At 32.1% G+C, this 72,089-nt stretch overlaps 1 long non-coding RNA gene across 1 annotated transcript; it reads right to left on the bottom strand.

The window, feature by feature from the left end:
- Nucleotides 1-16,057: 16,057 nt before the first annotated feature.
- Nucleotides 16,058-53,383, bottom strand: LOC135322097 (uncharacterized). Its single transcript, XR_010382408.1, has 3 exons — nt 53,297-53,383; nt 37,607-37,686; nt 16,058-16,278 (listed from the first exon to the last, which is right to left on the bottom strand). It is a non-coding gene; the product is annotated as an uncharacterized LOC135322097 (long non-coding RNA).
- Nucleotides 53,384-72,089: the final 18,706 nt, after the last annotated feature.

The following is a 72,089-nucleotide window of genomic DNA, read 5'->3' on the forward strand; positions in this document are numbered from 1 at the left end:
CATTTTCCTATGGCAAGGTCAAGTTAAATAAAATGGTTCTAAGCATTTTTTCTCTAAATTTATAAATTTCATTTGATGTTCTTGTCAGTAACTTTCATTTTTGTAAATTTTGTTTTTCTTTAATGGAAACTGCTTTTTGTATTTCCCAGTGACACATTTATCTCTGCGATGAGCTCAGTACTTGCTAGCTGAAAAGATATAGTATGTGACATTGTTGCTCAGTTTAACTAAATGCAATACAACATGTATTTGAACTGTAGCATTAAGATGGAACAGAAAAGCTAAACTAATTTTAACTTCTGGAGAAAACACAAAGCAAAGAAGTGATCCCTTCTACACTAACTGCCAGATGTTCATAAATAGACAATATAAAAACCATGTCAAAATTTATTCAGTGACACATTATGAAAATATTAGGAAAGAGCACAGAGATGATACCATCTTAAAAGCTATCAGAGGATAGGTCAGAAACCACATAAAAATAAGATCAAATAGAAACTCTTTACCAACAATGTGATACAATGCAACCTTTCTGATACCTAGCAAAGACTGCATTCAATCATAGGGTGTTTGTATGATCCTGTAGACATATTTTATATTTCATAATGAAACACTATCAGAATCTTCAGAGTGGGGAAAGTTCTGGTAATAAATTTGTCACAACATGATGAATCCAAACAGAGTGAATCAAGATATAAATATAAAACTTTGAAGTTTTCATCCACTCTGGCTCTTAGAGAGACTTGACTGGACTGGCAATGTCAACGTGATAAACTATATAGTGAGGGCTTCTTGGGTTTTTCTTAGAAAAAAATATTATAGGAATACCAAGATCAGTCTCTTGTCATAAGAATTCTGAACATCAAACTTGGAAATAAAGCATTTATGTAGTATATAATAAAATGGAGCATTTAACTTTTACTTGATTTTTTTAAAGTTTTCTTTTTTTTATGTAAGCAGCTGCATCATAAACATATTCAGTGGTATCTGAAAGTTGTTCTTGAAGTGGATTGGGTTCAAATTGAAGATTAAGAACCAAGTTGCAGGATTCCCAGTTTTAACAGTTTTCTCTCAACTAAAGCCTTGCATGCTTATATTCTGTGCATAAGATGACTTTCCCTAAATGCTAAGGCATGTCACATAATTTCAAGAAGAGGTATGGAAATGGAGTAATTCATCACTTATTAAAAAACTTTACTGTAATTTGAGAAAGCCTGAAACTGTAACATTAAAGTAGAAATAAAAAAGAAAATTGTTAACCCAAGCTATAAATATATTAGAATTATTCAGTGTACATATAACACAGTAGTAATGCTTTAACAAGTATTTGTTAAATTAATTAATTAAATGAATAAATGAATTTGTACTATACAAAGAGGAAAAAAATTAAGTATCCCTATTTACCCATTCCTTCATATGCTCAGCTAGCAACTGGGCAAGCACCTCTCATGATTATTTTAAAAACAATTCCTTTTATGTGTAAGAGGTAGAACCAAATGCCTCAAGACCATCCTGGGCATGGATTTGGTGCCATTAGAGTTTCCAGGTCTGATATAGTTATTAAATATTAAATCCTACAAACATATTATTGACTTTGCCTGAAATATCATCAACCAGTATATAATGAGTATTTTGTTTATTTACAGGGGTAGATTCCCCTAACTACATATAGTGAAAATTGCAAAACTAAAAGTGTATTATTTGATAAACTGCCATAGTAGCTCTGGCTTCTGTGTTGAGAATAAAATGCAGAAGCATAAGAAAGAAAAAAACCCATTAGGAGATAAGATGGTATCTGCTTTATTTCAAATACATTTTGTAGATAAAGTAAAAAAGACTCCTGATAAATTCAGTGGGGTATGAAAGATAGGTGGACAGAGGAACATGTGAAAATGAGGGAGTTACTATTAATGAAATTGTGAAAAGATAATCCTGAGTCAGATTTCTGGGGAGAGCACATTGGGAGTTCAATTTTGACACCTGATTGTAAATCTCTATTAGGGCATTGTATGTGTAAGTCTAAACTTTGGGACACATAACTGGAGTATATATACAAATCTGAGTGTCATTGATATATAAAGAGATTATAAAATCATGATACTTGATGAATTCAGTAGAATGGTACAAGTAGAGAAAGTGAAAAGCCAACAACCCGAGTGTGTACCATGGGAAACTCGAACATTAAAAAGTCAGAGAAAAGAATAACAAACAATTAAGAATGATAGGGATCTACCAGGGACATAGGAGTGCTCTTGAAGCCAGGTGAAGAAAATGTCTAAGAAGGAGACTTAATCAACTGTACCAAATGCTGTTGCTAGGTCAATTAAGGGAAGACCTGAGAATTAATGTCTAGATTTAGGACTATGAACATCAAATCCTGACTGACTGAATTCAGAAAGAATGAATGGACAAAAACTAAAGATGGCAGATGAGGCAACTTCTTTGAGAAAAATTTTGACAGAAGTGTCAAAGATATATGGTAGTAGCTAACATAAGTAATGAGATTAAGAGATTTATTTTTTAATTATATGGGAATAAAGAGAGTATGCTTATATCCTGATGGGAATAATCCAAAAAGGAGAGAGGAAAAGTAGGCTAGAAGGGAGACATTCTGCTGTAGGTGGGCATAAAAAATTGACCCAACCTCTCCTTCTGCATTCTGAACTCTAACCAGCCACTAGCTGGACCTACCTTCCCCAACAGAGGAATATACATGAGTTAGTAGAATTTAGCCTCTTGGGCACATAACAGGAAAGTACACAGCAAATAATAAATCTGTCTGGGGAGGGAAACAATGCAGGTGGAGAATAATCAGAACATTATCTTTCTTTTCCCAAATAAAATATTAGAAATCATTTACTCATATTGTAGATAATAAAATAAATAAAACAGTGTTGTGTCAATTACCATTTCAGAAATGTTTCTTAACTAGCTAAGAATTTAAGATATATTGATTTTAGATGATTAAATATTGATATTTAATATAAATGTTAAGTAAATATTATAGAAAATGAGCAATTAATATTTCTGTTCTTTAATAGAAACATTGTTATTTTTATGTGTCTCATGAGGAATTATATATATTTGCTTTGAAATATTCCAATATATTTCATGTGGTCCAAATAAATATTGATAATTATGACTCTATTAATGTTTTCAGTCTTACTGGTTCTTAGCACTCATATTAAGATTTATTTTATTTTTTAAATTTTTAAAATTTTATACAATTTTTATTACTTCCTATTTTACAGTTATTACACAATATTGGCTATATTCCCTATCTCATACAATACATCCTTGAGCCTATCTTACAACCAGTAGTTTGTACCTCCCACCAGTAACCATTAGTTTTTCTCTATATCTGTGAGTCTGCTTCTTTTTTTTGCTATATTCACTAGTTTGTTGTGTTTTTCAGATTCCACAAAGAAGTGATATCGTACATTATTTGTCTTTCTCTGTCTGATTAGTTCCACTTAGCATAATGCCCTCCAAATCCATACATGGGCTGTAAAAAGTCAAAATTTGATTCTTTTGATTCTTTTTATTGACTGAGTAGTGTATCTTCGTATATATATAATTTTGCTAAATAAACAATTTATAGGTACAGATTTTTTAATCTAGAGAAAATGTTACCAATTTAAATACAAGTGACAAATTATTGTTATTAGTAGTAGTAGTATGTATTACGGTTTTTTACAGTTTGATATTACATTTAAACCTCATTAAATTAAGATACTTTAATTCTGAATTTTAAAAAATTTAATGTGAACTTATAAGAGTTTATCTTTTTTCTTTTTGTAACATTTTTTATTGATTTATAATCATTTTACAATGTTGTGTCAAATTCCAGTGTTCAGCACAATTTTTCAGTTATACATGAACATATATATATTCATTGTCACATTTTTTTCTCTGTGAGCTACCATAAGATTTTGTGTATATTTCCCTGTGCTATACAGTATAATCTTGTTTATCTATTCTACAATTTTGAAATCCTGTCTATCCCTTCCCACCCTCTGCCCCCTTGGCAACCACAACTTTGTATTCTATGTCTATGAGTCTGTTTCTGTTTTGTAGTTATGCTTTGTTTGTTTGATTCTTTTTTGTTTTTTTGTTTTAGATTCCACATATGAGCGATCTCATATGGTATTTTTCTTTCTCTTCCTGGCTTACTTCACTCAGAATGACATTCTCCAGGAGCATCCATGTTGCTGCAAAAGGCATTATGTTGTCGGTTTTTATGGCTGAGTAGTATTCCATTGTATAAATATACCACATCTTCTTTATCCAGCCACCTGTTGATGGACATATAGGCTGTTTCCATGTTTTGGCTATTGTAAATAGTGCTGCTATGAACATTGGGGTGCAGGTGTCATCCTGAAGTAGGGTTCCTTCTGGATATAAGCCCAGGAGTGGGATTCCTGGGTCATATGTTAAGTCTATTCCTAGTCTTTTGAGGAATCTCCACACTGTTATCCATAGTGGCTGCACCAAACTGCATTCCCACCAGCAGTGTAGGAGGGTTCCCCTTTCTCCACAGCCTCTCCAGCATTTGTCATTTGTGGATTTTTGAATGACGGCCATTCTGACTGGTGTGAGGTGATACCTCATTGTAGTTTTGATTTGCATTTCTCTGATAATTAGTGATAATGAGCATTTTTTCATGTGCCTTTTGATCATTTGTATGTCTTCCTTGGATAATTGCTTGTTTAGGTCTTCTGCCCATTTTTGGATTGGGTTGTTTATTTTTTTCTTATTGAGTCGTATGAGCTGCTCATATATTCTGGAGATCAAGCCTTTGTCTGTTTCATTTGCAAAAATTTTCTCCCATTCTGTAGGTTGTCTTTTTGTTTTACTTATGGTTTCCTTTGCTGTGCAGAAGCTTGTAAGTTTCATTAGGTCCCATTTGTTTATTCCTGCTTTCATTTCTTGTAGGAGAAAATTTTGGGGATGTATGTCAGGTAATGTTTTGCCTATGTTTTCCTCTAGGAGGTTTATTGTATCTTGTCTTATGTTTAAGTCTTTGATTCATTTTGAGTTGATTTTTGTATATGGTGTAGAGTTTATCTTTTTCTCTCCTAATAATAGCAACGTGTTTTAGAACTTACTGTGTGAACGTGACTGTTTAGTGCCCTATATGCATCACTTTGTTTATTCTTCTAACAGCTTTTAATAAATTTATTTTCCCAATTATATAAATCTATATGAATATATAGATATATGATATGCCCATTTTACATTTGAAGAAATGAAGAATCAGAAAGCTTAAACTGATACTGATAACAGAACAATTAAATGGCTCAGAGCAAGTCTAAGGACTCCACAGAGTTTTTACAGTATTTTATTCACTTGTATGAAGATTCATGAATTTGGAATGTATAGGTAAAAGTTAAATGATCTTAAAGAATAGGATATATATCATATTATATGCATAAATATGTAGTCATATGTATAAATGTCACACTTACATGCATATAATCCACAAGTTATTCTTTCTGTTAAGAACCAGCATATAGGAAGTCCACCAAAAAAGAAAATAAAACAACTTCTCTAAAGAACTTAAATCTAATTGAAAAAAATAGTGTATGTATGAGACAGTCTATATGATACACAGAATAGTTCCTTCATTAATGTTAGGAATATAGCTGTTGTGAATTGGGTAGTTTTATAAAGTACACAAACCTAAAATAGGAATTGAGTAAATTTACAAGTTTTATTAGGAATAGAACACTATTATCTAAATTAGAATATAGGTATCCCACTTCTGTAGGGTTTGCACAGAATAATAATTATGGACCTTCCCAGAAGAAAGAAAACACTTTCATAAGAAATCACTCGAGTTGATTGCATTTATGACTTCTCCAGATCAATATTGTATTAGTTCTAGGGCACAGATGCCCATAGGACTGTAACGTGGGCTATTATTCTCCTGTTAACAGCCTTCAGACATCTTCTAACTCAATCAAATACTTGATGGCTTTTGCAGTGCTAAGGCTAAAATATTTATGAAAGGATTCTAATCACCCTACAGCATGTCTGTAGTCACAATCTATCACAATACAGACTTATATCCTACCCAGTTTGAAGTATTGCAGTATGTTTGTTGTAGTAATCCTTTTTAAGGATTACCCTGCCAAATCACCTAGTGTAAATTTCAGAATCTAACAATTTAGAAATGTATGTTAAATGGAGTTTCTTACACTTGTTCCCTGTAATCTCTGGAATCTAGTATACAGGAGAATAGTAATCTTTATTTAGGTTCCTTGGATTCAAGGTCAAATTTGTCCATTCAGTTTTACTTTTTGTAGCTAGCACTCAGGGCATTCCTTATAAGATAACAAATATAAACCTTAAGAAAACAAAATTGGATTCAGTTCTCAAGAGGGTACTCAACTCTGAATTATTACAGTACTCACCCACATTCTATCTTCCTTAAATATGTATAAATGACATGGCTACTGGTTATTAGTTTACTGTGTCTCTTGATGGATTTTTATTATAACATTCTTAAGAATATTATACATATATTAGTATATATACATAGAAGTGATATTTTTACAGTTTGTTGGTAAAGTTTTCTATAATCTTGAGCTACTCAAGAAATAGAAATGATATGGCTTCTTTATTATAATCGTGAAAATGGCATTTGCCTGAAAGGTCAAGAATAAAGACATAAGTTGAATGGACTGTAGTCTGTGTAACTGGGAGAATTTCACTTGATAAATGAACACTGTTGAAATTATTTTAGTATGCTATGTTTTAGAACTATGTTATAAAATTAATATGTAAGTCATAATTTATTTCTGTTGTATTCTAGTTCAACTAATAAATGCTATTAATTATCTTCTATCTGACACTTCAAATGTAGTATTTCTATTCCTAAAAAGAGTTTGAAGTCAGTTGTTTATTCTCTGAATTTGCAGGTATTTATTAATAAATTATATTAATTTTATTGAAGTATTTTTTGGTTTGTGTTAAGAACAATGACTGATATGGAATATTAAAGGCTTTTTGTTATTAAATAATGGAAAAGAGATAAACCTAGTTTCTACATGAGATTGAGTTTTAATATGAGCATATAGTTCTCATTTTTTATGACTGTTATCAATTCACGTAATTTATGGCTATATAGTATCTTATTTGTATGTTACAGAAAATCAAAAGAAAGAAAGCAGATCGTATGTGTGTTTATGTATATATATGCAAGTACACATGTCTCAATAAATACTTGATTTGATTACTATTTATAGTGGGTTCTAACTGGATTAGCAAAATGTATTTTTAATGTATTTTAGGTACAAAATTATGAAGTCTGAATGCTTTTAATTAGCTTAAGCTGTATCATTTTATGAATCATCTGTCTTCTGAGTTTTAATTACATTATTTTAATATTACCTTATAATAGGAGATAGTACTGTCTCAGTGTGGAAGATGATACTTAATTGCCTATTGTACTTACAGTGTGAGTAAAAACCATTGAAAATAATGTGAGGAAGGCAGGCAGAAAAGCAGGAAGGAAAAAAAAAGTTTTGGGGGGAGCTAGAGAGAAACAGAACAAATAATATTCAGTGCAAATTAAGTCTGGGTTTTTTTTAAGTCTGTATTTTGCTTTCCAAGCAAACCTCATTGGAACAGACCATAATTGTTGTAACTTGAACAATTTATTAATGTATTTGCAGCTAAATTTTAGTTAGAGGATCTCTTTAATTTCTAGCACTGTTATTTAAAAAGGCCTTGGAAATTTATCTGACAAGCAATTATATTTAGCTGAAATACAGATTAGTAAAAATAGTTATCCATTTCATCACCACAATTTATATTGTTCAGTTGCCCTCTGCATTCTAAACATGAACTACAGAATTTGGCAACATGAATTCAAATGTTCATGTTTAGCTAAGAATTTACATTTTTAATGTCATAGTACATTGTTATCAACTTGTTTTGAATAAAATTAGATCTATGAAAAATGGACATTTCCTTAGCTATGTAGTGTTCCAGCAGTATTGCTTATATCAACATATTAGAAAACTATTCACCTAGTTTTTCAGTGAAAAATATTGTAATATTTCTTAAACTTCTCTTTCACACTGATCACCTAATCCATCTTTAAATACTGTTATATTCATCATATTGCAAATCTAAACACATCTCATCATCTCTATCTTTTCTTACATTCCTAGTCCAGGACACCATTTTTTTTTTTAGCAGAGAAATACAGTCACCTCCTAATTGGCCTTCCAAGTCATATTCTTGACTCTGCACTATATAGTTAATTTGGGGGGGGGATTTGGTCATCGCAAATAATTTTTTTTCTTTTTTTTATCTATATAATTGATATTCACTAGACTTATTGTGGTAAATATTTCAGTATGTATGTATGTCAAATCACTGTGCTATACATCTTAAATATCAAAAATCAATAAAATGGAAGAAAATATATATTCTTTAATTTAGTGTGTAGTATTTTATACATAAAGAATGTGAAACACATATGTAAATTATAAAACAAAACGATAAGAGGAACATCCTTCATACTAACACTCAAGAACACATTTGTACTAATACTGTTGCATTTATTTCTGTGCTCCCATTTTAAATCAGATCAGCTTGTCTCTTTGAAATAACCTCTAAAATTTGACCTTTTATTTGTAATTTTATATACTTTTATTAAATATATGTATATCCTATTGGTATTAAATATTAATGTTTATTAACTTTATCCTCAGTGTGCACATGAGGTATCGTGAATCGGAGACATGTTACTTATACCTTATAGTAAATAATAAGTGCCCCTTGCCTTAGTTCTTAACACTGGAGCAATGCAACGAAAACCTGATGGAAAAATAATCCATGTAACATGGTAATCCATGAGTGAGGGATAGAGAAAATAGATTATCTCTACATATATACAGGAAGAAAAGGAAGGAGAAAACTTTTGCTTCATAAAGAAGGCATAGAAAGGTTTCTGAATTCTCACAGTAACCTTTTGAAACTAAATATAACTTTTCAAGAGTAAGATAAATCCTAGTGTCACGGCTTTTACAAACTAGAAATGTCTCCCAAAGTCCCTAGCATCATTTTCCCCTGAAATGTAACAACATACCTCTGTAGTTAGGTAAAATTCTCTAGAGTTCTAGAACCAACTGTACAGTTACAAATTAACTTTACAAGGCTTTTTTTAATCCAAGGATCCCAGGTGTTCAGCAAGATATATTTAGAAAGCCCCACCTCTACATTAATGCTAAAATATTTTCTCTTTAACCCATACATCCTAAAATAATAGCTCTAGTTTTTCATTTTTATTTATATTTCTGTTCATTTTTGAAGAAAAATTCACCCACATGATTCAAACATCCAAACATATAAAAAGCTACACAGTGAAAGAGTCTCCCCATTCCTCTCCTCCCCCTCATTTTTTGGGTTCCACCTCACTACTCCATAAGTAAATATTGTTTACAATGTTTCTTATATTTCCTTTCAGAGTTTCTTAAGTAAATTGTTTTGTCTACTACTTCTGTGTAACAAATTACCCCAAGTTGGTGGCTTGAAACAGCAGTTTATTTTTTAAGTTGAATAGTATAGATAGGTCAACAGTTCCGGCAGAGCACGGCAGGGATGGTCTGTCTGTACTCTGTGATGTCTGTGGCTTGAGCCTGGGTAATGCAAAGGCCAGTAATCCTGAAGCTGGCTTCTGGCATCACTGAAGACTCTCATGAATTTTGCCCCTTGGCTGAAATGACTAGAAGGTAGATCAGAACACATGTACATGGCCCATCCATGTAGCTTGTATTTCACACAGTGTATTCAAGGTTGTTGGAGTTTTCACAGGGCATCTCAGTGCTCCAAGCACGAATGTTCCAGTGAACAAAGTACAAGTAGCATTAATGTTATTACCCAGCCTCACTAGTGATACATTGAACCCAGTACTAAATGAAAATGTTGGCCCAGATTGTTCAATAATGATTAAGAATTTCAAGACTATGAGAGTAGAGTGTTAAACTGAACATGAGACCCTTATAAACAGAGGGTTCTGTGTGACTGACAGGTTGCATGTCCATGAAACAGTCCCTTGGTCACACAACATCACTTCCTACATATTCCATTGTTAACAAGTGAATCATAATCTTACCAAATTCAGAGGGAGAATATGTACATTTCATGTCTTGATGAAGGATTGTTGAAGAATTTGAGACCATTTGCAAAAACCATTATACAATTAAAGCAAATATGTCTTGATTTCTCCTATTTTTCCACAAAATATGATATATATAAACCTGTACACCTTGTTCATTTCACTAGTAACATGTCTTAGAACCTTGCATATCATCTAGTTTTAAGTTTCCTCATTTTTTTATATACCTGGATAATATTACATTAAATAAATAATACCATGATTGAAATAATCTCTTGTTTGAGGGACATTTGCATTCATCCAAACCTTTGGTTAAAATAAACACATTTTGTAGCATTTGGACAAGATAATATGACTCTTCATAGTGTTGTTTAACTCTATACGCCTTCCATTAACATGTGCAAGAACTTAGTTTCTTATCCTGTTTACTTACATCTTTACCTTCCATGTATCAAATACGACTTTTCACCAATGTAACAGGCAAATAGTCATATCTTAGTGTGGTTTCCATTTGAATTTCTCTTAGTATGAGTGAGGTTGAGCATCCTTCATATATTTCACAGTCATTTATATTTCCTTTTATGTTAACCATTGATTGATATCCATTATTTATTTATTAATTTTTATTTGTTCATTCTTAATTGATTTAAATGATCTCCTGTAGTATAACTATCTACAAGATTAATCATTCCAGCATTGCTTGTATTTATTTTTCTTAAAGATCAAAATGATTATTTATAGAATGAATAAATATGTTACGATAAATTTATCCATGCAATGAAACATATGAAGCAGCAAATAGAAAAGCAAATTCTTTTAATTTTCTTTTAAAATGCATTCCAACATATATTAGCTGAAAAAAAGTGCAGAATACATCGCATTGTATACCATTATATCTATTTTTTCAAAAAGAATATTTTATTTGCTTTTATACACATGAAGAACTTTGAAAAAATACAAAATAGAGTAGTAACAGTGGTTATCTACACAAGAAGGGGGAATTAGACAAAGAGAGGCAGAAGTAATAGAATGATTTTTGACTATAAAATATTAATACTTTTTAATTTTTAAAATGTGAATATAACTGCAAAAATAAATGAATATATTTATAAAAATATCAGAGTTAAATAAAAAGTTACAGAATGGTATGGACAGATCTTAATTTTGTATATTTGACAATCTGAAGTTATTTAATAATTTCTTATCTTCTGCAATGCTAAAATAAAATACTAAAATAACAGCTCCATCATTACAAGAAGTCATATTTTTTTCACGTTTGCCATCGTATCTGATGAGACTTCATATGAATAATTCTTAAAATGAAAAAGGAATTTATCTAAAACAAAAAATGGCACAACCAAGGCATTTGTTGCTAGAAATTTTTAACTTAATTTTGTTCTGATTCTGTTTTTTATAATTATGAATCATCGTGTGATAAAAGAATCATACTTTTCACTTTTCATAATCTTTCTTAAAATAATAGGATTTTTATGACATAATTCAGCTTGTATGTTCACAGCTTTATTTTAAAACTGAGATACGAAGCTAAAAATATGGAGGGATAGTATAAACTTAAAAGTTCATAGATCAAACTTTCAAATTTGGAGGGTTTTTTTTTTAATGACCATCTGAGTCATTTCATTCTTATATTTTTTTCTTCCAAATCTATTCAAACATTACAAAGTTTCACTTATCTGAAAGAAAAACTACCATGTATGTGCCATTTTTTTCATAAATTACCAATTCTGTTAATCTCAATAATTATTTAAGCCCATGACCTTTAACTATCAGTTCTGACAAAGGAGGATGATATACATCACTGAGATATTTGGCATGTAATGAAAATGGTCCAATTTAATTAAAATGTAAGTTATTGTTAAAAAGAAAGATCATATTAAGAAAATGTCATTTCAGAAGTATATTAGCAAGCACCCTCCAGTGTTTGTTCCATGTAAAGTACAGAGTTAGTACTTGACATTTACAGAGGAGATTAGAACTATTCATGATATATACTTGACCATTTTTGTGCTCTCATGTTGTATTTTTTCATCTTATCCACATATTTTAATCAGTTAAAAGTTAAATATAACACTGTTTACATTTTATCTTGATTACTCAAGTGCTTTATTAATAAGGGAATTTATTTAAAAATTTTTAAAAGAGCAAATGTAATTTATAGAATATTTGAAGATATTTTTAACACGAAGTCTATGCCTTATACATACAAATAAGTTGTTATAATTGTATGATACATATTTTTATTAAATAAATTTAAGATACACATCTCAATTTAATCTGTCAGGAGCATGGAAACATGATTCTTTGTATATTTCTGGTATTTTTATTAAAAAAAATTAACATATTATAAGGTATGTTTTATGGTGTCACTCGCTAGTGAAACTGAGCGTTAGGTTTTAGGTACTTTGCCACTAAGAAATTAATAGATATATGTTATTGAGTCTGTGAATCTATAGAAAAATATATCTCTAAAGTGGTACAACTTAATAATCTTGATATAGATTAGAAATGAAAATTCTGTTTCCTTAAAATCACTCATTTTCACCAAAAAATACAAGCTCTACTTTTAAACTTATTCATATCATGATGTAGTTCACTGAATACTAAACTATACGGACCTAGACTAAGTTGGCATCCACACTTACTGCATATAATGCAGTCTTAACAAGATTCTTCAATTTTTACTATATGTTAAGTTGGAATGGAAAAAATGTTCAACATTGATTTAAATTATCAATCTCTCATTCTTATAAATTACAGTCATTATTAGGAGGGATTTTGGATTTACTACTTTAGACTGTATATTTTGGTCCTTCAAAGGATGAATTTGACTCTTACATTTTGGCATTATGCCATTTTAATTGATAAAGTCAAAAGAAAAACAAAATTGAACCTAGAAGAATGGTTGAAAGGAAATAGTTGAATATATTTTCTAAAAAAAATTTAGGAATGACACTTGGTGATATTGTCCATTTTATTATTCAATATCTCTTTTAAAATACATTGAAAAAGTAATATCTTATTTCAAAGCAAGAAGAAAAAATGCTTGTGTAACTTCAAATCACATTTTTCCCCCTGTGGATCTTATAACTATGTTTCTATTTTGTAATGACTAGTAGAAAATTCTGAGACAAGATTTTGCAATAATCTAGCAACTGTTTTGGATTTATGACATAAGTCTTTGTGACATATTATCACATGTTTGTCATATGTAATATGACATATTATTGGCTTTGGTTTTAATTTATTCACTTGTAACTTCCTACTTTCTATTTCCTTGTTTTTTATGTACATAGTGTTTGTGAAATACTATACACAATCTCATATCACTGTATCATTTTTATAATATAACCTCATATTTTCACTGATTATTTAATTGCCTCTAAGTAATAGTTCATGACTAAGAAATAGAAACTCTTGGATGAGAGATATAGATTTCATCAGAGATGTTGGTAATGCTTTTCTGATACATGCAGGGCACAATATTGAGTTATCTGTTTGTGTACATATGCTTTTTGGGGGGGATTTCAAATAATGCAATTTTTAATTTATTTCCTGAAATATTGAACTATAATTGTTTTGCAGTATTGTCTTAGTTTCAGGTACACAGCAAAGTGATTCACTTATACATATAAATTTTTTTCAGATTCTTTTCAGTTATAGGTCATTACACAATATTGAATATAGTTCCCTGTGCTATACAGTAAATACTTCTTGTTTATCTGTTTTATTATAGTGGTGTATATCTGTTAATACCATACTCCTAATTTGTCCCTCCCTCCACCTTCCCCTTTGGTAACCATAAATGTGTATTCTGTATCTATGAGTCTGTTTCTATTTTGTAAATAAGTTAATTTGTGTTTTGGTTTTTTTTTTTAGATTCCACATATAAGTGATATATAATATTTGTCTTTCTCTGGCTGACTTCTTTCACTTAGTATGAGTCTTCAGGTCCATCCATGTTGCTGCATATGGTAATATTTCATTCTTTTTTTTTTTAATTGAAGTATAGTCAGTTTACAATGTTGTGTCAATTTCTGGTGTACAGCAAAATGTTTCCGTCATATATATGCATACACATACTGCTTTTCATATTCTTTTTCATTATAGGATACTATAAGATATTGAATATAATTCCTCGTGCTATATAGTAGAAACTTGTTATTTATCTATTTTATATATGGTAGTTAGTATATTCAGATCTCAGACTCCCAGTTTATCCCTTCCCTCCCTTTTTCCCCCTTGGTAACCTTAGTTAGTTTTCTATATTTGAGAGTCTATTTCTGTTTTGTAAATAATTTCATTTTTTTTTAGATTCCACATATCAGTGATATGATATGGTATTTTTCTTTCTCTTTCTGGCTTATTTCACTTAGAATGACAATCTTTAGGTTTATCCTCCATCCATGTTGCTGCAATGGCAGTATTTTATTCTAAAATATTGAGTTTCTTAACCTTTACAGAAAAAGTTCTCTGACCCTATTTTATGTCTCTGTAAATATTTCCTAAAAGTACATATATGGAATCTCCCCTGTGATAATATATTTGGGTAAAATATAATGTTACACCATACTTCTTTTCAGAAAATGCAAAAACAATAAAAAAAAAATGTATGTCAAGTAAAACAAAATCCCTAATTCATGACAGGAGACAGTGTGATATGTTGCCAAAAATGAGGAATAAAGTCCCACCTCAGAAACAGATTCCTCCATTGCTTGTTCCTTGACTAGGAACTTTTAGTAATTCACAGTTTTAGCATATAGTCACCATTGTGGTTTCCTGCTCCCTTTCTGGTCCCTAGATTTTTTTTTCTGTTACTTAAGGTGAATTTTACATATAAAAATGCAGAGATACTCCATGTAAAATTTGGTGAATTTAGGAAAAGATATATGCCTGTGTAACCAATACCCCAGTCAAGATAGGGATATTAACCCCCTGTTACTCAATCCTCAACCCTTTTTTGGCAACTACTATTCTGTTCAATACTACAGATTAATTTTACCTCTCTTTGATTTTATACAAATGAAATCACTCTCTTTGCTTTCTTTGGTGTTTAGATTATTTGTCAACACAGTGCTTTTGCAATGCATCCATGTTGTACATGTATTAATAGTTTATTTCTTTGTTTTGGTTGAGTTGTATACCATTATATGATTATACCACATATCCCTTTCTTACTAATATATATTTGAATTTTTTTAGCTTTTTATTATTACAAATTAAACATTGTACAAGTTGTTTTGTTCTAACAGAAGAGAGAATTTAGAACTAGACCCACACATATATGGTAAATTGATTTTTGACAAAAAAGAAAAAGACAATTATATGAGAAAATGAAAGCGTTTATTTAGCAAATGGTGTTGTCGCAACCGGATAGTATTCATAAAGGGGAAATGGTTCTTGATATTCCGTGTCACAACATGAACAACTGCTACTTAAATTTTGAGTTATAAACTTAAATAGAAAAGCTAAAATTGTAAAGCTTCTATAAGAAAGCACAGAAGAATATTTTGGGGAGGTAAAGATTTCATAGAGGAAACACTAAAACAGAGGGGAAAATGTATAAAATTTGCTTATGAAAATTAAAACCTCTACTGAGCAAAAGTCACTGAGGAGAAAAAATGAAAAAGCAAAGAAACAGTCATAATAGTACAAGTAATTCTATCTTGCACATACAACTTTTGTAACAACAAAAAATGAGTTCCCATGTGTTTAATTCACAGTCATAAACAGAAGTTATTCATTTTCCAAACCTCTCCTATCAGATTTTCGCTCATTATACCAATTGTAGTATTCTTCTTGCTTCTTTTTAACTGAGGGATCAATACAAAAGCTCTCCAAATTAAAAATTAGTCAGACAAAACTTTCACATACATATTTTATTAAGAAAATTATTTTTAATTGTTTTACATCTTGGGACATAGTATTACATGTAGAGAGGAGAAGGGATTTGGATTTGGGAAGCATCTATTTGGAGAAAGCAAGGATATAGATCTTGGTTTGCTCAAGCAGAGACCATGCCACACCCTTGGAGAGCTTGCTAGGTGATCCCTGTTGTTGTGGCAAAGTGTAGACTGTGATCCCAAAAGTAACTGCTTTAGCGACAGAGCCAGGAAAATGCTTATAACCTAGAAAGAATCAAGGACATCCCCAAATTATAGTAAAGTCAATATTATAATTCAAATATCCTAAATATATCAGGCCAGCATTACTCTATGCAAAGTAGTGTTTATTCTCCTATGCTAAAATAAATTACACAAGCATTAGAAAACTACATTGGAATATTGTTTACATCTCTGTGGATAAATGGTTTATTTTTAATAAGGGACATGGAGGATTAGTGAAGACATATTGGCAATTTTGATAGACACAGCACACACGTGCATACACACACTTTCAAATAATTAAATGGCTCTGTGAGACAGCCTTTAACAGTATTAATCAGAACGCCAGGATAAATTTCTTCATATCCATCATTATTCCCTTTACAAACCTGGCACAATGGACCATAACCTTGAGTGTATGAATAAGATTAAAAATAAAAAGATGCAAAGGATTATTGCCATTGCAGGAAAGCTGACTGCACATCCCTTATGTTAAAAAAAAAAGTGCTTGCACATTTTCAGAGTATTAGCAAGGTGACTGAGGTTTTAAATTTTTTGTTCTTTACTGTATGTCAAGTATATGCTAATGGGAACACAAGGACAGACCATAACAACTATTTCAACTCAGCGTAAAAGCATTATAGTACAAAAATTACAGTCTAACCATGTACTTGGTTTTTCCTTGATACACTCTTTGTTTATTAAGCATGCGTATTTCCTTAGGAAAAGCCAGGAATAGGAGGGAATTCAACTGATCAATTTATACAGTGGATACGCAGAGGCCAAATATATGCCTTTAAGATAGAGCAAATACAAAGGTGTGCCTCTGTGAATAAAAGGATCGTTTGAATTGTTGAAATTTCTATCTTTACCTTTTGTTAGAAAATATGTGCATTAGCTAATGAATTAAATATATAATTTAAATTATCAGTAGTCCCATGATTATAAAAGAATATAATTCAGAGACTTAAGAGTGCAGGTAACTCTTTTATAAATTTAATAAAATACCTAAAAGAACAGTTAGTATTTTTGTCAATCATCCATAATATGAAATCATCAGACTTTAGTGGCAGAGCCAAGAAAGTGCTTATAACCTAGAAAAAATCAAGGACATCTCCAAATAGAGGATATATTCAAATCAGCCCTTCTCAATGGGGTTCTGTAAGAGATTTAAGCCCTTAAAACCCAAAAGCATCCATTGAATGTAATTGATTAATTTATCTCCTGGACATATAGAACTGTACTAACTCTGAACCATCCTTGGGACAGTTTAGAAAATAATCTTTAAAAGCATTTTTTAGTTAGATAAATAAGTTCTGGAGCTCTAATCTACTGCATGGTGACTATAATTAACAATATTCTATATTTCAATACTTTAAAGTTGCTAAGAGAGTTAATCTTTAATGTTCACACCATACACACACATAAAGAAGTTAATTATGTGAGATGGTGGATGTGTTAACACATATATAACTAACTTTATTGTGATAATCATTTCACAATATATATCTACACCAAGTCATTACCTTGTACACCCTAGGTTTACACAGTGTTATTTGTAATTTATATTTCAACAAATCTGGTGACAGCTTTAGTGGCCATGATGTTAGTGGTAGATAATGCTGGTAATGCTTGGGAGGTATCCTGCAGGATCCCAGGCACTCAGGCATGGCCTTGTCTAAGGAGAAGGGAGTCACATGCCAGATTTCAGATTCTGTCAAAGCACAAGGTTGATGATCTCCAACCTCAGAGGTTAGTGACTTGGGATGTAGTTGTTTGCAGCATCTTCCTTTCCACAAAGGAACTTCGCTGAGTGGAAGAGTGAATGGTACTTCCCTGTACGAATCCCATCTAATGACAGTTGGTTCCAGGTTCATGAAACATGCTCTGGGCTCTTGCTTCCTAGATCTTATCTCACAAAATAAGCTATTGAAAGATGCTTTCATATACTCTATGTTTGCATTTTCCAACTGATCCTTTTTACTATCAAGAATGATGCCATCTGGCTGGATTCCATGCTCTAGGCAATAGAATTCCCAACGGATATCCCCAATCTGGATCCCAGCTTGGCCAGTGTGAATGGAAAGACAGTCCCTCATACTGAGGTGGTAATCACTATTGAAATCATTACAGGGTTTAATTCTCCTTTCCTACTGAAATTCTCTTATCTAAGAAATTAAATCACTTTATATATATATCAAAATATCATCAAGACATATTTTTAACTTTTTTTATTTCAGGATACATTTGATTTCTTTTATTTTCAGGTATTAGAAATTGGATTGCTCACATGTCTGAATTACAAGTATGTAATTTGTACAAATACAAAATTAAATTTCTATAATAAAGGCAGCTTATTGTCATAGTTATTAGATTGTTCATAATATATTAGTTTGCTAGGGTATCACAAACTAGGTGGTTGAAACAAAAGAAATTCATCTTAAGCTATGTCTCATGTGATTACGAGGGCTGGGTGTCCAAACTCAAGTTCTCAGGAGTACTGGTTCCCTCTGAAGGTTCTGAGGGAAGAATCTGTCCCAGGGTTCTCTCATTGACTTGTAGATAGCTATCTTTATGTTAACTTGCTGTTCTTCCTGTTTACATGTGTTTAAACCAAACTTACATTTCTTGGATAAACCCCACTTATGCATGTGGTTTCACACACACACACACACACACACACACACACACACAACTTGATTTGCTGAAATTTTGTTAGAATTTTTCCAGTTATGTTCATGAGAAGGTCATGATTTAGCACGGAAAGTTTATTTATCTTCATCTGATTTTGAAACAAGGATGATGTTGATCCCTAAAATGAGTTGGGAAATTTTTCTTCTTCAATTATCTGGAAAAGTTTCTGTAAGATTGGAATTATTTCTCATTTAAATGTTGGTAAAGTTCTCCAGTAAAACCACTTCATCCTGGATTTTAGTAATTTGTATCCTTCATAGAATTTATCCATTTTACCTAAATTGTTGTTTATTGTCATAGGTCATTCATAATAGATTTTTACTATTCATTCAAAATTTACAGAGATTATTGCGAGGTTATCTATATCATATCTAACATTAGTAATTTTTACCTCTTTTTTTCCTGCTCTTTTTGGCTAAATGTATATCATTTTTTGTAGTCTTCTCAAGGAACAAGATTTTAGTTCATTGTTTTTTCCTATTTTCTCTTTTGTATTTTATTGATTATTTCTGATAATTATTATTCCCTTAATTACACTTACTTGTGTTTATTTTGCTCTTCTTTTTCTACTTTTTTAAAAAGGAAGCTGAGGTAAAACTGCTTGAGACCTTTCTTCTATTTTTCAGGGGTTTTTTTTATGTCTAACATTTATATCACCTTTATTTTTGAAAGAGATTTTTTGTTTTTATTAATATGATTTGAGGTCAATAGCTATTTTGTTTTTAAGTAATTTTAAAATGCTGCTCCACTCTATTTTGGCCTGCATTTCTTATAACATAAAGTATGATGCCAATCTAATTTGTTCCCCTGCGTGTAATATGTTTATTTCTATTTGCTGCTTTATAAATATTCTCTTTATCATTGATTTTAAGGAACCTGATTAAGATTTGCCTTCTAATTTTATTCATGTGTCTAATGTTTGGGAATGGTCAAGTATCTTGAATCTGTGAATTTCTGTTTTTCATTAACTTCAGAAAATATGTGAGTGTTATTTTTAAAAATATTTTCCTGTACCACCCCTTTCCTGGGCTCTGTTTATATTAGGCTGCTTAAAGTTGTCCCACAACTCACAACAGTGTTCATTTTTTATTTCACTATGTTTTGTCTCTGTTTTTGATTTCAGAAAATGCCTATTACTATATCTTAAAGTTTCTATCTTTTTCTTCTACAATTTCTACTCTGCTGTTAATCCCACTCAGTGAATTTTTCATCTGTGATATTATATTTCTCATCTTTAGAAGATTTTCAGGCCATATATACATATTTTTACATATGTCTAGTATGCTCAATCCTTCCTTTGGCATTTTGAACATACGAAATACATTAATAATCTTTTTATGTCTTTATTTCCTCATTCTATTATCTTTGTCATTTCTCAGTTTGTTTTTAATGATTGGTATTTTATTAACTATGAATTTGTGTTTTTCTGATTCTTTGCATGTGTAATAACTTTTTATTGCATGCCATTCACAATTCACGTTGTGAATTTCACTTTGTTCTGGGGCAGGGTTTAAGTTGTAATTGAAAAAAAGTTGATCCATCTGAGTCTTGCTTTTAAGTTTTGTTGGATGGAACCAAAGCAGTTGTTCATGTAGGGCTAGTTTTGCACCACTTCTAAGGAAAATCTGTCCTGAATAGTCTTGAATTATTAGGTTTTTCCGTATGGCTGGTTGAAGCAGAAACTATTTCTGGGTTTTGTGAGACCCAGGAATCATTCCCTCTGCTTATTTCATGAGGTTCATTTCCCAGGCTCAGTTTTGTTGCATAAGTGCAGTGATTATTAGTGGCTGAATACTCCAGATTTCCATGCCTGGATCTCTCTCTTTCGCTCTCCCCACCACACCCACACACACCCTTTTTCCCTCTCTCTCTCTCTCATTTCCTTCCTTCTGTCCTTCCCTCCAAATGGCAGTCTGTTCTTCAATACTCCAACTTGCAAACTCTAAAATTCTTGTCCTTCCAAGATTCTCAACTCCATCTCTTCAACTCAGAGAGATCACCATGTTTCCCCTCCCTCCCTGGAACTACAAAACTTTTCCTGGCGTTTTCATAGGGTTTGTCTCATTCATTTCCCCTCTCAGGAATCATAGCACTGGCTACTTGATGTGAGATATCTGAATACTATTTTAAAATATATTTTGACCATTTTTAAAATTACTTCAGAAAGTTAAATCTAGTCTATGTTACTCTTATCTTGACCAGAATCAAACGTTGCTGAATTTCTTTAGATATTCCTTAAAAAAGATATATTTTCACTTCCTGAACAACTTTTATTTTGAGGGAGAGAGATGATTCGGCTTTTATTTACTTATTTATTTTTAATGGAGGTACTGGGGATTGAACCCAGGGCCTTGTGCATGCTAAGCATGCACTCTACCACTGAGCTATACCCTCCACCCAAGCAACTTTTAAGTGTACAGCCATACATTAATCTAAGAGAAAACTCTTTGTATTTATCTGTGCCTAGCAGCAATTCTGTCATATATTAACAATGTAATTTTTTGTAGATTTTAATAAACAGTGATTTTTAAAGGAAAGCAAGTATCATATAAATCAAGGGAAGCTGTAATTTTGTTATATACTAGAATGTGCTCACTATTAGGGATAATCACTTCTACAGTGGCAGAGATGCCTATATATTTTTATTGCCAACACAAAACACTTATATCAGTTTTTATTTGTAGTTGCAGCATTTATGAGATTCAAAAAATATATACAGGAAAAAATTAGTCTTCATTTTACAAATGAAACTATAAGAAAAAAATGTATGAACAATATTTCAACTGATACTTCCAATAGGCTTTATAATTTTATTAACAAATACACAGTTACCAACATGCCTGCATTTCTATCTTTTTTTTAATTAGAGGGAAAGATTAAATATTTTGCAAGGAAATATGCTTAAAAAGTTGGAAAAGGCATAAGATCCTTCTACCATCTGAAGGATGAGGATTAGTTTTCTTCAGAATAATGTAAGATATGAAAAACAGAACTAGAAATCTTACAATATTGAAAAAAAACTTTTTCAGCTGAAGAAGGATAATTATCAGAGAAAATCTAATGAAGTAATTAATTTTATTCCATTAAGCAATGACAGTGTTAGAGAAGAATGTATAAGAGAGTGAAAGTTCTCAAATGAGTGTCAAATAATGTCAGCTGAGTGTCAGTTTTGTGTCAAATATGTGTCAACTATATAATAAGCTCTAGTCAAGCAGATTTTCATTACCAGTTGATGAAAGCATCTTGCTTGAAAAATGAAGCTTTACTGCCAGAATTTGTAATGTCCATAAGGAAGTAAAAAGTCTAAGAGGAAACATTATTTTTAATATTTGAAATACTAGAATATGTTTCAGAAACATTTAAAAAATATTTTTTCAGCAATATTTCTGTGCAGAGAAGAACCACCATTTGAATTGATCAGAAACAGAAAAAGTAGTATCAGGTGTTTTGGCATTCCATTGCCCTCTTCATGTACAACATTTAGTATCCACAAATCTCATTGAAAAACTTCACAAGTCAAGGAATGTTATCTATGATACTGATATCTTTAAGAACAATCCTTTGAATGATTGAGAATTTCATAATTAGTGCAGAAGACTTTAACAGGTTTTCCTATACAAAGGAATAAAATTGCTAACTCAAGTATAATTTTAAAAATATTATATTCACTATTAAGTTTTGTTATAATAATTTTATTCTACCAACAGTAATTAAATATCCAAAGGTAGTTTAAATTGAAATGTTAAAAATAATTTAACATTTTCAGATACATGCAAAAAATTTAACCAGGTCTTCTGAATATTCAAGGAAAATGAGGAATCAGTCATATTAAGATGAAGAAAATGTCTATGGTTTTTCATAGACATGTTGTTTAAAAACAATATTAATTTTCAAGAAATTTCCAGTTTCCAGTTCTACTGCATATATAAAGGGATATACTTACACATACTGATTTAGAACTGTGTTGTTCTTATTTGGATGCTATTAAAATTATGATTAGTTGATTTTAAGTTTTCTGTAACTTTTTGGTATAAAGCCATGGTATAGAATGTTTTGACACTCTTTATAGAAGGAGCTGGAATAAAATGTGACTTTGAGATGAAAGCAAATTTAATCTAATTGCAAAATGTTTTATACTTAAGACTAAGAAGATTTTTGAGATTTATTTGGACAGGAAATACTAAATTTGCAAAGACATATACATTGTGACAATATCGTTCAGTCTCATGAATTTTCAAAATATTTCTCATTTTTGTTATTTCTGCATATTTAAACATTTGTGGTATAATGATAAAATATTAATGTTTTGAAAATTGTGTATTGACTCTTCTATGCGTTTTTGTGGTGTTTACTTTTTCTCCATCTTTCTCTGATACTCTCGCCAGAGTTCTCCATAAAAACTATTTTTAGCCTTTCACCCACCACTTCCGTAAAAACGATCTATAGCTTTTCATCCACTCATTCTCCATTCCTTATCACTTATCAAACAATATGGTCCCCAGGGTCTTTTTTAACTACTAGAGGCTGCATGTGTTTCTCAGGGTAGTGTGGGGTTTCAAAACAGAGGATAGGTTTTCTGTGCTACTTCATCATTTTACCAGTGTACTTCATAACATCAAGAATTATTTTGTCACTGAACTTATAAATAAGATCCATGTCATCTGCACAAATAGTGTACTTCATGTTCCTTCTCCAACTTGATTTCGCAGGTATTTGTTTAGTATGTTATTGTGACTTAAATTAAGCTTATACTCTTCTTTTTCTTATTACATACAAATAAATCTGATATTTTATTACTTTTCCCAAGCAGCTATTTTCTAATGTCCACCCATACTTCTGCTTTAAAATTTTCTTGCACTTCCTGTACAAAATGCCTTTTTAAAATAAACTATTTCACTTATAAGTTGATCTAAGCAGCTGACTGCTTTATTATGTTTATCAGGATAATCATTTCTGAGAATTTAGGCATGATTGTGCTATAAATTGTTTTTCTTTTTCTCCCCTTTATATCATGACAAAATCTTCCTTTTTTAAAAAACGAAGTGAATGGGAAGATATTATTAGCAATGAATTTTAATATTATAATAGTAAAAGTCACATTAAAATTTTTTTTTTTTATCAAAAAGGCTAACTGCGTTCATTATAGTTAGGAAGCCGGGACTATGATTACTCTCATTTTGCTATCAGAACATTGCTATCTTCTTCTCAAATTGATACCTTTATGAAGGATTTTTTTATCTGAAAGCCTCTGAAGAAATAAAGTGGGGACCTCACCAGTTATATGTCTGCTTTCATGCTACCTGACATTTAATTTTATTGGCAGTAGATTTCTATCGGAAACTTTATTTTGTTATACCATGAAAACTGTTAGAGACATAGCGAGGAGAAGAAGCAAAATTCCTTTCATGCTGTCTGTTCATACTGCTGTAACAAAATACCACAAACTGGGTTAGGTCATAAAAATCAGAAGGTTATTTTTCACGGTCCTAGAGGCTGAAAGTCTTAAGACAGGTGTACCAGTATGGTCGAGTAAGGGCACTCTTCTGAGTTGCCGACTTCTCATTGCGTTTTCACGGGGCAAAGAGGATAGGGATCTGCATAGGGTCCCATTCATGAGGGCCGCCCAAAGGCTCCACCTACTAGTATCATGATATTGGGCATAATGATTTCAACATATGGATTTAGAGGGAACACATTCAGACCATAGCAGTTCCCATCAATTTCTAACAATCTAAGTCCACTTTTACTTATTAAAATGATATGACAGTTATTAAAAAAATGACTGAAGCCAGTCAGCAACTAGTGCCAGCTCTGAGGGGTGGTGGGACTGTGTGAGCTAATCTTGTGCTACATGGTTCTCTGTTCACTCTGGGTTCTTTGAAATCAAAGCCCAATTTAAAAACTGCTAACATCTTTAAGTTTTGTTACACTATTCTTCCTCTTCACTGGTCTTGTCTTTTTAGGGTATAAAATGTTTAAATACATAAATTGATAGTACTTACTTTCATCCTATATCCTAAAGTACTTTGAAAATAAAATCAGGGAAAAAATGTAAAGCTTTGTGTCATTGGTGATTTTAGTCCCTGAGTAGATGTGGAAAGAAACGTATTGATGAAATATAGCATGTGTGTAAAATGCCCTGGCCAGTTCAGGATCTCTGAGGTAAAAAGGCTACATATGCAGAAAGCATGAATAGAAATCTACAGACTTTCTTCTTGATATCACTCTTTCAACTCATGATTCTGTCCATATACATAATTGGTGGATAACCTTCTGGAGAGTTATTTATCAATATTCATTGATTCAGTAATCTACTTTATGTATCTCTGTGTTCCATGAGTATTTCAACTCATATGCAAGAGTGAATCATGGGTAACTAGTTATTAATATACATGCTGAAAACATATGCAGTACCAGACCTCTCCATTTCCTTAAATTGCATTCAGTCATCATTTCATTATAATAGTAATATCAGTCATTTGTAATTAATTCTCATAAATGATATTATTATCCCATTTATATAGATAAACTGAGGCACAGAAAGATTTCATAATTTACTCGGCATTACATAGCTCTGGTAAGAATGTTAACCCTGCTTATGTGGCTAAATTATTTGCTGTAAATTGTTACACTATTCTGCCTTCTATCTTCTTTAATCAATTTTTAAAAAACAATAGGAACCTTATTAAGATTAGCTAGATATTATGAATGGGACCCTAGCCAAAGGTATGCTTTGTCCTTACTCTAGACATTGCAACAGTATTGGACAATATTTTTCATCCTCTGTGCCTTAAGAATCTTTCTCAAGAAGAAGCTACAATCTTCTCTTTTCTTCCCCGTAAGTTCTTTAAAAAGTAAAAATAGCACTATGCTTCTTAGAATAATAAGAATATCTAATTTGAGTAAAATAGTTATCATGTTATTTAATATAGTTTGTAATTATTTTTGTATTGTTGTATTTAGAATTTTCTTTAGAAGAATAATTGCATTGGGTACAAGTTACATAGTGTATTGTTTTATATAAAATTTAATTCACTGATTAAGATTAAAGCAAAAAAATGAAAGAAATGTTACTATATTTATTACCTGCATGGAATCTTTATGATTGTCATTCTATGTTATTATTATTGTTTTGATAAGAACTCACAAAAATGTATTAAGATATTCAATAGACATTACAGTAAGTAGTAGAGACAGAGGCATAACACATCACATGTATTGAGAACCCTCTCTGTGTGATACAGAAGCCAATTTCATCTATATTCTTTAAAGAAGAAAAAGGCTTATTTCTCCTTCTATTGGCAACAGTCCTTCTTAGCATGTTTTAAAAGAATTTTTGATGATGCATCATTGTTAAGCATAATTATTTTGGCCTTATCTAAATCATAGTCATTCATTGAGACATTATTTAACATTCTAGGGGTTATTATACACCTAAAAAAATATATCTTTCAAAAGAAGATCAGCAAGTTTAGTGTTAAACAATTGAGAAATGTTATTTAATCATTTTTTCATTACTGTGGCTTAACTTGACTAATATTAGCACAAAAAACTACCAATGCAAGATTGATTAGAACTAAAAATGGAAAACACCCTAATATGATCATAAGCTTTCTGTAATGTTAAGTCCAGTCACAAATGGAACTTAGTTCTCATGGTAATCACTCTCTTGACAGTGAAGTCATTTGGATTCATCTCTACTTTTGAAGAAACTCAAAGTTATGATTGCAACCTTTTATTCCACAACTTGTCCCCCTTTGACAAAGAACCTCTTTCCTCTCAATAATGCTCATCACCACATCACAGTGCTAAATAAACAAAACAGAAATGGACAAGATGTGAATGTATGAATGATTTATGAAGTATGGAAAATTTGAAACTGCCTGCTCATACCAAGGTAGAATCCTTCCAAATAAAATTTGTACACAATAACCTCCATGAATATGTGCATTTATAAGATACACACACACACCCACGTATGCACACACACTCGTGGCGATGTCCATAAAGTAATACACAATTGTCTGTTGTTTGCATTGATGTTGAAGTTGTCATAACAGCTGTCTATTAAATGAAAAACAGGTATTAATAAACAAGACCTGATGCTTAAGGGGGCATTTTACAGTATCAGTCCTGTGTGAACTATAGGAACTTTATTTTTAATTGCATGAACTGTCGCTGGGAACTAGAATCAATTTTTAAAGTGACTTTAATTTGAAATCATGTACAAAAACCTTGTTATAACAAAACAGTACTATGCAGAGGCAGCAGAGTCATTTTTAAAAATATACTGTAATAAAAAGTGCTCAAAGGAGAAAGTTTGAAATACAGGGATTTTTAAATCAATGTCATACCGTATAACTAAGCAGCATTTTATCTTAAGCATAAATCTCCAGAAAGGGCAAATAATTTAAAGTGCAGGTCACAAAGCTTACAGTATACGAGGCAAAGAAAGACAAATTGTAGGAACATTGTCTATAATATCACGTTATGTGGCATGCTTAAATATTCATATGAATACCCGTCTCTTCAGCATTCCCTTCTCTGCTTCACTGGAGGTAGAGGTCAATCCTTGTCTTCAGAGAGTTCCACTGAATCCCCTCATAGCTATCTTTGTGTCCCCATCTCCAGAGCCACTTTGGTAAATGCAAGATGATAAAATTGATAACCCAGATCTCTACATGCCTCTCGAAACCAATAATCTTCCCTTAAAACCTTCATATAGAACTACTTGCCTATTTAAAGTCACACTATCTTACTGGTGGAAATCACTTTAATAAACAGAAAAGAAATATTCAAAGAAGAGTTGCTTTAATATATGTTCTGCTAAAATAATTTTAAGTAAAACTTACTTAAAACTTTGCTGTCCTCTCCTGATAATTAGGCCCCCACAGTCCTAAGTTTGCCTATGTTATTCTGGATGCTTAATGTATAACACCCAACTACTCTCTAAGGTCTACCCTCCTGAGGCAGTGCTCTCCAAATACGATTATTGACATCTCTTTTATCAAACTTTCCATCTCATGGTCAATGCTAGTCATAAAGGGAAAAAAAACCTCATGTCACTATATATTGGCATTTGTTTGCATAAGTATGTCATTTAAGCCAAATATTTGTGGTTCAATTTCAGACACTTAGGAGAGGCAGCGCCTGACATTATTTTGAGTTTTAAGAGCTTTCACAGCGTATTGTGGAAATCTACTCCAGTTATACAAAAGGTCAATCCTTTGTGAAACACAGATATGTTTGCTGGAGTGCCTTGGAGTATTAGCTGATGTGTAGAGAAGGAAATACTTCACAGAAAACAGTGAATGGTATGCTATTTATATTTTGGTTATAAAATTATTTAATGTGTGATCATGAAGCTTGATTATATGTGCCCTTATCTATTCCTAAAATTAAGAATTATATTTAAAATATATATATTAGAATGAATATTGTTAGCAAGTCCAAGTTTGCACTGCTTACCTCAGGACAAGCCAATAAATCGAGACACAAGGTGTGTGTACAAGAAATAGCGATTTTATTCAGAAAGGTGGAAGACTGAGAACATGGTAGACTAGGGTCCCAAAGAACCATCTTACCTGAGTGAGAATTCAGGCTTCTTTTATATTAAAAAGGGAGGGAGTGTGGCTGGTTGTTGCAACTTGTGGAAAAGCATTATACCTTTAAAGGGAGGCAGAGCCTAGATAATGGGCTATCATGTATATTTCATGCTATAGGCAACATTGTTTTACAAAGGTGCAGAGCCAACATGGCTAAGCACAGTCAACAGAGCACAGGGTTACAGCTAAAGGAACAGATCCAATATGGAGACAGGTTTGTTCTTCTTTGTTACAGTGTTACTGTTGAAATCAGTAAGATATGATGTTTTAACAGTTTACGTAGGAAGAGTAAAATATGACTGAAAATACTCTATCCTGAGTTACTGGTAGAATTCTCAAAGATACAGAAGGAGGAAGAGTTATTCTGGGAAGAAATATTTTAAAAGAGTGAATTATAAATGATTTGATGCACACAGATTTGGAAGATTTACACATTGGAGCATTCAAACAACGAAATTCTCCAGCTCACTAAGATAAACCCCTCCATTATAATTCTCACATCCAAGGTTTGCGTTTAAGGGTCCCTCTGGCACTCTTCTTTTAAAATCATAATGGCTGATTATTTAGGTCATCTTCAGTTATATCTGAGGACATACGGGCTAAAAGAAGAAGTGTCTGACTCTTCAAATTCCTCGGTCATTCAGTTTTAGGGCTAGTCTTCTAAAGCTTTAATCCAGCAAATCAAAAACTCAGCCAGTTATTTTGACTTCCCTTTATGTCCAACCACACTGGTCTTTCTGCTTACTGTGCACACCAGACACTGCTACTGAAAGCCTTTTCTACTCCCTCTAGCTAGAATGATCTTCTCTACCTTATCCTATTCCTGTATCTTTATGATTCTACTCCATTAAATCCTCTACTCTTGATTTGAATGTCTTCCTCATGCATTTCCATGCTTAGAATAGTGCCTAAGAAATAATGGAAATCCATGAAAGTACTTATTGAATGAATGAAAAAGAGAATTACTAGTAATAGAGAGATAGGAGTAAAATAATTACCCATGTAACTATCCAAATAACAAGATTACCATGTATTACATCCTAATTTATATTGATTTTACCACATTTGGCACAATGCATATCTACTAATATCTTCCTCCCTCTTAGCCTTTTTGCAGTAAAATGTCCACAGAGCAAATGTTCCTGCCAGTGCAAAGTTTTTGCCATTATTGGCAATGCCTGTCCTGTTACAACCTGAGCTTTTGTATATGTGTTTTAATTTTCCCCAGATTTAACTGAACTGTGAGTACCAATGAGATTATAATAATACTGAAAAAAAGAAAAAAAGATTACAAAGCAACTATTACACTTTACTCACTATGCAAATAGAAATTAAAAATAGTCTTATCCAAAATCTCATGATGGCAGTATAGATAGATAAAGATTTTTTTAAGGGAGGAATATGGTCATTATGTCTTTTAAAAAATCAGTCTGATAGTAGAGCTTGAATTTTTGTGAAGTCCAGAAAATAGAAAATCCTAGAGAAGTTATGAATTAAAACAAGATTAATGGAATGAATGAAAAAAAAAACATAGGTATTTAAGAAATATGACTAATGGAAAGTGAAAAGAAGAGAAGAGAATAGTATTATTGAACTTTAATAATGACAGGAGAAATAGCTATAAAATATAGATAGAAGGAAAATGGTGATTAGGTTGTTTAGTTATATTTGTATTATGTTAATTTTTTTGTATTAATAATGCTCTAAACTGAAAATGTAGGTCAGACACCCAATAGTGAGGTCTGGGCTGAAGCTGTAGATTCGAAAACATCAGTGTTGAAGCGGGAAATGTAAGTGTGGAGGGCCACGAAAATTTTTGCAGTAATTGAAAAGTGAATAGGAAAGAGGAAAGTAGAGACCTTAAACATGTACTGATTTTTAAGATGTTTGATGAGACTGAGAGACAAAGGAAGATAAATGAAAGTAGAAATTACATTTAATGGAAGAGGGTATGGTGAATGAACTTGTATTGATTTTCAGATATTATATTTTATGCCTCAGATGTTTTATACATTTTATTTTAAGTGAAAATATATGTATTTTATTACTAACTGCCTAATTTATCAATTACTCATTTTAAATTTTTATGCTTTTATGCTGTTACCTCAGTGCATAAAGATTTATGATCACATTGTCTTTCTTATTTCTTGCCAATTCCCAAATTAATAAGACTCTTTTTATTATTTGAAAATGTTTATTAAGATCATACTATGTCAGATATTAGCATTAAACTTTCAGTTTCTTCTTTATTTCACTTACATTATTTCCTCATTTCATCAGCACCTTGTGTACACATGTTAACTGTTTCATCTCTGCTTTAGACTTCTGCTTTGTAGCCATTATTCATCCATCATGTTAAGTTCATGAGAAGACTTAGCTAAAATTGCTTTTCTTATTTTATTGGATGTTAATCAAACTCACTCCAACAAGGCACCCCATATGGATTCCAGTTAGCTTTGTACAGAGGGGAAATTATTACTGTAGATTGTACCGTAATTACAATAATCCCTTTCACAAATTTATGTTGTTGGTTACTGCAAGGGAAAGGTTAGGTATGAAAATATAATTGACATACATATGTGTGTGTGTGTGTGTGTGTATATATATAGTAACAAATTCACCACCTACTTGCAGAAACTGTTAAACTTAATAAAAAATATATTTTGAAGTCTAATCAATAGCACTCTTCGTATAAGAATCATATTATAGTTTTACTTTAGAAGGAGTGATGCAGTCTGTCTCATTTTGGATGTTTTGCAGATAGGATGTAAAATATATCACCTTTTTCTAATGATTAGGGTTGAATCATCTGAAAAGCATTAAAACAGCAAATCAGTAAAACTGGAAGAAATGGCTACCTTATACTGTAATAATAATATTCTTATTTTATTATGCTATTAGTTATATTCTTGTTGATGTAACCTTGGAAAACTTACTTCACACCAGTCTGAAAACACTGGATTGAAATTATTATGCATATAGAATATCCCTTTTGATAATATGGAGTTTCCATATTTCATATATTCTACTTGGCTGTAATATTTTGCCTTCCTATTTTTCTATCTTAGCTTACCATAAGGGTTTCTTTATGATTTATTGATTAAAATAGTATTATCTTGAAGTTACCTTTTTACCTGATTTTAAATTATGACTCAGTCATTAACAATTATCTAAATTTAACCCCATGATTGTTATTTATTATTTCTATAAATATTTGTAAAATTTCAGCAGTTTTTTATGTACATTTTATAGCTAGAGATCCTGTATCATTTTAGCTGACCACATTTGGCCAGCTTTATACAAATGCAGTATTATGTGGTGATGACCATATATTCACAAATAGAATAGCAGGTCTGCCAAGTCATGAAAAACAATTGTATAAGAATGTTTTTTGTACAGAATGACAATATATTAACTTAGGTCATAAGTTCAAGCACCTATTGTAAATTAAATGCCAGTACTAATTGTTCAATTTATGTAGTTATTCCTGATGTAATCAATGAATAGATGACTAAATCAAACTGTACTCATAAGAAATTAGCAAAGTATGATTAAGCATTTAGCTGCCCCAAATATAAAAATTATTGTGGAGCTATTAATTCAGTGACTAAACATGTTTAATATTTGTTCAAGAAAAGTAAAATGCCCCAATAAAATTTTATTTTCTATAATGATTTATTTTTAAAAAATGTTTAATATCCAATTAATTTCAAAATCATTTTGGTGACTGATTTGCTGCTCCCTAGTGCATGTTCTTAGTCTTTCATCTGGATATTCCAATACAAATTAAGCAATATTAATACACCACTTTGTTATGTTTTGGGAGTTGGGATACAGCAATAAATTGAATTAATTGATTTTGAAGCCTGAAGTTTAGCTAAACATCATTTTCAAATGAGGAAAACTTAGATTAAGTCATGTGAAATGACTGGCCTGACTAGGGAATTAGTTGAATAGGATAAAAATTGTCTCTTCAAAGGCTCAGAAGTTTATACCAGATATAGTTCTTAACCTGGAATGCAAAATTTTTATAGGAACTCACAATATTGTACAAAAATATTTAAAGGATATATAGAGGATTGAAACTTACCCAGTGGATCTAAAGATGTCAACATGCAGAATTTTACAGTATCTTTCGAGTAGAATAATTCCCATTTCATCTTCAAAACAGATGTTAGGATGGGTGATTTATCTCAGGACATGGGCTCCAGGAAGACTGGCTAGGACTTCGGGTTGTATGAGTACAAAAGCTGCAGGGAAAGACCTATTGCTTCTGCTGAAAGGACTGAAACCTGAAGCATGACTACTCCCTAACTGGTGGGCAGGGCGCTGAGGCTGTCTCTGCCACCCTACCAAGCGGGGGCAACGATGGGGTGTCTTCTAGGGTCCTTACTGTTAATAGGGGTTAATGGATTTGAGATGGATGACAGTAGAGGATTTTAAAACTCAGAAGACCTAAATCTGATGTGCTTTATTGGGCTAAATAGTGAGCTTACTCACTGATTGTGTTCTCTCTTAACACCCTCTAGGGAGTGGCAGATATGAGTTAAATTAATTCATTCCTCAGGATCAGTGATGATCATACACTAACATACACGGGACGAATCCCAGCATAGCCTATTATAAAAACAAGTTTCAAGCCTCCACCCGGGAAGTTATAACTGAGATGTTTTGTGTGGAGCCCAAGGATTTGTATTTAAAATATTCACACACACATCCCATGTGTGAGTCTGATATAAGTGATCTGTGGACCTATATTTGAGGAACAATTCTGCAAATATTAAAAAAAAATGTGGTTGTTGTCCTGCTAATATGTGTCTTGGTTTGGAATTGAGTCACAGTCTGCTGACATTTAAATTTTAAAATCCACAAAGTTCCTGGAGGAAATAATTTGTTGTTTCACAGATTTATTTTCATCTGGTGGAATAGCTACAAGGAGGATATTTGTAAGCCACATAGGGAAAAAATTCACTTCTAAGTTAGATTGCCATAGAGCCACCACTGCTTAAGGATGTCGGAGAAATTATAAAATATGTAGTTCAATATAGAAAACTTTGTGGAGAGATATCATACTTTATAAAAGTATATAAGCTTTCAGAAGCTATTTGAATGTTCATTACATTACTGTACATTACATTAGCTCATCTTTAACAGTTTGCATATGTTCATTTATTTCTGTGGAAATATCAATCATTTTGACTTAAATGGTCAAAATTTTGGATTGAATGTCAGCATGTAGACTATATATTTACCTGTAAAGATAAAAAGTTATATTTTGGATATCCCAAAAGATCATGAAAAGTAGACCTTTTTTGAAAGGAAACTCCAGGTGAAAAAAGAACTATGATTTTTCCAAGAGTAAGAAGCAATGAAAGATACTTTTATCAATTGTGACCAAATCAGAATGCCTCAACAGAAGAGAAGAGGAAATGAATGAAGACTTAAAGCCCTGGTAGATTATATTGTTAGATAAAGTCACAAGGGAAAAAGAAATAAATATTATTTTCATGAAAACCAAGATATATATTAGATGAAAGGGGCAGTTAAAGTATAAATACATGGTATGAGTACAGGCAGGTTGAGAATTGAGAATGGGGTATTAGAACAGGCTTGTGAGCTTGAAGAGAGCAGTTTTTATGAACTCAAAGTGTGAAACTCAGAATATAGGAGTATGGAAAGGGATGAGTTGGTAACTGGTAGGTAGAAACTACTCTTTAAAAAGAAGTTTGTAATTTTGAGAATAGCATTTGGGACATTTATTACTTCAAATAAACAACAAAGGGAGAATGCTTGGAACATTAGATCCAGAAATGTCCCCAAACTGAACAGAAAAAAAAGACTTTTCTTTTATAGAGAAGTGTAAGCAGAGATAGCAGGCACTTTGTGGTGGAGTGGGGCAAGCAGGTGGAGGTGAGCCGATGGCATGATAGGGCTATTTAACAGGAATATATTCCCTTCTGCAGTCAGTCATTTCTTAGAATGAGCCTTCAAAGGAGGATGTTTTGCTTCTTTGTGCTTGCTTAAGCTGAGGAGTGAGCCTGTAAGGGGAGACTTGCTACAGTGTAATCAAGTCAAGTCAGTGGGTCCATAATGGGTAAATGTGAACACTTGGTCATTACATACCCACTGTGTAGATAGATAGATAGATAGATAGATAGATAGATAGATAGATAGATAGATAGATAGATAGATTGATTGATAGATACGTACGTATGTACATACATACACAGACAGACAGACAAAAAAATAGAACACAGATTGAGCTAACAGCATCCAGATGGCAGTAAACTTAGGTCGGTTTGATTGCAGGTAACTGAAAAAATGAATTTTTATGATTCTGCCTAAGACTCTTACCCTTTCTGTGCCTCAGGTGCCTCAGTGGTATAAGGCATAAAGTTAGATGCTCTCCAGGCCTACCTAGATCCAATACTCTGATTCTCTGAATTAATTCTGTGACCAAATTATGAAGAACATCATAGAATTAAGACAGCTACATTCAGGAACGTGAATGTGGAAGCCTTGGAAAGGAGACAGAGGCGGGCTCTTCATGGTGTTGGTTGTTGTCAGCATCATTGCTGCAGGTGCAGTCACTTTGCTCTGAAATAAGATGTTTTTCTCTTTTTTTGCTCTCCAGAATAGAAATCAAAGTTTTAGCATTTTTTCCTCAAAGGTGGAGGGAAAAATGCCAGAAGAAGATAAAATGAAAACCAAACCAAATAGCTTAACCTGTTAACATGCTAGAATAAAATGAATAGAACTGTAGAAATCTAAGTTATTTTTTTACCCATTCTGCAGAGAAATAATTTTTGCCACAGCTGTCACTGGCAAATACCGTATATGCTAAATGTTGTATTTCACTTTTCCTGTGAGAAATTATGTAAAAAAGAACCATGATTATCTTAGTAATTGAAATCTGATTACATGAAGGTAAGTAAGTAAACATTTATTCTATCATATTTAAGAAGGAATTAGTGAATAAAATGAATAAAATTGTTTTGGAGCTGTTATGAGAATGTATGTCTTATTAATTTTGCCAAATATCCTTTTTCATACTGCATAATCTGACTTCTTCCAAGTGCATTGGTATTCTAATTAGCTGTGTTGGATGGTTAGGACAACTCTGTGAAGAGTGCTACAGGGCAAGGTTCAGGGCAGACTCATGCCAAGAATAATGGTCTTTTAACATTTTCTTGAAGAATCAAATGTATGCAAGTAGCATATACAAGAAAATTTCCAAACATTATTTTGAAGCTTTTATGATTTTTGTTTCTCTCGTTTGATGAAGTAAACAGCAAAGACATGCAAAGACATGCATTTTGCTTTCTGTCTTACTGGTGATACATGATGAAGCACATGCTAGTCCCCCTCCAGCCCTTTGGCCATTATTTCCAGGGTATTTGATCACCATCCAGCTTTGCATATAGCTTACTGCTTGCTTCTCAGAAAGCTCAGAATGACTTTCATCACAGTGGGTGCAAGGAGGTTGCTTATAATCTGTTTAGCAAGAAAAGCTGTGCGGATGCCTCATTCCCTCTACTCTTAGGGTCAGGTGTTATCCTGAGTGGTGATCTGTCTTGGTTATGAGGGCCTGAGGGGGAGAACAGCAGTGACAGTCTGTTCTATTTTGTGCTCCGAGTGCAAGCAGCAGGGTGCTCTGCATATGGTACTTTTAAAGATTTAATGATTAGAATTTAGGTTCAGTCTGAGGGAAAGATTGATTGATTTTAGCATATTGGTGAACCCTCGCCTCAGGCTAGGGATAAAAACCTTACTTCCCAAGTCTGACGTTATTACTTTTCATTTGTTTTTATTGATTAGCTGTCAGTGATAAGATCTTGCCTCTCAAAACGAGACAGGTGCTGGAGGCCATTTTTCCTTTTTTAGAAGTGTTTGTAGAGACAGCTTACAGAAAATAGAAAGAAAGAAGGCGAAAATGAAAACAAATACTCATGTCATTTTGGTAATTGTAGTTAGACATAAAATATTGAGATATTAGAGTTTTACTGACTCAGAAAGGTAAATTTAAGGATAAAATAATGAAACATACTTTTCACAGGTAACCCAAACACTTTTATCTTATTTAAATATATATGTGTGTGTATATATATGTGTGTATATACATGTGTGTATATGAACATACACACATATATATATGTGAGAGAAAGAGAGAGAAGAGAAATATATTATTAAATGTATAACCTTGGAAAACCCTTCCTATTATCTCTACTCCATAGCTTGACTTCCCTAAAGAAGGAGCAGGGAATATTTGAAACTTTTGTTAGCAGATCATTTTTAACCAACTTCTCTACTAATAATCATGAGAAAAGTCAAATAATAGCAATGTCCAGAAAAGGAAAACAGGAATTATTTTTTATATTAATTACCATACAAGTAAAAATAAATACATAAATCAAGAAAAGCATATATATATATATAACTGAAAATAATCATACAGTATAAGAAATGGGAAAGGTAAAGGATTTTTATTATATTAATGTATTGTTGAAAAAGCACATGAATACAAAATGAAAAACACTTCCAAAAAGTGCACTCTACAAGATTCAAAGAATGCTCTGCACAAACAGTGATGTCATTGAAGTAATGGAAGTTCTGTTTCTTTGTATTTACAGTCACTGTTATTGTTGCTTCTGTTCAGATATCAAAATGGAATATGGAGCACCACAGGGCTTGGAGATTTGACTTGTACCCTAAGCAAGCTCAAATGATTCTGCACTCAAATATTATGCACTAACTCTCCTCGGGAACTCATGTGGCAGAGCTGTGTTATCTTTAGGGCTCACTATATTGTTGGGAGTTCTCCAAATATCTGCATGGAATTCAATTTTTACCAAAGTATAAGTAACATACATGCACTAATTAGAAGCTCAGTTATGTATGTTCAATCAGTAATACCTACAGCTGTTTTCTTGACCAACAAATTGTTTTTTTCAGGAAGAACATTTAATCAGTGATATTAATAAGATCACCAATACAAAAATGAGTTTTTAAAAAATAAAACAGGTTAACATTGAGTTGATTTTATCATTACTTACACATTTTTCATAGACAATGCATCCTCTTCTTTTCCACAGCCTGGACAAACCACTCTAACTGCTCCACTGCTGGTCTGCCACTGGAGAGAATGATTAGTAAGTACTTCAAATAAAGCATGACATCATATTTGAGTTTCAAAACATTTAAATGATGTTGATATTAAATTAATTAGAACTATCTAAGTTGTGTTTGGCAGAAATTCAATTCAACTTGCTATAAGAAGGAATTTATTATTAATGTACTGCTGTAACTACAGAATTGAAATGAAACTTTTAACAAGAGAGTTCCAGGTAACTCAGGCTCTAGAACAAGGAATTGAGTTATTTCTGCTACATTTCTTTCTCTTTCACTTTTATATGGTGTGGGAGAACCCGTAGGATCTTACTGTTACTAAATCAAACTTGGGTCCACTCGCTCTTGTACAGTAAATCTAATCTACTGACACTGGGTTGTGGTGAAGAAACGTGCAACATTTACTGCAGGCACCAAGCAAGGAGTCTGGGCAACTAATGCTCAAAAGACCGAACTCGCTGATGGGTTTCAGGGAAAAGTTTTTAGAGACAAGATAAAGGAAGGGAGTCCTAGGGTATGTGATCAGCTAGTGCACAATTCTCTGATTGGTTGATGGTGAGAAAAAGGGTGATGTTACAGGGGTTAATTATCAATCTTCAGGTTCCAGCCAGTCTGGAGACTATGTGTTCTTGGCCATCATGAAGTTAACAACTTCTGTCTGGTGGGAGTTTTAGTATCTAAAGCAACTCAGGAGTATGCATCAGACATTTATCAATGTTCTTCAGGGAAGAAGTAAAGATTGTGAGACTGCTTTATGGCTGATGTACTGTTTAAATCGTTGCTGGTTCTCCTAGCCCAATTGTTGTTTTTTGTTACTATATCTTCACATTCTTTCAGTCATTAATTCTTGAGTCAGCCTTTTGTGACTCCGGGGAGATTACCGCTTTTTTACAAACAAGAGGCAGGCAAAAGACATGAAGTGGGGTTCTGTCTCGGGAAGGCATTATAGGGTCTTGCTTGATTACATTATTTAGAATTGACATTCTCTGTTGTAACTTTGCTGTCTTAATATAAATGCTGTCTTTGGGATTACATTCGTAACTTCTGACCAAGAAATGAATGGGAATAATTTCTTATTACTTCCAGTTAGAAACACCTATGAAAGTAATCTGATTGGTCTGGCTTACTTTGAGTATGCATTTCCTAACTATGAGTAGATTAAAATAATGTAATTGAAGTTTTTTCAATATTTATTTTAAAATTATAATACATTATAATTTATGCATATATGTGTTTCCCAGTTACCATGGAACTCTTTAGAATGTTTGAGGATAACAGTGTAACAATTATTTTAAGTAGTAGGTTCACAAAAGTCAAGGAGAACTCTAAGAACAATTGGAATATTATGTGATAACTAGTAATAAAATGTAAGAGTGGAGAGGAAAGTTGTGAGCTGCTATATTAAACATCTGTAACTATATTAAACAAATGAAAATATGGTTAAAGAATATTTAGATATATGAAATGAACTTTCTCAGTGCTCAGACCAAAACAAACAAGTTGGGTATTGTGAACATGGACTATGATATATACAAAACAGTGTAAGAGAGATTTCCCGTGTTTGAGGTTCTTGGAGAAATAAGAAACATGTTAAATTCTCCAGCAATGTAAAATTGTATCTGATTGATTTAAATTAATATCACCATCAATAGGTACATTATGTTATGTTATAATATATTATATTTATTACATTATGTGTAAACATTTAGGGGAAGAAAGGTCATGGTTAGTAGGGTGCCCAGCTACATGGAAGATAAGGTCTTTTATTAGGAAATAATAAATTGGCAATAATTAAATCTGAATACACAATGAGATAAAGCACATTTCCACACACAAAGGCATAAACAACCAATGGTCTTGAATAGACTTCTCATATGAACAAATTATTTACATTGGAAAATGAAGAAAAGAAAGGAAAATTTATGATGCAGCCAAATTGAAGGGAGTCTTAGAAACTAAGATATATGTATATGACAGTGCAGAGCTAATAAGTATTTTTAACAGAACAATGGAAAAATGAAAGCAGATTAATTAGTAAAGTCCAGGATTGTTGGAAATACTAGAAAATAAGAAGAAGAAAAAAAAAAGGAAACTGGAAATGCCAGAATAGATGAGATGGCACTATCTGGCTATACAGTCAGGAGTACACAGACTAGATGAAGAGCAGAGAGTACGGGAAGATAGAGCCATTGTCAGGAGGTTATTAATTGAGAACTGCTGAGAAAGGGAACAATAAGCACTTAGTTCTGAGAGTTTTATTCTTAAAATCCCTGCCCTCTGTTTAAGACGCTTTTCTAGACTGTCTCCCAGCTATTGCAGTAATCTTTGGTCAGTCTCAAGTGCAAGGGAAGATGAGGAAATTATTTTAAGTTGACATTGTCTAGCTAGATATAATTGGAAATCTGTTACCACGGGGGAAAGAAAACATGGATATACATGGGTATAGAAAATGCAGTATTACATTTATGCAAAAATAGTAACAGCAGTCTCTGTTTTTAATTCATAGTGATGCAGGAAAACAGATACGGGGCATGAGAAGGGCTGTGTCCCAGGCTTCGGTTGAGCCCCTGGGATGTGCTCCACCAAGCATGGGTCCTTGGCTTCGTGCAGGAAGGAATTCAAGAGCCAGCCACAGTTGAGTGAATTTATTCAGAGAGATACATTGAAAGGCAAGAGAAAGGCCACGAGGTGTAGGGGTTGGGTGCTTAGATTAAAAGTAGGTACACACTCCATAGACAAGAGTGTGGGCCATCTTAGAAGAGGGAGAGAGAGGGGCAGCCCTGAGGCACTGTGTTGCTGATTTTTATGGGCTTGGTGGCTTCATATGCTAATAAGTGGAAGGACCTGTCTTAAGTAGCCTGGGGAAGGGGCTGGGATTCCCAGGAAGTTGGCCGTTTCCCACTCTTTGACTTTTGTGGCTAGCCTTGGGACTGCCATGGTGCCTGTGGGCATGTTTTTCACCATGTTAATATATTACCATGGGTGTATAATGAAGCTCAAGATCTACTAGAATTTAAATTTCTCATCATCCTGAGCCTCAAGGCCTACTGGGGGTTGAATCTTTCACCATTTTGATGTTAATTGCTGTGTCATTCCTTGAAAGTCTGTGCCATTGCTTGAAAGGCTGTGCCCTGCCCCCTTCCTGTCTCAACAGGAAACTGAATTTTAAGCTTTTTCTAAAAGAAATAGCAAATTCTGGGACTGGAAATAAATTGAGTTTCCAGTTTGGACTTAAGGGCCCACATAATTCTGACATTACTTGATATATACTCCATAATATTGAAACAAAATTTTAACCCAGCATATTTATCATGCAATCTCCAGTTTATCATATATTCGAATGAGAAAATAAATGTACGTAGGATTACATGATGGTTTTATTTTGAGCAAATATGGTTGGTGTAAAACTAAAAGGTTATATGCATTCCTATATCAGGATCAATTTACACATTTTGAAATGTTTAGAGAGAAAACAAACCAAGTGGATGTGGGAGCATTTTCCAGTTATAGTAGCTTATCTATAAATCCTTAAATTAAGATAGGCTAAGATAAGTTATGCAAAAAGGAATGGAGATTTTTCTCTTATTTGTAATACAATATCGTGTTAGACAAGTCTTCTAAATATGAATTAATGCAAATAACTATAATTGTATTTACATTAGCATAGGGCATAAATAATAAAGATTTGCTAGATATTCACTTCTTCCATAAAGTGCTTGTGCTGAAACATAACCACCCATTAAGTAAAGGTCAACCAGAGACTTTCTGAAGCTGTTGTCTGAATGACTTTTATTTTTTTGCTGTTGCATTTGTAAATCCTTGTACATGCTGAGCTAGGGCCTATTTATGGCATTCATTCATCACTCTCCTGTTTACCACTGCCAAAGTACCTATTTCAATTCAAAATAATGCATCTACATTTGACATATGTAAACATTAGAGGCAGAAGAGGGATACTTTACCATGATACAAGAAGAAAGAAATGGGAGTAATGGGATGGAATTAAGAGAATGGCAAATACCAAGAGAAATTGCCAAAATCATTTTTTTTTAGCCTTAACAAAGAACTTCCAAAAGAAACAAGGGCAAAATATCCTTTGAAACATTTGACCAAGACCAGAGCAAAAACAACGGGAAATTTAAAGAGTAAGAGTTTCACTTTGAGTATAAAATTAACTGAGGAAACTTTAATCTGTAGTCCCTTCATCAGAAATCCTATTTCATTATTACCTAGGAAAGTACCAGTAACTGAGTTTGAGTAGATATACTGTCTCCCCACCCCCACCCCCAAAAAAATTACATTAAAAAAAAAAAACAGAGGTAATGCATGATGGTATTGTACCTTAAGTCTAGAATAAATAAATAAATTATTCATTGTTATTTTTTTATTCTCAAAAATATTAGGTTTGATTTGTTACTTTAATTTAAATCAGGGAAGATGAGTTTCTGTTGTTTCCTTTCATCCAAGCTCATTTGCAATCAAAGGAACCTGAAAAACTAGTTCAGCGTTTCTTAAAATTTACCAGTTAAAATGACAGAAATCTGTTCATTACTGCAGACCCAATGAACCAATATTTTTGAGGATGATTTTGTATACACTATCATATACCCTAGGGAAGTCCAAAGCACTCTTAAATTTGAAAAGCATTGGACTACACACTAGTATAAACTCTACCCTGAAGGCTTCCTAGGAACCAGTGTAAGTTGAATATCAGTGAAATTAAAGTATAAAAAATTGATAGTCTACTGATGTATTATGTGCATATTTCACATTTATATGTTATTAATGTATACTACACATTTTAATAGATATTATGTATATACATAATATACTTTCCTACATCTGTCTGTGCATAGACAGAAAGCAGTATATGTGTATTATATTCTGTTTAGATTGTACCTTCTTGTAAACTAATTGAAAACAGTATTTTTGCCTGATACATTTTTTATTATATCCCTGATCATTGCACTTTTCATTTAGTATTCTAGGTATTCAAGTTGAAAATTATGCTACTTATATGTTATGAGAACATATACTCGAAAGTATGAAAGGAGATAGCAATATATTCTAACTTGTATGTAGGATGATACTTAAATATGTGATATATTTGGTCTTGTGTGAATACACTTCATCCATTTTTATCATTTCTTCTCAGTTTCTCTGTTATCATCAGCTATTAAAACACAGACCACTCTGAAAGTTAAATATGACTATTTAAAATCAGTCTAAATGGTCTAGTTTACTTTCTGTGAGTAATGGAAGTTAGAATAATTTCTCTGTCTTGAGGATAAGAGGAAGTGGCAGATGAGTAGGTAAACTTAACCAGCAAGTGATCAGATATAAAAAGGCATTTGTGACAATTACAGCAGAAGTTATCTCTTACAACTTAGAGAATGACCTTAGAAGATAACTAGCTCAGCTATACAATTTAAACATTAGAAAACTCAAGCCAAGAGCTATTAAATGAGTAAGCCAAAATAACTCAGAGAATTAATTACGGACTTGGAACCAAAATCTAGTTCTCTGAACTTTAACTTTGATACTATTTTTTTTAATGTGTGTTGCCTTCATAGACTCCATGACATTTACTCAACCTCTTTTTTTATAAGGAAGATCAAAATGTGTTTTCCCATCTTGAGTCTTTCATCAGTATGTGTAATTCAGCATCCTGAGTTGGCTAGCTAGTTATGTGAATGAGCAGTTTGAATATGTGTGTGTGGCTAGTACCTTAGAAAACCCACTGGATTATTTAGCTGAGGCAATAGTTGTAAAATAAAATGAAGCTAGCTTCAACAAGCTTTGTTGTTGAATAGAGGAAAAAAATATGAAGCAGAGAAAAGTCATAACAAAATCAGAAGGTAAAGTAGAGGAACATTAAAATAAATAATATAATTATGCTCACATAGTGAAGCTAGTGAACACCTTTATTCCTTTTGATCCCTTCAGTTGTACCTAAACAAAAATTGCTGATTTTTCTCAGTTTTTACCTTCTTGAAATATGTCCATTGAAGTTCCCTTTTCAGTGTGCTAAAAGGAAAAGCTTCATGGACCAAGTCCCCTGGTTGTTAAAATTGTAAAAAAAAAAAAAAAAAAAAAAAAAAGGAAGAACAGAAATAATTTATGGCATGTGAAACACAATCCACGCCCTCCTTTCCCTTCTCAGATTAGCATGACAAAAACTCTTCTTCTATAGATACAGCCAAAAAACAAGGCTCCTTCTTCCCCTTCCTCCTAGTTAAAGAGTTGTGATATCTTCCTAGGGGGGCAGAATGTCTGTATTTTTCATCATTCCCTCAGCTACCTGTTATACAGGTATTTTCTGACTGAGTGAGGCCAACAGTTGTCTTGTGTGTGTGTGTGTGTTGAGATTGGGGAGGTCCTCCTGCCCAGTCTGCATTCATAGGATAGAGACTACCTTGGACTTGGCACACTTAATTGACCTTACCCTGGCCCTAGTGAGAAGTGGATAAACATTTCTAAATCAATAAAGCTAGTTACATAACAAACAAACAAGCAAATAACAGAAATAAACCATGGGAAATGGGGCAGAACCCAGAATTCTTATATAATGTCTACGTTTCAACAAAAATTATAAGACATGTACAGAAACAAAATAGAATCATACATGGGGAGAGAAAAGCAAGCAACAGAAACTGCCAGTGAGAGTAACCAGATGTTGGATTTAAAAGACAAAGACTTCAGAATAGCCATTGATAAATAATGGCTCAAATTTTCAATGAACTAAAGGAAACCATGTTTAAAGAAGTGAAGGAAAATATGATGATAATATCTTATCAGAGAATATCAATAAAGAGAAATGATAAAAAAGAACTAAATGGAGATTTGAGGTTGAAAAATTCAATAAATGAAATTAGAAACTCACTAGATAGGTTCAATATTAGATTTTAAACAGCAGAGAAAAATATTAGCTAAGTTGAAGGTAGTTCAATAGAGATTATGCAATTTGAAGAACAAAGGAAAAGAATGAAAAGAAAAAAAAACAGAATGTCAGAGAAGTGGTGAGTACCTAAAAGACAACATTGTACATGTAATGGGAGTACCAGGAAAAGAGAGAAAAATATGCAATGAACGTTGTAAAACTTCCAAAATTTGATGAAAATTATTATCTGTGCATCCAAGAAGCTTACCAAAATCTAAGTAGGATAAGCACAAAATAATCTACAAGCAGACCCATCACAATGAAAATGCCATAAGCCAAAGACAAGGAGAAATTTGGGAGGTAGCAAGAGAAATGACTACTTATAATGGACCCCAATAAGAATAGTGGCTTACTTATCAACGGAAACAATCAAGGCCAGAAGGCAGTAGGATGACATATTCAAAATGTTAAACGAGAGGAAAAACTGTCAACCAAGAACTTTACATCCAGAAAAGCCACCTTAAAAAATGAAGGTGAAATAAAGGCATTATAAGAAAAACAAAAACTAAGAGAATTTGAAGTTAGCTGACCCACCTTACAAAATATACCAAAGGAAAGGGTTTTCAGGTTTTCTGTAAGTGATTCCAGATGGTAATTCAAATCCAGATGAAAAAGCAAAAACACTGGTAAAGACAACTATGCAATAATAAAAGACAGTCTCAGTACACATCTCATCTCCTTTCTTCTCTTAGCTGATTTAAAAACCAATTGCATTAAACAACATGTACATAATATTGCTGAGCTTATAGCATATACAAAATAAAATATATTATTCAATGCTAGCACAAAGGAGGCAGGTGTAAGCAAGGCAGTGTCAGGCTAAGTAAATGACTCCAGATTGTAAATGAAACCCACAGGAAAAAAGTGAAGGGAAACAGAAATGGCAAACAGGCAGTTAATATTACAAAAGCTATAAATATAGACTTTTTCTTCATTCTAATTTTCTTTAAAAGATGTAAAATTATAAAAATAATAATTATAAAAATTTATTATTGAGTATGTAACATATATATAGATGAAATATGTATATTAACACCCTCATTACATTTCTGTATTGCACTGGAATAAATCTGAAACAGATTCTAGTAAGATGTATGTGGTAGCCCTAGAGAAATCACTATTAATTCAGAGTTAAATAATGAAAAATGATAGAAAAAGTTAAAATGTCACATTAGAAAATACTCTATTTTGGCAATTAAAGCAATAAAGGAGAGTTACAAACACAGAAAAAGACATGAGAGGTACAGGAAACAAAAAGGTAAAAGGGTAGACAAATTAAATCATATTAATAACTTTAAAAGTAAACTGATTAAACAATGCTATCCAAAGGGAGAGATCAAAAGGATTAAAAAAATATTCTGCATATGTTGTCTACTGAGACACACTTCAGAATCAAGCATACAAATAGATGGAAAGTAAAAGAATAGAAAAAAAAGATATATCATGCAGGCAGCAACCAGAATAAAGCTGTAGTAGCTATGTGAATACCAGACAGAACTGATTTTAAAATGTTTTTAGAGATACAGGGATACATTTTGTAATGGTAACAGTCAAAAACATCAGGAAACTAGGACAATTATAAAAATATTGAAGCATAAAAACAGAGCCCCCAAAAGCATGAAGCAGAAACTCATAGAAATGAAGGTTTATATAGATATTTAACAGTAATGATTAGAAATATCAATACTGCCACTTTGAATAATGGATAGGAAGACTAAACCGATGATCAATGAGAAATAGACGATTAAAAAAACACTGTAAACTGATTAGATCCAACAAACATCAATAGAGCACACCATCCACCAATACAATAATATGTATTTCTTAAGTGAAGATGGAACCTTGTCCATGATATAATAACGCTAGTGGTTTAAAATATAGTGCATTTTTTTTACATGAGGTATTGTAAGGTTAACAGATTGAGAGATAGTTGCGTTGATAAGATAATTTATTACTCACAGTACTCAGAAGGAGAGGACAGGCCACACTGTGCAGGGCCACAGGAGAAAACACTGCTGTTGGCAGCAAACAGACTGAGAGACAAGTGTAGGCAAGAATCTTTAGTGTGGTTTATGTGGGAAAGAATGGGTGAGGCATGTAAAACAGGTAAACTAGACTGTTCCTAGTTATTTGATCCCTGACCGGGCATGATCAGGGCATGTTTATAGTGGCCCAGAGTGTGAGAGTTCAACAAAAGAAGTAGATGGATTGTGGACTCTGGGTTGTTTGGTCTGTATATACAGAAGTATATAAGTGAGCGAGTTTTCAACTATGTCTAAGAACAAGGTACTAAACTGTCAAAGCATTAGAAGACAGAAAAATATAAAAAAACGAAAAACAGACAAACAAAAAGATGATTACTACAGCTAGGCCATAAAATGAATCACAATAAATTTAAAGGGCTTAAAACAATAAAAAGTAGTTTTTCCTTACCACATGGAATAAAACATTAGAAAAGTAAAACAGTAACAAAAATAAATTGGGAAACTCAGAAATAGGAGGAAATTAAACAGCCCACAGAAAGAGCAATGGGCCAATGAAGAAGTCACAGAGAAATTAGAAATTACTTTGAGATGAATATAAAATAAAGACATAGAAATAAAAAAGACAACTTCTGGGAGACAATGAAAGCTTTGCTTAGAGAGAAATTTTTACTTGTGTATGTCTGTATTAAAAAAGGAGAATGATGTCCAAACAGTAGCCTCACTTTTCACCTTAAAACACTGGAAGAAGAAGAGCAAACAAATCCTAAATTATATAAGAGGAAAGAAATGATAATGAGAACAGGAAATAATGAAATGAAATGTGAAATAGAAAAATAAGAAAATTTTAAAAATCCCAAAGTTCTTTCTATAAAAAGATTGTCAAAATGCACAAAACATCAGATAGATTGATCAAGAAAAAAAAATAAAAGACTCCAATTATCAGAATCAGAAATGATAAACACTACTGATGACTTTAGCAAGACAGTAGATCGATAATATTGCTTAATTATTATGAAATGGATCCATTCTTAGAAGTCAAAAACTACAAAAGTTGACTCAAGAAAAAAAAATTTTAATTTAAGAGCTCTATAAAAAATAGATGGAATTTATCATTTATTCAGGGATAAATCAGTTGGCTAAATTAGTAAATGTTACTAAATACTTAAAGGAGAATATATATGTATTCTGTATGTACTCATAAAAAAGATAGCAGAGTAAACAACACTTCAGTTCTGAGGCCAACATTACCCTGAAATCAAAACCCGACACAAATGTGCATGGTAGCACTGCTCACAGTAGCCAAAAGTTGAAAACAACTCAGATGTCCATTAATAGATAAATGAACTAAAAATGGATATATACACACAGTTAAATATTAATTCAGCCATAAAAATGAATGAAGTACTGACACATGGTACAATGTGGATAAACTTCAAAAAATCAAGCTATGTCAAAGAATGTATTAAAAAACATTACAGGTAAATCCATAAAGATAGACAAAAACCATACTGGTGGTTGCTAGAGGGTGGGGAAAAGGGGATATGGAGTTTAATGAGTAGGGGTTTTCTGTTGGGGCATTGAAAATATTTTGGAATTTGATGTTGGAGGTAGTTGCACAGCATTGTGAATGTAGTAAATATCACTGAGTTGTAGAGTTTATAATGGTTAATTTTATGTTTATGAACTTATGTTTATGAATTTCACACCAATAAAACATAAAAAAAGACCAAATCATATGTACTTACTTCTAAATAGGAAAGAGTTAGACTTTTCGTGTTATGTACTATAATTTTTATCTACACTACTTTGCTAGTTATTGATGAGTAATTTGTTCTGAAATAAGAATAAGAAGTTGTGGATAGTATTTATGAATATTTCTAAATTTCCAAATAATCTCTTTTACTGCCTCACTCAGATCTTAATATTAGACTCATATCTTGATAAAACATTGATTGAATGAACAAATAAAATGTGGTAAATCTTAAATACTTATTACAAATATAAAATATATTATATATATATAATGTATATATTAGACCTGGTATGATTAAAACGTTAAAAAGAAGAAACTTACTAAAGGAAATCAGAGTATAGGGTTTTGAGGCCCAAAACTGAATTAGCGGGGATGAAGGCTGAGAAGTAAAGCAATAATAGAAAGAAAAAAGCTAAAGAGCAAATAAAAATAAACCTACTTATAACTATGCTAATATCCATGCACTTAAAAGCAAGAGATATTATTAGAGATAAAAGTGTATTTCACAATAAAAATTCAACAGGAAGTTTTTACAACTATAAATTATTATTCTATTACTAATCTAAAACTAATTATGAAACAAAACTAAATGAAAGAGTATATAATAAATAGTTTAATATAGAAAAATACATGAAAAACACATTTCATATGGTGAAATAAATATATATGTGAGTATAAAACGATTCAAAGACCATTTCATCTGTGTATCATTTTGAGAATACTATAGAACTACTCAAGAAATAAGCAATCAAGAAAGGAAGCTGTAGAGATGTGAAAATCAGATTAAATAGTTTTAAGTTTGCAATGGAAAAATAACCTTTTAATCTAAGTCGTTATATACATTTGAGATGATTGAGAATTGTATGATACTTTGGTTATCTGTGATAATTAAACATTCTGAGAAAGAAAAGAAAACCTTATTAATAGGAATAAATATATGGCATAGAAATACAAGTACTTTAATGATTTCTGCAAAAACTTGTCATTGAAGTGCATACACTTACTATGTTATAGAAGGTTAAAAGTAAAAGGGCAATCCAAGGGGTTATAAGGAATAACAAATCAGAACAGTAATAGCACTCTTAAACTTAGACATAAAGTCAAATATGTAATTGGAGTGTTTTAGAGATATTTTCTGAAAAAAATATTTATAGTTGACTATAAATAAAATCCTTAAATTATTTAAAATTAGACATTTAAAATCTGCATTGCATAAATCAATAAAATTAGAAATAAATAATACAAAATTTTACAAGTTATATACTAAAAAATTAAGAAGTACATGTTTTGATATGAGTGCACAAAGGAAACATTTAATGAAAAATTCCAATTGTCACACTGTCTACTACATCTTTAAAGATACAGTATCTTTAAAGATAAAGTCAAGTATTGGGACCAAATAGCTTTATAACTAAGAAAACATTTCATTTATAGTGTATGCCAGGAAATTGGAAAATACAGTAAGAATGTCCAGTACTACAGCAACACATAGTACGATAGATAAATCATTCAGAGATTTACAGATATACAGATATACAATGCATGTTTTAGGAAGGGCAGATCAAGATATGCGAAGTATTTAAGTAAGTAGAAGGGAAATAAGCATTTAAGTAGAGAAATAATACCAAATTTCCTATTGATAGCTCCAACAGAAAAAAGTTTGGATTGGTTTAAGAAACACAATATTACTAGCAATTGACAAAAATTTTTATACAAAGTATTGTTTGTCAGTAGTTATGCTCAGGAAGATCATATTTTGTGTCACCAAGTTTGGATTTCTAGCTCTAGGTAATATACTAAGGAGATACTGGGCTGTACAGGCAGATGGTGCCATGAATGTGATCCCTTAACTTAGTGGGAATGCTGGAGAAACTCCATAGAAAGGTGAGATTTTCCTCTAAGATTTAAACTGTAAAATCAATTTGAAATAGTGTATCTGATCAGATATAAGTCAAAAGAGACCATCAGAATGGTTCTCAGGTCAGCAAAGTTTGACTAGAATATGAATGAGTGAATTTATCCGTCTAAGAAGTTTGAAAGGCAAAGGATCCAAGAATAGTAAACATGAGACAAATAGCATGGGCAGTGTCCGTCTGTGTACTATCCAGTAGACACAGGACAACTGAAACTATCACAACTTGAATGTCTATGGATCTTCTCTAGGGGAGAAACATCTTTATGTAGCTTAAAACTAACAGTTCCCTCAGTAACATCAATGTTCTATTGTGTGATTAAGCATCAGACAATCAGAATTTGTAGTCACTTAATATTTGGATCATGCAGTCTCTCTTATTCTGACACTATTCAAGGAATAGCAATAATTCATTAGAAGCAATTTATAGGCATAGTATGATTCCTTGAATACTAACTAGGTGCCAGGTTCCGATATCAACACTTTACATATAATACTTCATTTTGTTCTTGCATCAACCCTGAAGGGATTCTTTTACTGTCCCTTTTTGGCAGTGACTACCCTGAGGTTGATATTAAATCAAGAATATACAGCACATTTTGTTGATATAAGAATAGTAATAACAGAAAAGAGTGTATGATAATATTTCATACATCAATTTAATATAAAAATCTGTGTATATGTATTCACAGTGTTAGAATATATATGACATTTTTGATCATAGAGAAAATAAACATGAGTAATCTGTAAACTGTTAAAGTGAGTTTATAAATAACTCAGAAGTATTATGAATAAACTAAGGAAGATGGAGTCTAGTATATTAATGATTTACAATTATACTCTGGAAAAAATCTGAGATGAAGCAAAAGAATTATCTTTAAATTAGATGTGTTTAATAGGAAATTTTTAGATAGGTGAAATGAAGTGGGACTAGTCAATACATATTATATACAAGGCATATATTTTATATTAATTATATAAATGCAATATATATAAAATGCATAAAGCATTATAAGCACAAACACCTATGAAATTAATTCAAGATTGTAAAATATAATCATAATCCTTCAATGGAAGCAACATTCAACTTTATGAATTAATTTTTTACACTTTGAATTCTTTCAGATAATGAAGTAGAGTAGATGTGGAAAATTTTATAGAAAAGTTATAAAGTTCATGAAAATCAAAAGGAAAAAGTGAAGTAGACTTATATTAGTAAAGTGCTGGCAAAAACTTAGTTGATGAATCTGGAAAAATATCAAATAAGAACAGAGAAGAGAAACTCATGCCAGCTAATTTCCAGAACAAATTAAGGGTACAGGCACAAGATGAATCTTACAATGGCTGGCAAGGGTTCAGCAATTATAAAACTGCAGAAGATGCTGTAAATCAAATCAACCTAAAAATGTTGGCAATGGTCAAATTTTGGAATGAACAGCAATAGCCACATAAAGAAGCAAAGTAAAGACAAAGCCATGAACAAGGTGGAATATGATTTATTTTTTCTCATTAAATGCCATTATAAATCACTATTTTAGAAAAGCATGTAAAAGTACGTTATCAATTATAAAGCATTCGCACTTAATATAATTTAAAACAAACATAAAAACAATGTATGAACAGTTTCACACTTCATTTTGTGTACCAGTGATTCTCAACCACCAGCCTTTGAAGTTGTGATGCAGTTTTTTAATCACCTCCAGATAACTGCCTAACCTTCCTGAAAGTTTTAGCTTGATTTCTGTTATCTCTTCTCCCAGTGTTCTCAATATAAAGTTCTATGCTAGAGACTTTAGAAAGATGGCCAGTCTCTTTGTGTGTTTCTAATGGAATCAGTGTTAACAGATTATAGTGAGGATGGAGGAAAACAGCAACCTGAACAATGCAAGAGTGATTTTATATGTTAAATGTTAATTTCTCCGTATTTTATTCTTCAGCCTTCTTGTAATACAACAACCAAAACTTCCTTTCTTTGAGTAAAAGAAACAAGGTTTGACATTTTTACACCTTTCAAACCTTTGAATATGTTTTTAAAATACAGGGACACTTACTACATCTAAAAACTTAAAAATAACTTCAAAGTTATCATATTAAATTTTTCGGGTAAATCTAAAAATTGATTTTAGGTAATAGACACTACTTATGAAAATTTTGTTGGTAACAATAGTAATAGTAATTATTGGCACCAAAAATATTTTTAAAGTATGAGATAATAAGAAGGCAGTTTAAGTGTATATTACAATTACAAATGCTCCCGCACACACTGTGATCCAGAACTCCACATCTGAGAATATCCTACATAATTATGTGACCTCATGTGAAACAAAGTATTTACAATATTTTTACTAAATTACCATTTATAATTCCAAATAATTGGAAATGAATAAAATGTCCATCAGTAGGGTACTGGATAAATTTCAGTCCATGTATCCAATGGAATACTATATAGCATTAAAGAATAATAAGGTTTTATTAAGATAGGGATATTTCTAAAATATATTTTTAATTAAAAGCAAGCAAGATGTAAATGCTGTGTATATACAAACTTTTGTATAAACAAAAGAGAGCAGTTGATAATCTGTAATAACATTTTCTTGTATATCCATAAGGAAACTCAACGAAGAGTTTGGGAGGGGTGGAAACAGTAGATGAAGGGTTGTGATTCAGAAAATCTTTTCATTGTTGATATCCTTTTTGATATTTATAATAAATAAATGAAATCTAATTCAAAAAAATCAAATAAAAATGTTAAATAATTAGATGTAATCTGGCCAAAATACAGTATTTCAATGAATTAGACATAATTTTACGGTCATATTTCTATAAACACTGATAGAATTGCACTATCTACTTACATAGTTGTATATTGAGATTAAAGTCAGTTAAATAGTCCCTGCTTTTTCACAAGTACTTTCTATTAAGGAATATATTTCCTATTAAGTTCTTTTTCTCTTGGTGTTTTGTGTATATATACATATGGCTTTAAATTATTGGTATTTCATTTTATCCCATATGTTTAATACTTACTTTTCAAAGCCCTTTGAATATTTTCTCTAAAATACTGCTATTTCTTTCACATTCCGTTTCTTCATCAACATAGCAGCAAAGTACTTTTTCAAGCTACTGACAAAAATGAAAGTCAAAATCCCTGCCCTTTAGATCTATGGGATTGCAAGTCAGTGTGTCCAAAATAAACATCCCAAGCAAATGGGCAAGTTCTCCAAAAAAAAAGTCTCTGTGTGGTGCTGTTGTGAGAGTGGTAAAGGTGTCCTTCTAGGATGAGGGTTAAATAATCCCTCAGGGAGGAGTTAATGCCTGACTTCTTCCACAGGATGAATAGGAATTTGCTAAATGAAAACCGGGAATCATTAACCAAGAACCAGCCCATGACAATGTACAAAACATGTTGTTTCCATTCAGCCAACGCTTGTTTAGTGACTAGTAAGAAACACTTTCTCCAAGGTGGATCAGTCAGCAACTGTTTCACCTAATAGTTGTGTCAGAGATGCAGGGTGTTTCTCTCTTGATTTGCTGCATCAAATATCCTTAATTCCAAAGGATGCTAGTGTTTCACTTCTCTTCTGATTCTACCAAAATAACGAGTTACTGTTATGACTATTATTATTGTTCCTATTGATGATCACTTCTTATTTCTTTTTAAGATTCAAGATTCTAATTACATTGATTTTAAATGCAAAATTTATCCTTTAACCATGTACTTGATAAAGTTTCCTGGGATAGATTGTTTTGTAAACTATGTTTTTTTCATTTGTGGAGTCACAATTTCATTTACTTCATATTAACTTGTGGTATTTCTGGTTTAATAACTGCTTTCCTGTCTCTCAAAAGGTTATCAGGCTGAACTGCAAGCACTTTTAGTATCTTAAGATATAATTCACAGAGATCAAGAGATTTAAAATCATTTAGAGCAGCCATCTGCTTTTCAAAAATCTCATTTCTTTTGAGCCTCATTTTTCTATTTCAAATATTTGTTCTATGTCTATAGGACATTTCCAAATAAATGTATTATCAACACCTCAAACTCAGCATAACCAAAAATAAACTTGTCATTATCATGTTCCTCCCCAAAGCACAGCTATAGAAACTCCACATTTCATACTTTTAAATGAAATTTTTTTGTAATACGAAAGAATTATGAAGTATTTTCCGTATTCTCTCTATATATTTGCAAACAAAATCACAAATATTTTAACTATATTATAAAGCTAAACAGGAACTTAATTTGATTGTTAATATTTCATAGAAATCATTGAAAAATTATTTTTCTTAAAAAGCTTGAAGACAAATGTTAAGTACTTCCAACATTTCAAAATAACAGGAAACTCATCCTTTAATGTATACTAAAGGAATATTCAGGAAATGTAATAAAAGGCAGGAAAGAATAGTTTAATAATGGTTGCAAGAATTATTCCTTCCAGGCATATCTGAATAATATCACACTATGATGGCTTTTCTCAGAAAGAATCCGAAGGAAAATAATTTTAATTTCCCTGCCTGATTTGTTGAAACAGCACTACATGGAAGGAGGCAGAGGCTCCTAATGTACAGTATGAATATATATTCTTCCACATTAATTACAGCATCCCAGTTTTTAGCTTAATAAAATGACAGTAATGCAGACTAAGTACAAGATTGCACTTCCCAGTCTACCTTGTACTAAATGAGTCAAGTAGCCAAACTCTGAATAATAACTGGCAACTCAGAACAATGATTTCCAGAATATATCCTTAAAAAATGGGAAGCTGCCACTTCCAATTTTCTGTTGTTTTTTTTTTTAATTCTGCTTCTGAGGGTTGGAACACCCCATAGATTGAAGTACTCATTTCTAAAATTTCACCATTACCCAAATTGAACTACAGATTCAGTCCCTATAAAATCATCTTCCCTTCTTCATTCTTGTCTTCCTTCTTGTCTTCCTTTTTTCCTGTTTTTTTTTTCTTTAATTTTAGCAGATATCAACAGCTTACTCTTAAAAATGTTTGGTAACACAGCAGACCCGAACTATTCAAAAAATTTGGAGAAAGAAAAAAAAAAAACAAGCAGAAGGGCTCACACTTCTTGATTTGGCAAGGAAATAGAGAATTTGGAACCTTTACACATTGCTGCTGATACTGTAAAATGGTGCGGCCACTTCAGAAAAGTTCACTAGATCCTTAAAATGATAAACATAGAGTTACCATAGAACTCAGCAATTCTACTCCTAGCTATATACCTATGAGAAATAAATAAGATATCCACCCAACACTTGTAAACAAATGCAGCTTTGTTTATAATAATCCCAAAGTAGAAACAGCCAAAATGCCTCTCAATTGAATAATGGATAAAGAAATGGGATATATCCATACAATGAAAAATCTTTGGCATTAAAAAAGTAATGAAGAAGTGATACATGCTACAACATGGATAAATATTGAAAAGTTCTAAGTGAAAATAACCAGATACAAAACACTATGCCTTCCGTTATTCTATTTATATGAAATGTTCAGGATAGTCAAATCCGCTGATATAAAAAGTAGATTAGTCAGGAGGAGAATGAAGAGTGAGTGCTAATAGGGATAGGGTTTAGTTTTGGAGTGAGGAAGATGTTCTAAAATTAGATTATGGTGATGTAAATACACTAAAACTATTAAATTTTTCACTTGAGTAAGTTTTACAATATGTAAGTTGTATCTCAATAAAGCTGTTTAAAAATAAAATTACTCAGGCTGTATGTATGGGGCCGTCTGTTGCTTACAGTCCGAGATAAGATATCAAATTCTTACTTAATAATTGATAATTTAAGAGAAAGCTATAAGTATTTTTGTCTCATTTTATCCAATGTTCCATATATTTTCATCTCTGTCCTCCAAGTCTTTACCAGCAACCTCGAGTCTTTTACTAATGTTCCCCAACCATCTAGTTTCAAAGCAAATGCCCAATTTTATATCTCTCATATTAGATTCCCTACTTCCAGGTATCACATTTCTGTTTTATTTAGGAGGCTGTTGACACATAACAGATCACCTCAAAATTTGGTGACTTAAAACAGTTATGTTATTTTTTTCTCATGGTTCCTGTGGATCATGGATTCAGGAAATGTTCACCTGGATGGCTATGTCCTGAGGTGTTTATATAGGTGCAGTCAAACAGTGTTTAAGACAGAGATGTTGGTGGGGTCTGGGTGCTGGATAAGCTAGTGTTAGTCCAGCCTCTTTCTTTCTGCATAGAATGCTAGTTTGGTTTTCCTAACAGCATGATGATATCATGGCAAGTGGAATGTTTACATTACACCTGAAGGCTTCAAAATATGAGCATTTCAGTATTCCAGCTAAAAAGACTGAAGCTGCATTGTCTTTCATGACCTATCCTAGGAAGCTGTATAGCATAATTTGACACATTCTGACAGTTACAAGTGATTTTATAAACCATTCAGATTCAAGGGGAGGAGGATTATACAATACTTTGTGATGAGAAGTGGCAAGAATCTAGAAAGGCATGTTAGATGAGAACCGAGATTGTGGTCATCTTGAGAAAATGTAGTATGTCAAAGTATTATATTAAACATTAAATAAATTTATATTCAAAGATATACTGAGGAAAAGTAAAAAGAAATAAAATGGATGCAAAGCAATTTTGGTAAGAATAATATACTGTGAGTAATTCAAAGCAAATGAATGATTGAATATGACAAAGATCATTAATTTGAAATGGAGCATCAATTTATATATGCTATAAAAGTCAGAGAGGTGTGGAATCATGCTGTATTTGTCCTTCTGTGACTGACTTATTTCACTTAGCATAATGTCTTCCAAGTCCATCCATGTTGTCACCAGGCTTCCTTCTTTTTTAAGACTGAATAAATAGCCCATGGTATATACTAGCTGTAGATTAGAGATAGATGTAGAGTGCTGGCTTCGGCAGCACATATACTGGAGATAGAGGTAGAGATAGAGATAGATGTGTGGTACATATCACATTTTCTTTATCCATTTGTATGTTGATGCACATTTGGGTTGTTTCCTTATCTTGACTACTGTGAATAGTGCTGCAGAAAGCATAGGAGTGCAGATATCAATTTGAGATCCTGATTTCAGTTCTTTTGGATAAATACCCAGAAGTGGAATTGTTGTATCACATGGTAGTTCTGTTTTTAATTTCTTGAGGAACCTCTGTATTGCTTTCCACAGTGTCTAGACCATTACATTCCCACTAATAGTGGGCAAGAGTTCCAATTTCTGTATTCCCTTGTCAGCACTTGTTATCTTTTGTCTTTTTGATAGCAGCCGTCCTACCAGGTTTGAGATGATAAATAGTCAGACTTGCAGAAGCATAAAACAGAATGGTCATTACCCAGAGACAGAGGAAGAGAGAAATGGGGAGTTTTTGTACGATGGATATAAAGTTACAATTTGCTTAAAACTTTATTGAAAGGGTAGATCTCATAGTAAGTGTTCTTACCATGAAAACAAAAGCAAAGGGACACATGGAAACTTTGGGATATATGTTTATATTTCCTTGATTGTGGTGATTGCCTTATGAGTATATGCATATGTCCAAACTCATCTAACTGAATACATTAAATATATGCAAATTTTTGGTATCAATTAACCTCAGAAAAGATGTAAAAAATAACACAAATATGATACTGGTATTTAAATGAATGTATAGCAGGAAATAGAAGATACAGGACTTTGAAGAAACAGATAGCAGTATGCAATGTCAGCAGTACTGAGGTGCATTTAATTAGTAATTAATGTGATTTTTATAATATATATTGTACACACATACATATACATAAGTTGTGGAAGGATAGCTTTTCAGTATATCATATTGGTTTGGCAATCTTACAGCTTGTGAAAAACAATAAAATTGAACCTGACCATGTCCTACCTCAAACAGAAATAAGCCAATATGGTTTATTCACAAAATAAAAGCATATAATCATGAAATCACTAAAACCAAAAAGGGTAAATCTTTATAAGTCTCAAAGAGGGAAAGTCCTAAGTTTGTACCAAAGGCAAAGACAATGAAGTATTTTTTGATATACATGACTACCTGAAAAATATAAACTTTATGTACAACAAAAACTAATTAAGTAAGTAAGGATAATTTTATTGTATAACATTTTAAAGGAAATAACTCATTTTTAAAATAATTTCAGAATTTAAAATCATTTAAAATCAAAATTTTTAAAAATTCAAAACATTTTGAGCAATTCTACCAAATATTGTTTCTATGGAAGCTAGCCTTTTGCTATTTTTTTGCCCTGAATATTTATTCTAACCTTCTAACTTTCAATTTTTTGGTATTCTTAATTTTCAAGTGTGTTGTTTAAAATACCATATCATTATACTTTTGCCCAGCTTTGTAAAGTGTTCAGTCAAAGCATTTATGTTCCAGGTCAAAATATTTTTTGCAACTTATAACGATTTACATAATAAATTGGAACATTTAGACCATTTACATTTAATGTGATTATTGATGTAACAAGTTTTATAGCTATTATCAGTGGCCCCTCTTGATTAACAAAAAGTTACTTTGCATGGAAGACAGTAAAATATTACTAAGCCCTTACATACTATTTAAAATGAGGTACTAAAGAACAAGTAACATGGAACCTATTTACTCTCTAAGAAATATGAATTCAAATTGATGAGAATTTTAATTCCTGTCAATAATAATCAAGTTTTAAAACTATCTATCTACCTATCAGTCTATCTAGCTCTCTACCTATCTATCAAATTTTAAAGCATATATATGTGCATGTGTGTGTGTGTGGGTGGGTGGGTGGGTGGGTGAGAGAGAGAGAGAGCCTATGAATGTCAGTAGAATGCACATAAACCTTCTAATGCTGTTGATTAGGGGTTCATTAGCCATCAAGATTCATAATTGGCCATTTTCATTAGTATTAAAATGCCTCCACTTGACATTCTGTCACTCATGATGATGAACAGATAATACATTGCATTGGCAATCAACTAATGAGCAATAAAGTGTTAGGACCATTTAAGAAAAAAACTAAGTGTTTAATACTTTTGTAAATAGACATAGAACCACCCAGCCATGTACAAAATCCTGAGTGTTTAAAAAAAAACTTTGTCAATTTTAAAAAGTATTTATTACATGTTTCTGTTATTGACAAAAAGTGATCATCTGAAGGAATATCAAAATATAAAGTTTATTAGTTCTTACTGTGCTCCTAGAGTTATTTAAGTGCTTTATATATATTAAATATTTTAAATCACATTATTTCCCTATTAAAGCTATATTATTGTTTCTGTTTTATTGCTGAGGCACAGAAATGTTGAGTAACGTGCACAGTGCCACACAGCATGTAAGGAGCAGAACTGTTATTCCAACGAAGATAGTCAGGTTCCATAGACTGTACCCTTAGGCATCATGCTACACTGGCTTTCTCTGTTCTATAAGGTTGTGCTTTGGAGAAGAGGGAAAAGAAGAAAGCCTAATCTTTGGAGGAAAACAAGTATAAATAGGTAAGCAGTCTCAAAATACAAACATTTTAAAATGCAAACCAATAACCTCTGAAAAGCAAGTTTAACTTATAATTAACATAACAGATAAGAGGAAACAAAACAGGAGTTCATAAATTCTGAATTTAAGATTTGATTCACACTATGTAACATTAGAACAAAACTAGGCAGGATAAACAGCATAAAACACATTTTAGTTTCTATGTATTTGCACTTGTGTGAATCAGGTGAGAAAGTAAATAAATGTTTGCACATGGTCTAATGGAAAAAAAACATGGCACTAGAAAAAGATTCCGTAAATGCTGAAAATCTTTTATATCAAGGAATAGAAAAATATTGTACCTTGCAGGGTTTTCTCTTTATGTGTGTCTTAAAAAAAGAGAGAGAGAAAGAAGAAACTAATAGAAACAACTAAAAGAAAGAAAGAAAAAGAAGAAAGGAAGGGAGGCAGGAAGGAAGAAAAGAAGAAAACAAAGAAGGAAAAAGCAAGTTCCAAGGATTTTTGTTACATTAGATCTCATCTGTCAGTGCACATTTCGTGCTCTCTCACTATGTACACCATCTTTCAAACAAGTTAGTCTCTGTGTTTTTCACTTGTGTCTGTTCCTTTTTACATGACACCACTTTATTCAAAAGCTTCTCTCTTCAACACGAACTCAAACAGTTTATGTACTTAATACCAAGTTTATTCCACTCTTACATGAAACCTTTGACTAACTTCAGAGCACGTGTCAGGAGTGCAGTTAATCCTTCATTATTCTGTTAAGTATCTATTAAGTGACTTTCATAACCCAGGAAGTGTAATAGGTTTAGAAATAAAAAGTAAAGTTCCTAAACTCAAGTTCCTAAGGCTCAAGTGTATTCAACACACTCATGATTCAGAGTGAAAAATAATCAAAGAAATCAATTAAGCAGTACAAAGGGATTTTATAGATGACTTGAATGCAAAAAGAAGCATGTCAGAGATTTCTATCAAGATGGGCTCAGAGAAAGCTTTATAAAGTGTTTGAATTGAGAAAGACAGAATGAACAAATACACAGAATTGAGAAATTGCACTATATAGTTTGTATATAGCATGTAAGGATTGCATGTAAGATTGTATATAGGTAGAAAATTGATTTAAAGAGAGACAATGAGACAAAGCTTTTAAAAGATAAGCTGTTTGAATTTTATACTGAAAGCTGTGGGAGCGCACTCAAGGCTTTCAAGCAGGGAAATGTCCTGATCAAATTTGCTTTTTAGAAAGGTCATTCTAGAATTAGTGTGGAAAACAGATTACACAGGAGACACCTGAGAGATAGGAAAAGTAGTTATGAGGCTTTTCCTCATGAATCCACAGGAGAAGTGGTGAGAATCTGAACTATAGCTCTGGGAGTAGGAAGGAAGAAAATGGATTTGTGAGATAATCAGTGACAGAACCTGCAGCATGTATTGACGTGCTAGAATGTATAAAGTGACAAGCTGGCTCAAAGATTTTAACTTAAGAATATGAAGAAATGGCAATTTAGTTATTGAGACAGAGAATACAGGAAAAAAAATTTCTGAGGAAGTGGCAGAGTCTGATTTAGAGCATAAAATCTGAGACATTGATGGAACATGCAGACTTCTTGAGGGCAGGCACTTGTCTCTTTGTCTCTAGAGCCAACAGTTGTGCCTACCTCCATGAAAATTAATTGGATGGATGAGTGTTGAATGAAATAATTTTAAATGAATATGAAATAGAATTGTGTTACAGCTTGGTAAAGACATCAGGATCATCAGATGAGGGTGGGGAAATAGATATTGTTGATCAGGAATTCATTACCTGGTGGTACAGCTATCAGGCCAAGGACAGAACTTTCAGAATATTATTACGTAGCAAAATTTAAATAAAAGGGAAGTCCCGGGAAATAAGAGAAAAATCCAGCATACAGTGGTATCCCAGGAGCTGAAGGACAAAAGATTCAAGGACAGAAATTCTAAGAGTAACAAAAGTTTCAGAATAGTCATTTAATATTATCACAAAAAGACCAAAAATAGTGGCCTTTCTGTTTGCTAAAATGGATGAAATTCAGGAGTTCAGGAAGAGCAGGTTCAGGGATTTTATGATTTTTTTTTTCAGTGTGTATTATATAACACAACATAATATTCTATAATACATGCTACTTAAGAGATATATAGTTGGTCTTAAAATAATACTCTGAGATCCAGCAGGGCAGAGGCAGTAGTCAAATCTGATGTGTTGTGAGAGTGTGTGTGTTTGTGTGTGTATGTGTGTGAGAGAGAGAGGAGGGGAGAGAGAGAGAGAAAGAAATGTTAACAGAAAGGGCTTTGGAATTAGAAAAACCTCAATTTAGTTTCCATTCCAGCTGTGTAAACTTGGATAGCTCTGAGCAACTTTCCTACTTAATAAAATTGGAAAAATAACAAATGCTCCCAAAGAGTTTTTAATCATTAAATGAAAAAAATATAAAGAACTCAGAGCAGTGTCTGAAATTTAGTAGATGCAGAATAAAGGGCAGCTGTTTTCACCTTCAGTGTTTCGAATCTTCTTAGTTAAATGCATGCAGTGAGAATTAAATCTGAATACAAATCTATTCCTTCACAGATTCTGATTACCTTATTTAATATTCTAAAAAGGAAGAGAAGGAGGAAAATTAAAAAACACTAACTAGTTTGTACTATAAATTATTTAAAATATAGTACTGCTTGGCATTGCTAACTAGAGCCTTACCCAAAATTTGAGTAAAGGAGTCATTACCAGAGAGAACATAAGCCTTCTGATAGACACTTTTGAACATATTCAGATACATAATTCAGCTGTGAATGGATAGATGAAAGTTCCTTCTCCCCTGGTCTTTCATTAATTCTTCTTCCTTCTCACCTGATTCTTTGCTCAATCTACCAGTGTTAATTCCTCCACCTTCTTACTTCCTGTGGTCAGATTCCAAAAGATTGCTCTCTCTCCCTTTTTCTACAGAGAGGGCAGTAGTAGATTACGGTGTTTCTCCATGTGCCTCAGATTGTGTTGTCTCCTTTCTTCAGAATTAATCCCCTGTACGACAAATGCATATTATTTTGTTCACATGTAACTTTCAAAAATTATTATTGTGGAAGACCCTACCACAACAGGGTTAGATGAAAACCAGCACTATGGACATAGATTGTCATTGTGTCACACCAAGAAGTGGGAAAAATAATCTTGTAATCTTTGGGTCACAGAAATGTTTACTTTTAGAATATTTTAGTCCTAATACACAAAACCAAATAAATAGTAATATGCAGTTAATGCATGTGTAATTATGTACAACAAACTATAGTGGAACTCTTATATAATCTATTTTTCTTCTCTAAAGATGTGTTTTTTTTTTCATTTTCTTCTATCGGATTGTCTTTTACTGATCCTCATCTGACTATTACTTAGGTTAACCCTGGTACTGGGACATGATATTCTTAAATCAGAACCCTTATTTCTATTTCACATAATTCTCATAATCTGTTACGAGATAGATCAAAGCTCATTTTAAATTGAGTCCTTTTCAATTGCCTTCCTAAAACATTTTGTTCCCTCTAGTATGTTCTGCAAAAGCCCTGCAGCCTGCTGCCTTATAACATGGGAATGGCTCTCTCCACAGACGGCTCAGCAGCTCCCTTTTCTGACCTAAATACTGTGCCTTCATGACCTACATTCTTCTCTTTGGTTTCTGTTTCCTTTTCCTTTTTTCTCTTTCTTCATTTTTTTTTTTTTTTTGAGCATGCTGAGGCAGTGGGGAACATTTTATCCTGCTTCCCATGTTTATCTTCCTGATTATGAGACAAGCCAAAAATGGACTTGGCATTGGGGCAGAAATACGGAACAAGATATCTACTGCATAGCACTTTAAAATGCCTCAGCTTTCCTGTGATGAATGAGCACCTACTAGCCATCTTTAACAAAGTATCAATATGTAGAGAATAACTGATAAATTATTTTGAACACAGGCCAGCTCAGAATAATTTGAAATAGATAAAGTGTAACGAAAAAACCTAAAATTTAAAAATTACTGGATATATTTCATATGTTTTATGGTTAAAGATGTGTGATTTTCCCCACTGGTTTAAAAAGATGCTCTGAAAGTGACTTCTAACCTAAGTTACCATATAATGCAAAATGCATCATTTGACCTTGTTAAAATTAATCACCACCAAGAGATGGAAGTAACATGCAGCCACACCACAGTGTAACTCTCAGACATAGTCTGACATTTCAGCATGAAATTTTAATACCGAACTCTGATTACTCTTCATTTCTTCCATCTGTCTTCCTGCCTGGTTGATACTGTTTATTCCCTCTATTTTGTTTATATATGCTCTCCTGAAGATTTGAATTGTATACTTAGGGTTTTTTCACAGTTTATAAGTTATTTAATTGAAATAAAATTCAACTCCATCTATAATGAATCTACTAAAAATGGGTGTGTTTAGGTGATGTAAAATCTGACTCTGAACAAAGAAAGCTTATTGCCAGTCACAGCAATCTGGCACCCAAGGATCACTGCAAGTTGCACATTTAATTAGAGGGAAAGCTCATTAAAGTATCTGGGAATATTAAGCTGTGTGCAGCCCTTTGAAGAACAGTTGGCTGAGATTGCCAGCACCTGCCTTGACTGCCTCTATCTTACCCACAAACACAAAGATTCAGAAATAACCTTGTGTGTTACATAATCATAAGAAAATCCTGTGTAAAAATACATAGCTCCTACTCAGCCTCATTCAGAACAGCATATTATAAAAATGCAATATATGAAACAATCTATGTTTTTGTTCATCTGAGGCATAACAAAAATTTTTACTAATATTAGGAAGTTGTTCATAAATTATCCTCAGTGTTGAAAGTTAAGAAAGAAATCATTGTCAAACTCTGCAATGTTTCATAAGAAAAATATCTATAGGGTATCAGAAGTACAATTATAATTGAATGATTATTATAACTTTAAAGTAGAATAAAACAACTCAAACATAAAAATAAAATTTTAAGTACTTGCAGTTAGTTAATGAAGATTTTTTTTTTCCTTTTAAAATGACAAAATGTGCAAGTTCTTGTAATAACCTATAGTGGAAAAGAATCTGTACATCTGAACTGTACAGATGAAACTAATACAACATTGTAAATCAACTATACTCCAATAAAAAATAAAATAAAATGACAAAATGTATCATAAAGAAGATCCAAACACCTCTATGAAGAGCATAATAAAATTCCACTTTTATTTAAAAATATCCAATTTCTCTAAGGTTAGGCTTTATCAATTAAGTATCCTACTGTTCTGAAATACATTGAGAAAAAGAAAAATGTCAAATATTTGCCTAGAAAATTAAAGCATTAATCAAGATGCCAATTTTATAACATTTAAAAAATATATATATTTTCTACTATCATACAAATTTGGATACTAAGAATTTGAGACTTTAAGGAGAAGGTTGGCAAAAAACAAAATATGTCCTTGAAATATAGTTTATTTTTAGACAGGAATTAGAAAACAGATGCTTAATAATATCACCACTCATTTGAATATATTTCTATGACTAAAATTTGCAGTATAGCAATTACAGACATATCACAAAAACTGTATAAGATGATGTATGTAAAGCACTTAGTCTAGTGATGCTCCTATAATCTCTAAACTTATAGTTATAGTGCGTCTTATTGCAATTAAGCAACTTGCTATATCCATATGTCTGCACAAAAGTCCAAAATTGACTATTATAAATTATTAAGTAACAAATAGAATAAAATAGCTTTTCCTAATAGAAAAAAAACTGAACTAGGAATAAGAAATGCCTGCACTAAAATCTTTTTTTGGTGAGGGGGTGGGAAGGTAATTAGGTTTATTTATTTATTTTAAATGGAGGTACTGGGGATTGAACCCAGGACCTCGTGCATGCTAGGCATGCATTCTACCACTAAACTATACCCTCCCCTCCACACTAAATTACTAATTCCACTTCTTAAGCATTATGACTTAGATAAGTCATTTAACTTTTTAATTTCTCATTTTATTCTCTGTAAAATACCGATTAAAAACAATTTTCAAAAATATTTAACAAAGATTTTGTTAATTAACATTCTATTTAAAATGGGTATAAAATTCCTATGTAAACTGTGTGTTACTATACAAGCTAACAGCTCCTATCTGAATGATTGCCATTAGTATTTTGTTCTCTGGAATGCACATACCACAACTGGAATAGCAAAACTTTTATTTATAGCATCGCCCATTCTCATATGTAAGGCACTTAATATGTATTATATTTTTTGGTCTTTGCATCATTTAAAATCACATTGTGAAGCATACATTTCTGCTTTCCATCTTATATATTGAGAAAAATAACTGAAACTATATCTAATTTCATGCAGCAAGAAAGAGCCAGAGTCAGATACAAACATATGTCTCTCTTTCAGAACCAATGAAATTTTCTAATACATACGATGTCCTTAATTATACTGATTTAAAAGAATGAGACAATATATTGGAATGAATGTTATATTCACTTTGTAATATCTAGTGTCCCTGATCTCTGTTGTCAAGTGTGCCACTGAGCATTCTGGGAATGGCCTATTATGACAGTGTATCATGTTGCTACCAAATGTCCTGGAATGCTAATTGCCAGTTCTTGAGGAAATTCTCTTAGAAGCCTCTTGAGTTTTTAAAAACTCACTAAAAGAGAAATCTATTTTTTACCCTATCCTTAGTCTCATGTACTTTGGAAGTACATGAAGGGAGAGTTAGCAATAGGTTTCCTTTACTTCTGAATTTCAGAGAACTTTTATAGAAGTGGTGAGAGTGGGCATCCTTTTCTTGTTTGTTCCAGGTTTTAGCAGGAAGGCTTTCAGTTTTTCACTGTTGAGTACTATGCTTGCTGTATATTTGTCATAAATAGCTTTTATTAATGTTGAGACATGTTCTCTCTATACCCACTTTGGTAAGAGGTTTTATCATAAATGGGTGTCAAATGCCTTTTATGCATCTATTGAGATGATCATGTGATTTTTGTCCTTTTGTTGATGTGGTGTATCACATTGATTGATTTGCACATGTTGAACAACCCTTGTGTCCCTGGGATGAATCCAGCTTGATCATGTTGTATGATCTTTTTTATCTGCTGTTGGATTCTGTTTGCTAATATTTTGTTAAGGATTTTTGTGTCTATGTTCATCAGTGATATTGGCCTGTATGTTTTTTTTTGGTAGTGTCTTTGTCTGGTTTTGGTATCAGAGTGATGGTGGCTTCATAGAATGAGTTTGGGAGTGTTCCCTCCTTTTCAGTCTTCTGGAAGAGTTTGAGAAGGACCAGTATGAGTTCTTCTTTGTATGTTTGGTAAAATTCCCCAGTGAAGCCATCCGGTCCTGGACGTTTGTTTGCAGGGAGATTTTTTATTGCTAATTCTATTTCATTTCTAGTGATCAGTTTGTTCAGGTAGTCTGTTTCTTCTTGGTTCAGTCTTGGTGGACTGAATGTTTCCAGAAACTTGTCTGTTTCTTCTAGGTCGTCCAGTTTGTTTCTGTATAGTTGTTCATAGTACTCTCTTATGGTATTTTGTATTTCTGTGGTATTGGTTATAATTTCTCCATTTTCCTTTCTTGTTTTGTTTATCAGAGAACTTTTAGATCACATCTGAGAGACCTGATTGTGTGAACTCACTGTGAGCATTAAAGAACTTGGCTAGATTCACTGGGAGCAAGCTCAGCTACAACTGTCAGATTCAGGATATCTGGAGAGTACTCTGTCTAAATACTAGTTAATGGCCTTCCCTGGCTACTAATGCCCAGCAACCTGAAATATTGTTCAAAAATGTTGTATCACAAGGATAAGAAAGGATGTACAGACTTCCATAGACATTTTCCTCTAGACGCCAACAAATGTACATAGTAATGACCCTATAGAAAGAGGTATAAGCATAAGTTTTCTTCCTTTATCAAAATAAAGTTATCCCTGGTAAAAATTCATAGTGTTGAAAATATAATGAGTAACCATTAATTCATACCAGGGTACTCTATTCTCACAATTTCTCTGTTCTCTACCTTTATTCTTTTCTCTACTTTCTACCATCTGGCTTAATTTCAGTGAGTTTCTATTTGTCTTATTTTTTAAATGATGTATCTATTCCATATCACCTTACCTAAATTGTAAGCATTGAAGTCTTACATACTGGGAATATATTCAGAGCAGTGTGAAGCTAATAGTAATCAACATTCTAATTTTAAATAGTAAACAAATACATTGCTGTTGTTAAGGGAAGGCTGTAGACAGAGGTATGATACTTCAAGTCAAATTTGTCCAGATCTCAGTCCCCATTTGTGGGCAAGGTGGAGTTTCCTCACTACCAACAAGCAGTTCTCAGACATCACATGATACCAAATAATCAACTCAGTTCTGACTTTGTCTACCTAGAGACGGCATCACATCACACAGGAAAAGGGTTCACCCTACAAAACTCTCCTCACAGTTGTGCCTTCTCTCTCAATTCAGATGTAAGTCTTACGCTCAGGTTGTTACCTGTACTTCTGGCCAAAAGACTAGAAATCAAAGGTTCCCATGATCTCCTCCTTTGCTAGAGCAGCTCACAAAATGCAGAGAAATACAGTACTTACTGAATCACAGTTTATTATAAATGGATATAACTCAGAAACAGCTGGTGGAAGAGATGCATAGGGTATGTGGAAAGGAGTGTGGAGCGTCTGTTCCTTCTCCAGGTGCATCATTCTCCCAGTACCTCTGCATCTTCACCAATCCAGAGGGTCATCTAACCCAGTCCTTTGGGTTGTTAAGGAGGCTTAATTACATTGCATAGCTGATTAAATCATTGCCCATTGGTGACTGATTCAAACCCAGCCCCTTGGCCCTCTCCAAGGTCAAGGAAGATGGGACTGAAAGTTCCCATATGGTTGATTCTCTTGGCAGGCAGCCTTCATCCCTAGGTGCTTTCCAGAAGTCACCTGATAAACATCTTTGTTGCTTTCCTCAATTAGGCTACTCCAAGGGTTTTAGGAGTTCTGTGCGAGAAACAGGAATGAAGACCAAATTATGTATTTATTAAAAATCACAATATCACACAAGGTTAGGGAATAAACTAGAGAATATGATGAATGAAATTGTAAAATATAAAAATTTGAATAATTCTTGAAAATGCTTTATTCATATTAAACAAATCAGAGAGAAAATTGAGACATTTATTTGGGATTGGAATGGGAGCTGGTCAGTACCCCTCACTGTAGTGTCACTTCACCTATCACCAAGGAGAACAAGTAAAAATGTTGAAAACATTCACCAGCACATGCAACGCAAAAGCTTGGAAAAATTTCACTTAGTGTAAAGTCGATGTACCATGATTAAAAATAGGCAAACAATAGCTTATTTTGTCTCACAATCTGAAAGTAAGAATACTTGGAAATCTGTAAATTCTGTCCTTCCATTCTTTTTTCTGGCTCAAAAAACAAAATTTTTGAAAACCAAAGCATTGTCAGTAACACTACTGCTATAATGTACTAGATTCCAGTTGTTTACCCAGATATCCATATATATTTCCTCATTTATTAATTCATAGACCATAAATCTTAGAAAACAACTTGGAATGAACTATCTTTACATGCTCAAGCAAAGCAAAGTCAGTGAAAATAAAGACATGAAGAGCCCTAAAAAAATGTAACTTATAGATTGAATAATTTTACTTCTAAGAATTTAAACTATAACAACAATCAAAGTCATATGTAAGGTAAAAGTAGTGATATTTATTCAATATAATTATGCATATTAAATTATAAAAATGTTTAAATCAATTGTATTTCTATGGCATAAAATGATTTAAACAGTTAAATTGTGTTTTTATAAAATGTATCATGATTTTAGAAAATATCCAGGCGATAACACTGTAAAAATATGAAGTTATAGGCATAGTAAAATTTATCCATTTATGTATTTGTAGAAAAATATATGGAAGGAAATGCATCAAAATTATTATAGTGGATACTTTTGATGTGGGATCGTTAGTAATGATTTTTCATGACTTCTCAGTGTTGTTTTACAAATTTTGTTTCATAATCCTGTGTTTATAATCAGATAATAGCATTCTAGAACACTATTGTTTATTCATAAAATTTTTAAATGCAAACACATTATTAAATATTTTCACATGAGCAAAATTATTGTAAAATGTCAGCAAGAAAATAATTTCTAAAAATTTTTCTTTGAAAAATTTGTACATCAAAAACTTAGGCACCAGGACAAACTCACTTTTAAATCTAAAAGAAAAATAAAGACATTCTCAGTTATAAAATGGTTCTACTCTAAACATAAGAGTTTAGAGTAGTATTTTTGAATTAATTAAAAATTATCATAGAATTAACAATAATATCTTTTGAGAAGTAGGGAATTTAGGAAGAAAATAAGCAAAGAAAAAAGCAAAGATGCAAATAAAATAAAATAAATAAAAGCATAAAACTAGATGACAGTTTAAGAACATGAAAGTTTGTAATGATCATAAATGTAAGGTTATCAAATTATTGAATTAAAAGAAATAGGGACATTATAACCAGAGTAAGAGCTAGGTTGAAAATAAATGAAAGTGATGGTGAAGATTTATCAGACACACATAAACCTAAAAGAAATTGTGGAATAATTTGAGTCAATATATATATATCAAACTGTATAATTTAAAACTTAAAATATGATTGTCATACAAATATTCAATAAATACGGGGCCAAAAGCAAAGAGACAAAACTCTATAATATAAAAGCCATTACCCAGGCACTAGTAAGATGGTGAAATTGATTCAAAGAGCACAAAAATTGTCAAAAAATGATAGGTTAGGTACAAGACTAATTAATTTCTATTACAATAAAGTATATATATATATATATATATATATATGCGCTTTATATGTATATGTCTGTGTGTGTGTGTGTGTGTGTACAGAGAGAGAGTTCATTTTTGTTTTGTTTTTGTTTTTATAATCTGCAAGTTAACCAGGAAATTCTCATGCCTGGTATCTGATGTAAGAGTAAATAGCAAAGTTAAAAATAGGTGTATTCTTTCTTTTAAATTTTGAATTGAGGCATAATTGATATACACCATTATATTAGTTTCAAGTATACAACATAATGATTGGATATTTGTATGTAGTACAAAATTATCATTACAAGAAGTCTGGTTAACATCTTTCACCATGCAGAGTTACAGAATTTTTTTTTTTTGATGAAAACTTTTAAGATCTACTTTCCTGGCTACTTTTAAAATACAATATGGTATTATTAGCTGTAGTTGTCATGCCTTACATAACATCCCCATGACATATATTTTATAACTGAAAGTTTATACCTTTTGACTCCCTTCACTTATTTCACTTCTTCTTTCCAGTCTCTCACAAGCAAAAGTCTGTTCTCTGTAATTATGAGCTTGTTTTTTGTCTGTGTGTTTATTTATTATAATAAGTGTATTCTAATAGAGAAATATATAACCCTTGGGCAGGGCTGTTAAATGATGTCTAGATTTAACACCTAATGAATATGCTGCCCCCACCACCACTTTATTTGTAAGTTTACCACCTTATTTGTAAGTTTGAGTTAATTCTTAACAAATATAAAGAAAAGAATATGGAATAAATTATGTAAAGCAAAGCTTATAAAAATATGAGAAAAGACAAAAGCACAATTTTAGTAGGCTACATATTTGATTCATCCTTAAGAAATGAGACAGATAAATAAAGACTAAGATAATTTAAAATTTTCAATAAATACTATTGTGTATATATGTGCGTGTGTGAATTTACACATAAGTGATAATAATATATATAAAATTTTAATAGTATTTATACATAATCTATGTTCATGTATTTACACATACATAAATCCTCACACAAATATTAAATACAATTTATACCTTAAAATGAAATATTATCTTTTTAAGAATAATATTTGATTTTTTTTTAAACAATTTCCTTGAGGTAAAAGTTAGCTCATGATTGTTCTTTTAAATCCTGCTGCTTACCTAAGAATTAAGGGAAAGTTTTTCCATCTTTGGCAATATGTTCTTTGAAGTTTTAGTTTTATAATATTGTTATTATTTTCTATTTCCTATTTTAACTTATAAATTATATATATATGTTCTTGGTTACAAAACTGAGTAAATATGAAGTGATTTTAATGAAAGTATTTGCCTTTATCTATCCACTCCTTTTGTATGATCAGACTTCTCGATGCAGTGTTTGTGTTGATTTTGTTTTAATTCATTTGGGCATTATACCTTTACATAGAAGAAATTTATACATTTCATGATTTATCCATATTGTAATTCCCACTCTGATAGATGTGAG

This window comes from Camelus dromedarius, chromosome 1, assembly GCF_036321535.1.
Source record: "Camelus dromedarius isolate mCamDro1 chromosome 1, mCamDro1.pat, whole genome shotgun sequence".
NCBI classification, from domain to species: domain Eukaryota; kingdom Metazoa; phylum Chordata; class Mammalia; order Artiodactyla; family Camelidae; genus Camelus; species Camelus dromedarius.